The 63,974-nt window shown below is 28.9% G+C and overlaps 1 long non-coding RNA gene across 1 annotated transcript; it reads right to left on the reverse strand.

The window, feature by feature from the left end:
- Positions 1-25,747: 25,747 nt before the first annotated feature.
- Positions 25,748-46,570, reverse strand: LOC136074840 (uncharacterized). The gene is made up of 2 exons (XR_010635491.1): positions 43,814-46,570; positions 25,748-25,841 (listed from the first exon to the last, which is right to left on the reverse strand). It is a non-coding gene; the product is annotated as an uncharacterized LOC136074840 (long non-coding RNA).
- Between the last annotated feature and the right edge of the window lie 17,404 nt (positions 46,571-63,974).

A 63,974-nucleotide genomic window follows, 5' to 3' on the forward strand; every position in this document is an offset into this window, starting at 1 on the left:
CTCATCGAGTTCTTCACTGACAGCACCGTTATTCACGCGTAAGAAGTCCAAGTGCGAGTGAAGGAAATAAACCTTGAGTAACATGTTGCACTTCATTTTTTGGTATGCGTGGATAAGTTATTCTACGACTTTAACGTAGTTTGGCGCTCTGTAATTGCCCAGGAAATTGTCAACAACGTCTTTAAAGGCTTTCCATGCATTTTTTTCCTGGCCAACTAATAGCTCTTCAAACCGCTTGTCACTCATAACATGTCTGATCTGGGGACCAAAAAAAATGCCATCTTTGATCTTTACATCACTTATTCTTGGAAACATCTGTCTTAAGTAGCGAAAACTTTCACCTTCCTTGTTCAGTGCTTTCACAAAATTCTTAATGAGTCCAAGTTTTATGTGTTGAGGAGGCAAAAATATCTTTGCTGGCTCGACAAGCGGTTTGTGTGCAACATTTTTCTGTCCTGGAACTAACTTTTTGCGAAGAGGCCATCTCTGTCGACAATAATGTGACTCTTTGACACGGCTGTCCCGTTCACAGATGAAACAACAGTACTTGGTGTAGCCAAGCTGCAGTCCCAGTAACAGAGCAACGACTTTCAGATCTCCACAGATATTCCAGTTGTAACTGCTATACTTGATGTGCTTGAGCAACAGTTCCATATTCTCATATGTTTCTTTCATGTGTACCGCGTAGCCTGGAACCCAGCAACTCGGCTTTTGCTTTTGACAGACCTAAATCTCTAACCAAATTATTCAGTTCTGACTGAGTTATTAGATGTGGATCACCTGATGAGCAAGGTTTAAATTCTGGGTCAATGTCACTGTCAGTAACCTGCACTGGAGTTTCTTCATCTGGTTCATCTAAGGTCCAATCCTCTGGTGGTTTCGGAATTGAGAGACTGTCGTCCTGTGGCACAGGTCTCATTGCTGAAGGCAAATTAGGATATTCAATTGACTTCTTGTTTTTGGAAGTGAAACCAGATATACTAGTCAAACAAAAACAACAGTCCGTCACATGGTCTTTTTGTTCTCACCAGATCATCAGAACAGCAAACGGCATACTCTTACGAGTGCCTCTGAGCCAGGCTCTTTGATTGACACCGCATGTTGTGCAGCAAATGTGAGGCGCCCATTCCTTGTCTTGGTCATCAATTTTGCAGCCAAAATACAGATGATAAGCTTTCTTCACAAGAGGAGTTATAGAACGTCTCTGAGACCCAAGTGTATATTTGCCACAGATATAGCAGAATGTATCGCGGCTGTTACAACATTGACGAGACATATCGCTAGACAGCAAAACGGCTATAACATTAAATTTACTTGCTGTTATATTGATACAGACGCTGTACTTTACTATAATGATGCACGCACACACTTGCTGCACAAACTGCTGCTGATGAGTCACTAACTGGAGTGAGATGTTTGGATATAGATCTAAGCAAAAACTTAGATAAAATTGAAGATTTCTCTTAAACGGTACGTGATACGTAAATTTTGATGTGATATTTGTGATCAGCACCCAAAAATCTTTAAGAAACACCTAACAGTGTTCAAGAAGCAAAAAATGTGTTGCGTGGTGTTATTTAAATAAATGACTTGTCATACTTATTGACAATTTGAATGAGATTTTATTTGCTGACGCATTCCTACAAAAGATTTTTACTATATTTATTTTTTAAGACTTTTCTCTTCTTTGATTTTGATTTTCCTCTGAATGGCTCTTCAAACTTTTTAATTCTCAAATATTTCTAAATTATCTAAATTTTTTATTTTTTTTATGTAGGTATCTTTATATAAGTATTTCAACCATTTTTAAACATTTTCATGCATTTTGACGGTAATTTATACCTTAAATGCTGATATTTTCACGCAATGTTTAAGCCAAGTTAAACCACGCTTTCAATAGCAAACTAATATTTTAGTCAATAAAATGGAACTGTTAGTTGTAGCAATAAAACAATTATAACAAAAATTGTTCATATTACATAGTGGAACACTCATGTAACAATTATTTTGAAAATAGTGGTCAAATATCACAGTAATCGGTAACGTTTTGAGGTATAAGTAGCGATAATCCAAATTACTCGCAGTATTGACAAAAATTACCTGCAGTATTGACCAAATTACCCGTAATATTGACAAAATCACCCGCAGTATTGACAAAATTTTTGAGAAATCCCAATTTTTGTTCGGAGTTTTCATTGACTTATCAAAAGTCTTTGAATCAATTGATCACAAAATTCTATTTAAAATATTAAAGTACTATGGAATCAAAGGAAAAGTTGTTATGCTACTTAAAAGTTATTTTAGCATTTATAAACAGTTCTTTGATATTAATTCAACAGTTTCTTCCGATTTATTAGATTTATTTTATGGAGTCACTCAGGGCTCTATATTAGGACCCCATGAATTGTTTGAATAATTTATATGGTAATAGATAAAAGAGAAATATAGTTGTTTTAAAGTGTGTTTATTTAAAGTACGTGTTGCTTTATACATTATTCCTATACAATTAGCAACTTTGTTACACAAAAATTTTAGAAGTAGGATGCAAAAGTGTCTCTTTTGTTTCATCAACATTAAGCGACAATTTATTCATTTTAAACCAGTTACAAACTTTTGTTAACTCAATCTCTTCCTTATTTACATTAATGATCTTCCTAAAGCCACTAATTTAATGACCGTCATGTTTGCTGACGATACTAATCTCTTTTTATCTCATAAATGCGTAACAACATTGTTTCAAAATATGAACATTGAGTTAACAAAAGTTTGTTAATAAGCATAAGTTACAATAAAGTTATAATAAATTACAAATAATATTCAAGGAGCCTATTTATTTGCGCGAGAATATTATATCAAAAATGTTTAACCACAAAGTAAAACAACTGAATATCAAAATATCTAATATACACAAAGAAAATTATAACTTGAAAATCGAAGTGCACCAACTATTAAAAACAATGAAACTTATTTTTAAAGAATGTGAAAATCTGACAAAGATTGACCTCTATTAATTAAAAACATAAAAAAAAAAAGATGAAAAGATATTTGCTTAAAACCTATTGATCAAAAACTGAAATCAACTTCTTATTACTTAATAAGAAAAACTCAATCATTAGATTGTTTTAAACACCCTAAACACCCTAAACACCATAAACACCCAAAATAAGCCTAATATTAAAAAATTTAGTTTCAAATCTTTTTTTCAAAGCAATTCTCTGCGAAAAGACCTAATAGTCTACTTTGAGTTTCCGCAATCTTTAATTTTTATTTTTATTGATTTACTTTTACATTTGTATTTTTTTCTCAGGTCAGCATTATTATATTATTATTGGGTTGGCATTATCAGTATCCGTGCTAACTGTGTATACATTTTATATTTAAAGATATTTAAAGTAATCAATATACCAAATTAGTTATAGCAATTTTGTTCCAGAGATATGATGCACAATATGTATTGAAAAATTTGTTAAACTTGTTCTGCAAATTTGTTCGTATACAAATTTGTTATTTCTAAGTAAATATTTAATTAATTGGGTTTAAAAAAAAAGATCATTAAAGATGAGTAAAGTAAAATCATTTTTACAAATGTTTATAAAGCATTAAATGTTATAAACATTGAGTTCGTAAATATTAAGTATTTTTATCTCCATAAATAATGGTTTGGAATAAGTAAAATGATCTTGTATTTTTTGGTGTTTCCCCGAAGCTATATTTGATTAGTTTATACACCTGTGGATAAATAAGTAATAAAGTTGGGTTGCTCTTTTGTTATCGTATGTTATTTTTAGATATTTTTGTGCAAAAATTAGTCAATATGTAGTTTCAATGTAATGTTTTCGTCGAGAACCACTGTTAAAAAGTTTGTATCAAAATCTTTGTTTATTTCAATTTTATAAAATAATATTTTTCTTTAAATATCGTTTTTTATAGAGCAATTGAAAAACAACCCATTTGGTTTTATTAATGCTGAGAGTTAATTTATACGTACCACGAAAGAAAAATTTGACACCAAAAATACAATAGGTAAATAGTAGAGCACCTTTTAGAGTTTTTTAAATCAAAAATACCGCTACTTTGATTTATTTGTTCAAATAAACTTTTGTATACATATTATTGCTAACATTTTGTATGTTCTGTAACACTTTTTTCGTGTTTTATCTACACGAATATACCATATACGCTTCTAGTCATTTCAGCAGACCAAATCAGGTTTCGACTTTTATAAAATATTTTTGCGTATACTATACGCAAAAATATTTTATGAAGGTCGAAACCAACTACTACTATTACTACTACTACTATTACTACTACTACTACTACTACTACTACTACTACTACTACTACTACTACTACTACTACTACTACTACTACTACTACTACTACTACTACTACTACTACTACTACTACTACTACTACTACTACTACTACTACTACTACTACTACTAATACTACTACTACTACTACTACTACTACTACTACTACTACTACTACTACTACTACTACTACTACTACTACTACTACTACTACTACTACTACTACTACTACTACTACTACTACTACTACTACTACTACTACTACTACTACTACTACTACTACTACTACTACTACTACTACTACTACTACTACTACTACTACTACTACTACTACTACTACTACTACTACTACTACTACTACTACTACTACTACTACTACTACTACTACTACTACTACTACTATTACTACTACTACTACTACTACTACTACTACTACTACTACTACTACTACTACTACTTATTACTTATTTACAAACAGGTGTTGAATTTGCAGAACAAGTTTAACTATTCTTAACTAGACTTATATTCATCGTTAAATTTTAGATTTCATTTTAAAATATTTTAGCGTTCAAAAATTATGACCCTATAAAGTTTAAACCCCCCTCAATTTGAGGGGGTTGCAAAGTTTATATGGTAATAATTTTTAAACGCTATTAGATAATACTATGAAACTTAAAATTCATCGATGAGTATAAGTCTAGTTAAGAATAGTACAAAAAATACTTCATCAACTTGTTGCTCTTACGTTTGGGGCAGGGGGGAAGGGCGAAAATTTTGGGGCTTTTTTGTTCCCAGCCTCCAATCATCGCAATATTTTACAAACCCTCATTATCTGATATAAGTATAAACATATAAATGTTTGGAATTTGCTCCATGTCTGAAATTTACCTAATTTATATCTCGAACACCAAAAAATTCTTTCTACGCCTCTGGATCATTGGTCAAAGTAACTCATCCTACCATTTTTTAATTATATCTTGAGATTATAATCTAATATTATTAAAACAATACCAAATTGATATTTGCAGAAAAAATATTACAAAAATTGGACACTCCAATTATAATTATACTTTTGAATAAAAATTAAAACTAAAAATCTATATGTAAAATAATTTTTTAAACTTAAATTTTTGTAAAACCAACATTAAACATCTCCAAAAATAATTTAAAGAAATTATGAAGTATAAGTAATCTAATTAGTAAATAAAAAAAAAGGAAAATTCTTCTTAAAAAATGCTGCTACTCGATTAAAAAATTATTCGAATTCTTTTATTTGGAATTAGCATTGTTTTATCATCCTATTATGTCCAAATAAGAGCTTTAGATGGTATAATTTTTTTTGCTTCAAGTTTTTTTTAACTTTTCATTTCATGATTCTTATAATTTTTATTTAAAAAAATATTAAACTATAGCTTGAGCAATGTAGAAAACAGAAAAAATAAACACACAAAAAAATTAATAAATAAAACTGTTTTTTTGTTGAATAAACAGCTTGTTGCTAATCTGCTACATTATGATAATGTTATACTTTATATTTCATAAAATGTTTTAAAGCAATTTTTGTCTTTGGTTAAACAAAAGTTTAAATTGAACTTTGCACATTTAAAAAAACTAAAACTTTTACACCCAGGATGTTTGCATCTTTTCTGGGCCTCTCAAAATAATCCAGTGACCAACCTGGTCTGTTCTTATATTAGATGGTGGTACTTTTGCTGCAGGCCCTTATCTATGCCTTATCTCTTCCAAAGACTTTTCAATGTCACTGGATCTACCTTTTTTTCTTTGATTCGAAACTCCTATTTTACACAGACACTGCGCTACTTCCTTACGAAACTGCCACAATGTCATTTTTGTTTTGTTCCTTTTTGTTTTAAACTTCAACAAAAGAGGAGCCAGGCATTGACAGACGCTACATCTAACAATTGACAAAAGAAATACCACTTTTTTGAGGGGAGCTTAATACGACTTCGTGCTAAGTGGCTGTCAATGAGGTAAACACCTCCTATGTGTTTATTGTATTCTTTTATTACACTAGGATAATCAACCTGTATCACTTGATTTAAATTTCTGTCATAAGTTGTGAATTCTGTTTCTTCTAACTATGCTCAACATAAAAATTCCTTGTTGTGCCATATAGACAACTACCCTGGACAGTCTGATAACAACATTTCCTGTTGCACCTAAGTCTAGTTCATTTACCATTCTTTTTGTGAAATGATTCCGGTCCAGTATATATTTCAAAATTATATGCAAATCCTGATTCCCCGTATATAACAAACAACTTGAAGCCCCATTTATTTGGTTTACGAAGCATACATATCTTCAAATGATGTCGGACTTTTGTCGCACACATTTGTTCGCCTATTGCCATGCTAGGTTCAATAGATACGGACGAAAGTTTTTTATTCATTTCAACTATTAGAGGTCTGATTTTGTGTAGTAATCAGGCAATGACGACACACCTTTAAACCCAAGTTTTTCATTGTCCACTATAAAAAATATTTTTACCCAAAGTATATTTTTCTTTGAAATTTTTTGTGACGCTAAAGTGCACAATGTATTGATACTTGTACTAGGTTGTAAAGTATCATCTAAATTATCTAAAAAGGCTAGTAGTTCTTTCTCTGTTATAGGTTTCTGACTTTTTTTGGACATCCTATAAAAATTATAAAACATAAATATAAAATAAAAAGTACAATTTCATATTTATAACAATCTTACATATATACATGTTATAAATATGAATTCTTACATTTCATCTTACATTTATCTTATATAGCAAAAACACTATTATTTTTCTGGTATTGTTTTAAACTCATCACTTTTAGAATTATCAATGACTGCTAGACTTAGAAGAAGAAGTTGTGAGTTTTGCCTAAAACTGCTAATACTATGACAATATCATGCTAAAAGTGTAAAAATATTGTTAAAAATCACACTATTTAAAAAAACTGTGCACTCTAAATTTAATGAAAATAAATTTAAACCGTTTACTTTAGATTTTACTAAACACAATGCTGATGTTTTTATTTATATTAGATTTATAACTTATTTTCGATAACTTGTCATTACTAGTGATACTAATGCATAATGTAGCATTTTAGCTACAAAGCTTAAAAGATCAATATTTACATTATAATTCAATAAATATTAAAATTTTAGCTAATATAAATAGTAAACTACTTATCCAAGAATCGCATAATATTTTTTACAGTATAAATAATAGAGTTAAATTATATACAACTGAGTTACCAATGAAAACACCGCTTTAAAATTGTATACAAAAGTTTAAGAACTATTTATTGACTAATGGCGTCAGCGAAAAAGTAAAAGCCTTTGTTTTCCCGCTTCAACTGCTATTTAGCAAAGTAGATAAAACAATATAATAGTAGGTTGAAGAGTATTTATGTGTGTATATTTGATAGTTTATGAAATGAAGTGTTAATATGCAAAAAAACTTTTCTTTTTTATATATAATTTTCAAAACCTTTTACTACCCCAATAGTAAATCTAATGAACATTGTTTTGGAGTCTCGAGATCACTTTCGCTCATCCGCGTTAACATAAATTTAGTTAAAATCTTTTGAAAAAGTACCTTAATTTAATATAAATCCTAGTTCTAATTGGTTCTGACAATTAATAATAAATATGTTAAATAAACAATTTGTTTATGTAACATATATTACAAATTTGTTTTTCTAGCATTAATTGCTACAAATTTCTTAATAACATTGTCAAAATCAATTTCTTCGGTAATTTCTCGCTCTATGCTTTGTAAAGCGAGATCACAGAGACGGCTTTGGCCCATCAAAGCTCTCAAGTAAGAGTTAATCAGTTTAAGTTTACTGAATGATCTTTCAAAACTAGCTACAGACACAGCTATTGTTAGCAATATTTGGAATGCTATGAGCATATTAGGTTAAAAACGTTTTCGTCTCCATATTCAACTATAAACATAAGTAGTTGCTCGGGGCTTGATATTTTTTCCTTACGGCTAGTAAGCAGCATTCTACAGTCCAAAATTTCTTCTTACAGTTCTCGTCCATCATTATCAGAACTGTAGACTTCGCCAAATTTTTTACATTGATCTTTTAAGTGATTGATTTCCGTATTGTAGCACAACCCTTCCACATCAAGAAGAAATACAAGTTCTTCATCAATTTCCATTAATCGAACGCTTCTTGTTTTCAATTCATTGAAAAAACGGTCGACAGTCCCTTATATTACCCATTTCATTTCTTCTTTTGCTGTTAACCCAACATCTCTAGACATTTCGCCATCTATTCTTTTTTTTCTTCTTTCAAATTCAACACTCATTCGTTGCATATTTGAACTCCCTCTTTTATTGAGTCATTAACTAAGACTTCTCTCTCACTTTGGAAATAATCTTGAAGCAATTTCAAATCTAAAGCTGCATTATAAAAGTTTATTTTAGGGTCCTGCAACCTCTTTTGAACACGGTCATTTCGGCCAAGAATCTTGTTCCAAAACCCTAGCAATGTGAGAAAGTCATACGTTAAAATTCTATAATAAAGCTGCTTTGCATCGCTTTTCGTTTCATTTGACGCGCTTTCGTGTACCATTAAGTTCTGAGGAACTTCCACTATTTCATCAATGTAGGTGGGTACAGGTTTTACTGATTCTGTTTTGGCGCTCTACCTGGTATCGGAATTGGAATTCAAAGTAATAGGCACAGCATCTTTAAGTTTTTGCCATCGTTGAGTTGATCTTGAGAAAAAACGTAGTGCGCATTGATGGTTCCAAAAAAAGTAACCATCATTACTTCTTCTTTAGCAGCATGTACGCCTACCAAATTAAGACTATGATTGTCACAATTGAAAAATATGGCAAGGTTGTTTTTTTCCTTTATTCTTTGATGCACACCACTCTTGTGGCCAGCCATAACAACAGCATTGTCATAGCATTGTGACCTGCAATTTTCTACATTCGTTTTGTCTTTTTCTAATTGCTCCAATATTGTTTTGACTAAGCTAGCTGCATCCTTATCGCTGAGTTGGATAAAGCCAAGAAAAGATTCTTTTATATGTACTGTTTTTTTCTCAAAGTTGATCTCAACATACCTAACTACCTCAGACATTTGTTCGCGATGGGCTAAATCTGGAGTTGAGTCAAACATTAGCCCATAATACTTTGCTTTATGTATCTTTTCAAACAAGTTAGCACGAACAGTGGGTGCTATGATGTGAATGAACTCGTTCTGAATGATGGGTGAAAAATATGTAGTGGATAAAGGATGGCTCCCCGCAAACTTTTAATAATCTTTAATAACAGGATCAAAATCGGAAACTAGTTTCAGTAAACCAAGTAAATTTCCTGAGTTAGCATTTGATTGAAGTAATTCTCGGTGTCCTTGCAAAGCTAAGTTTTGCATTGCAAGGTACTTGATGCAGTGCAAAAGCCTTTTCAAAATATCACACCACTTTTGATTTTCTCTTTGAATTTGTTGTTGAAGTTCTGCATCAATTATTCCTCTATTGTAAAATAAATTTATTTCCAGTTCTTTCCATTGGGTAATTTTTACATTTGGTAAACGGGCATTGTCTGCGGTTTTTTGAATTTTCATGTACATTCATTCTCTCAGGTGCTTTCCAATGATTAAATCCGCTTTCTTGTTCCAAACTAGATTGGTTTTCGCATTTTAAAAAATAAAAGCAGCAAAAACAAAAGGCAGATTTTTCGGAAGGCGAGCAAACCAAACATTAACGCATCACTTGCTCACCGTGACCATTTCCTAATTTTTTAAAGAACCAAGTTTTGTTCATAGAACGATTGTTAGTCGGCAGAAAAGGATCTTCGATGTTCAAAGCAATATATTTTTTAATTACCTTAATATATCTCAACAAAATATTTTAGAATATATTTGTAGAAGACGAATCCAGTGATTCAGAAGGGGGCCCATGCAGGCAATAACAGGCGCCAGTGTATATTTCAGTTTTGATTTTTTTAAGGTGGCTCATCCCCTTTAAATCTAACTTTTTATTTATAAATGTTAAAAACTTATTTTTTGTTTTTTATACAAGAAAAATATGTTAAAACTTTGACTTTTTAGAAGAAAAATGAAATTCGCATTTTTTTGATGCTGAGTCAGCGTAATTTGTCTAAAATCTTACCTTAGCTAAAAGAATGATATCTTGTCTAAAATATGGACTAAATATACAATATTTTGCCAAATGGTAGCTAAATAGTTGCTCCAGAGCTGGAACTAAAACTTTTTCCAAATGTTGAAAAAACTAAAATGGCAGCACTAAACGTGCAGATATTGATTTATTGCTTGTGTCAGTCTGACAAACTACATTCAAACTATCTTTTATATACTTGAAATACTATAATTCTAGTTCCAGTACTCACAAATAAGTTAATAAATATTCTGTGAAAATTTGAAGATAAAAACTTTATCGAAACTGAAGATATTAACGTTTTCGTTAGAAAAACATATTAAAATATCAAAATGTCTTAAAAAACACGTTTAAAATAAACAAACATAAAAACGAAGATTTCTTTTAACAAAAAGTTACTAAAATTTGCCACTAGCGTAAGAGTTCACATCATCTCTTCTTTCCAATGTCTAAATAACCATTTTTTATCAATCTTAATATTTTTTCTTCAATTTTTATTAATAACAGTCGGTTTCCTTGACATATTCGTAACCGCTTTTTTCAGCACATTTTTTAGAAATATAATAATTTGCAGAACAGTAGAAAAGCATAACAGATCTAACACTGAGAAATAATTCAAAACTTCAAGTGGAAGTTTTCAAGAAGTTAAATAAATAAATTAGTTGTTTACACGGTTGCTATGGCGTTGCTAAGGAGTAGGAAAGTGCATTGACAACAATAAATGTATTTTTGTTACTTTTAAAGCACATAATATTAAAAATATATTATGAACTTCGTACTTCAATGTTCAAAAAAAACATAATTAAAAAAAAAAAAAAACTTTTTTTTTGTGATTTTTTAAGGGAGTGAGCCACCTTAAAACAAAATATAAAAGTCTGTCTTACTTTTCTTTGTTAGTTTCATTAAAAGTGCATAAGTTTCACTCACTTGCGCATAAGTTGCACACACTTGCGTAAGTTGCACACTTGAGGCTGCGGAAAAACGCCACCTTACAACATAAACTAATCAAGTTTTAAAGTTTATTTTAAAACTTTAACCTACTTTAAAGTTTTTTTTAAATCTTAATTTATTTTATGTAATTCTCGCTTATTGTATCGCAACCAAGCCTCTATTGCACCCCTTTAAGGTTGGCGCCCCTGGCACGTGCCCTGCCTGCCCTTCCCTTGATACGCCAGTGCATACGTGTTCTCTTTTCATTAAATTTGCAAATTCTATTTCATAAACCAACACACACTGTAATTTGCATAGCTTGAAGAGCTTAGCTTTAGATATGTTGTGGATTAGCTAACCTAAACTCAATCTTGAACTAATAAAATAATAAAATTTAAACCAATAAAATAACTTAACCTTAAACCATTAGAATACATACATCTACACCTTAATTTATTCACAAAAAAATAAAAAGAATAACATTAGGAAAGGTGTCATCTTAGTGATACTTTTAAAACAGGTTATATTTATCAAAACTAATAGAAATAAATTATTTTCATATTTCGAATATGTTATACTTTTTATGAAGGTTATATGAAAATATCTTGAAATGATACAAATAAAATCCAAGTCTAAAAAATAGTATTAATTTGAATAAATATAATTTCTGAAATAGAGATATAATCGAAATGCAAAAGGATTTTCAGAAACAAAATGAAGCAAAAATTTTGTTGTTAGTATATTCTTTTTGATATTTGTTAGCACAAATTTTTAAATAAAATGCCATAAAACTGAGCAGCTTTGCAAGTCATTACATCTGTGATACCTATTATGAAGTTCACAGTACTTACTTGGATCATGGCTTTACTAAGATAACCTTTACCCAAACATCAAGGTTTATAATAAACTCATACCTTGTATCAGATTGCTATAACCTGATACAAGGTATATTTGATACCTTGTATCAGATGCTTATCAACTTTTAAAAACAAACTACAAAATGCTTTTGTTTTTGAACATGAAAATTATAAAGGGATATTATTGAATATAAATAAGAGAAAAACAGTTTTTTAAGATATACACCAACATATGTATGAAAAACTATTATTAAAAAACTTTTAAACCTGTAATAGAAAATTCTGTTAGCACTTCAGTTTATTACTAATATAATGTAACAGTATAAACAAAAGACTTTGAAATGCTTGAATACAAAATAAAACTATATGTATATATTAGTATATATATATTATGAAGATCTAATAATAAAAATATTAATATTTGAACTTCAAAAATTTTCAAGCAGTTTTTTTTTTTCCACAAAGCTTGCTTATCTCAGCCAAATAAAATGAAAAGTAACATTTAGTGTGTTTAAATATCCTAAGAACACAATAAAGTAGAATAAACATAAACTTACTTCATAAAATAATCTGATTGCATTTCTAAGTTTAACACGAACAGCACTAATGTGTAGCCAGTTACACGTTTTAAGTTAAGATATTTGTAAATATTTTTTCACACTATTTTTTACATATACTATTATTTTATATATATATTATTATTTTATATATATACTACTATTTTATATTTATACCAACTAATAAAGATTATTTTTACAAAACATATTTTGTTAAGTATAAAATCTTATAAAAATGTCAAGTGACAAAAAAATATAAATGTTAATGTTATCAAAAATTTTTATAACATTAACATTTCAACAAATTAAAATTTTTAATAAAAAATATATTTTTTTAATTAACTTAAAATTTTTTTTTTTTTAAAATGACAACCAATTTTCTAAAAATTAGTCAAAAAGTCAGAAACATCAGAGATATACTCATACTTATTTTTTGCTGTATTTGTAAAAAAATTCCAAAAATGGTCCTTAGTATGTTAAAAATGTGTATGACATTTGAAAGATAATATATATACAATATATGTATATATATATATATTATCTTTCAAATCTCAAGCTAAAGAAAGATAATAATGCAAGTATCAATTTCAAATGTAAAACTAAGTGTACAGAAGAGATAAAATAGTGGTTTATCGAGCATCTTTTTGTAGACTTATTTATCATGATTTAAATAATACGAAAAACTGTGTACAAATACATATATTCTTCCATGAACAAAAAGCATAACTTATATTTTAACATTTTAACACATTAAAACATATAACTTTTCACCAATTAAGCCATGAACCTTGGTTGCATATTATAGTGTAGACTGAACCAAATGTAAAAATATTCCAGTCTAAACGACATTTAGTTTTAATAGTCACGCGAACAATACACGTTAAAGGAATTATGGCCAAAATTTAACGCCGTGAATCTACCCAGTAAATTACGTAGTATTAAGTCTTAAAATTGCGGTGGTTTTAGTTGGTTTTTGAATAAAAACAAAATATAGTAATAAATTAGTTCTAATAGTCAAGTTTGTATTTCCTTACTTAATGTTAATTTTTTTTAGCTAATTTATAGTGCTCATACTTTCATGTGGTGAGGGTAATATGAACATGATTGCTACGTTTTTTAAACCTCAGTGTTTTTAAGATAGGTGCCCAAAGTGCCTAACTATATCCTGAGCGGTTATCCTTAAAAATTGTTATTTTCAAAAATTTTTGATCTAGCATAATTTTTCTTTAAAATATTCCAGTTTTCGTATAAAGTGCTCTTAATACCTTACATATTATTAAATTTTAACCCAAAATGTGTTCGTCAAATTTGTAACTACCTTAGAGGTGAAGATCAATTGCACTTATTCAAAAATGGAAAGCCTTGCAAAGACTAATTTAATGGCTTTATGAAGAGATGGTCGCAGAAAGTTTTAACAAGAAAAGCGGACAACTTAGCATCTAATACAAAGATACTTTGTCCTGACTTGGCAAGAGGTGGTCTCACGAAACGTAAAAAAGGCGTTTTTAAACGTCTTTTGAACGTTTCAAACGTCTTTTGAACGTCTTTCGAACGTCTTTTAAATGTCTTTTGAACGTCTTTAGTACATTTTGGACGTATTTTGAACGTACAAAAAACTTCTTTTTTAGGTCCGGTGCCCACTAAGTTCAGTTGGCTCCAATAATTTTATTTTCAAATCAGGTTGGGTGGAGTACGATAATTTTATTGAATAGCCCTAAGAAATGTTTTTAATCAAAACTGAGCATGTTAGTGGTATTTATATTTTATTACTAGATAGGCATACCACTCACATGACTTTAGAAACTGTATTACTGTGCAAAAAACACAATATAATCTTGGTTTGTCTCCTAGAGCATTCTTCACATATTTTGAAACCATTGGATAGAGTTTTCTATTGCCATGTCAAACAAGCGTGGAAGTAAAATCTTTTCAAGTATTACAAAGCCTCAAAATGTAAGAATTTAGATAAAAAAAATTCTCCACCGTTGATCAAACTGCTGTACGAGAGTGGTATATGTTTTACACGCTTGCATGCTATTGCTGGCTTTCAGTACACAACCTTATTTCGACTTAATAAAAAAAAAAATCAACAACGTTTAATCTATTATCATCATCTTTAACAGCAGCTTCAGTAACATCTTGCTCAGACACAGCTTTATCATCTTCAACAGTCGTCGCAGCGCCTATTCCAACGACAAGCTAGTTACCATTAAAAATCAAGTTCTAGAAGCAATTAAGCATGTGTTGAGCGTTTCAAAAACAAATAATATATGGAGTTGAAGTAACTTTTTCAAGCCAGAAATTAACTAAATGTGAAGAACTTGAAGCAGTGCAAGATGTCAAAACTTGGCAGAAAACGTATTAGAGAAGAAAATGTGATTGAGTACCCCAAACAAAAAGTAGAAGAAAAAGCTACACATAAAACTGTAAAATTCACTGAACTTAACGCAAGGCGAAGGCTCTCTATTTCAAATACTCAAAAGTCAAAAGCAAAATAATGCTGAGCAATCGCAGCAAAACAAAAATAAAAAACAATTATCTACAGCCAAACGATTAAAAGTTGTGAAATGTAAAAGTGTAGAGTATAATTACACACAGAAATGTTACAATGTGATAGTTCAATGTGTCAAGAATGGTTGTGCAAAAAAACATTTTGACTAAAAAAATATGTAGTTGGTAATGAACTTTTTTGTTGCAAAAAAAAAAAAAAAATTTAATATTGAAAAGATTCAATGTTTTCTCAAGTGTGCGGATTTAACAGAATGTCGCCTAAAACCGCACAATTTTTGATAATTTGTATCTTTTTTAATATATATTTTTCTAATCTTATGTGGTTTTTGATTATCTATCTAGTGAAATAAAAATAAAAAATAAAAAAGTTATCTAATTTCTATTAATTAGTGTGTAGTTTGACCCGGTCTTGCTCTACAATTCTTTTTAATAAAAGAAAAAATGTCGTATGATATACTACTTTATAGTAGAAAAAAAATTATATATCTGACTTGTAGACAAAATCGATCTTATACTAAGTAGAGCTAAAGAATAAGAAATGATAGAAGATACAAATTCAAATAGGGAAGCTTTCGAATGTTATGTAAAAACTATAAATAGTGGTAATCGGTCTCATCTTCAAAAACGTTACTGCAAAATTGTTGGTGATGCCAATGTCTCAGATTATGTTACACTCAACTCTGTTGGAAGAGTAAAAAAGGAGCTTTGTTTAAATGGTTTGTTTAAACTAATAAACTTAAAGAACTGAAGATATAAAACATAAAAAACAAAACTGTTCAACTTACAAACTATACGCTGAATTACAGCAAGGCCATTGGTTTGAATCATATGCTCTTGAGGGTGAATTACATAAAAATATGAAACAAACGGTCTGGTATCGCTCGTATACGGCCACTATCTTTAATATAAATAAAGTTAAGAATATGCTTGATACAGCTCCAGAAAAAACTAATGAACTTCATTAGTTTTTGCTGGAGCTATTTCAAGCATATTTTTTTCAGAATTAAAACATATTTTAAAACAATGCATCTCAAAGCGTTACTTCATAAATGTAAAGAATACAGATATTCAATGTTTTTTTCCTCAGCGCATTGTATCTTGTAGATTTCAAAAATGATGATGACCGTAGTTTTCCAATTAAAATTATTGATATTAAAAAGTTTGAGCGTTGAAGTACAACACTTTTCAGTTAATGTTTTTGCGTGAAGTAAAGGTTTATCTCCTTTACTTTAGCACTTAAAAAGGTATTGACATCAACTTACTTCTCATTATCAAAACTATCAATAGCAAATGCGATTGCCGTCACTTATGGTGATTATGAAGCATTAAATATACCTGTAGAAGGTGCACAAAACGATCCAACTAAAAGCTCTACTCGATTAATTGTAAAACAGTTGCCACGCATATTAATTTTAGTTCTGTGCAATGGTTATACCGAGGCTTCAACCTTATATTGTGATGAAAAAGCAGTTGAGCACTTCTTGGCCAGTCTCCAGAATGAGTTAAAAAGATAAACAATTTTTTATTTAAATCAATGAAAATGGTTTCAACTAATGATGACAAGACTTCATTCGCGAAAGCAACAATTTGCTACAATTGCTTCGAAAATGTTGATAACGACAAAGTCAGATACCATTGCCACACCACAGGAAAATACCGAGGTGCTGCCTATAATAAATGCCATCTTAAGTTTGATGTAAAATTTTCTTAAATCAAAAAGCTTGAAGCCAATTAATGAAACAAACAAAACTATTCGCTTAGATGCGAGACACCAAAATCTACAGAGCTACCAAATTTGTGTAAATATGATGGATGGGCTCTATCTTCAGATGAATACTTATTTAACGGGTATGACTACTACAGCTTTTGAAAAAGATTACTTTAAGCTGATGAACAATAGTGTGTTTTGCAAAACAATGGAAAACGTTTGTAAACGAATACGCGATGACTTTGTTTGATTAAGCAAAGACGACAGATTAGGAAAGTTTGTTGCTGACACTGCCTATTATAAAACATTTGATGGTTATCTCACTGTAACCTAGAGTACAAAAGCCAGATTAAAGTTGAATCAACCAATATATATTTAACAGGCTGTCTGACTCAGCAAATACCGAAGGTATGGTTTCTGGTATAACGTAATTAAGACTAAGTATTCTTGAAAAGCTCAGCTGCTCTACATTTATACTGATAGCTTATTATTCGAAATTGAAACTGAAGATATTGAAAGAAAATTCAGAGTATTTAAATTTTAGCAAGTATCCAAAACATTACTCATGCTTTAACGAAACGAAAAAAGTTTGTCGGTAAATTCAAGGACGAGCCTCATAATCGCATTATCCAAGAATTTTTTAGCTTACCAACTAAGATGTACTTAATTTTCAAAGATGAAGGGTATAATAAGAAGATAGCACAAAGAGTTTACGGAACAGATGTTAAGAAAGATCTTAACCATTATTGTTTCAAATAATGCCTTGACAAACAAATTGAACTGAAACATACTCAGGTTAGAATTAGGATCAAAAAAGAAATCTTTTTTGAACACCTACTGGCTCACTTGGTGAAAACAAGTAACAAAATTTTACACTAGACGGAATTAAAACCTTACCTTTTGCAACAGGTATTAATGGTTATTAAAATTGTTTTTAACATTTTGGTTGATTCTATTGGGTTTTTTCCTAATAAGCGCGTAGTTTGGCTATTAATTGATTTTATAACAGCAGGTAAAACCTTTTACCCATGCAACTGATCGTTCAGTCATTAACAACTCCTGAGCATACTGACGATCAAAATGTTTTTCCGCTAATGTGCGATTACATCGTTAAACAATTGACTATTCACGATAACTTCCAGTTGCAGCTCAACTTATCTGGACTTTATTATTTTGAAGAAGTTTTGTTGTCCCCCTTTGATTCACTCCCAGCATCAACTAGTATTACATTGAGCCAGGTGAAAGAGCCTTTTTTATATATTTTAGCTATAGCCTATGAAACTGCATCAGTTGACTTTTTAGTAACAGGTTCAGCGTCTTTATAGCGGCTTGTGAAGTCAACAACCATTAAAGCTTATTTATAAGTATATCGAAGAGGCAGATAAAGCAGATTAGCCTGGTTAACTTTATTAGGCAAAGTTTCATTAAAAATTGCTCTTGATATAAAGACAGGAGTAAAAAAGCGGTAAAAAAAAAGGGCAAACCTCCTTGCAAGACTTGCAAAGGTTGATAACATTGTATGCACATATAAATGAAGGGCTTACCTTGAGTCAGATATAAAAAGCATTTCTGATAAAATTATTTTTATGACCAAACCATTATCTATTAAAGAAAAAGCTCAAATTTATGAGGTGGTTTGTCAGTTTGCCTAATAAAATATATATATATATAACATGTGTATGAAATATGATAAAATATTTAGCAACTACATCATGTAAAGTAGTGCGTAATAAGGTAATAATGTAATAAAGGCATTCTGCATGCGCATTTAATTAAAATTTTACCTATCTTTAGGTATATCTTTAAATAGTTTAAAAAACTAAAATTGCGTGAAAAATTAAACTTTTTTGTAAGAGATAATAAAAATGCAGTTTTGACAGCTCTCGATCATGCAGTTTAATGCTATAAAAATTCGTGTTTTTATAGTTTAAAAACGCATGTTTGCATAGAAATGCCATATGGTGACAGTTAGATAGTTTTTAAGTGTTTTTACATGTATTTATTTTTTATCTCTATGATTAATAACAATAATTCAGAGTTAGACGATTATATTTAGTCATTTTCCAAACATTTACCATGCAGTGTGTTTATAAAGTCTGCGAAAAAATTTGAATTTATCCAATATGGCCTTATAAAAGTCCCTTTTATAAACTTTTTATTTAATTAACCTGAAATGTTACTTTTAATTTTATTGCATTTAAAATGTTCATCTTGTTTCAAAATGGGTTCAATCAATTTTCTGGTCATTAAGAAATTTTGATCAAATCTGGTTATTAAGAAATTTGCATTTTTATACTTCATGATTTGAATTTTTTTTTAGACAAAAAAAGCTGTAATTTTAAACTCAATTTTTTTTTGGATTTTTTTTTTGTTATTAGCGTAAAGATGCGCAAAAAACTTTAAGCAACAACTGAACAAAAAATTTAAGCAACGAATTGGCAATAATCAATCTATTATTTTTCATGCTTTTAACAGTAATACTGACTAAAAACTGACTAAACTTTAGAACAGCAAAAATAATTATGAAAATTAATATATTTATAGCTCTGATTTTATTGAAAAATTAGAACATCAAATTGTGAACAATTGAAACACTAAGTTGACAAATTTTCAATTTTCTAAAATATCATACTTAATGTATAATTAAATATACATTAAATATGATATTTGAGAAAATTAAAAATTTGTCAACACAGTGTTTTAATTGTTCACAATTAAAAATGGAAAATGAAAATGAAAAGGTTATTGTATTGTAAAAGGTTATTTTACAATGTATTTAATTGTAAAAAAAACAAAAATTGTTAATTAACAATTTTCGTTTTTTTTACAAATAAATACATCTAAATAAATACAATAATCTTACAAATAAATTAAATAGATTGTAAAATAAGCTTTCACAATACAATGACCTTTCCATTTTCAAGGTCAACTAGCAATGGAGAAATCTTTACTTGATTTTCTTCAGTCTCATAGAATATATCAAACAAAGTTTTTTTTAAATTAGGAGTTAACTTATTTATTCTAAAAACTTTACCCTTACACCAGTATTTAATTAATCTTATTATAATATTTTTTAATATATGATTTATCCGCTGATAATAGTAAAAATATTTTCATATTATTACTATTATCAAGGAACTTTTATGCTATATTATTTTACATTCATTACTCAGCTTTGTTTTAATTTTCACAGACGCAATTTTCGTCTTTCATTATTATTAATACTATATTAATCTTACACCAAATATATTTTTTAGTGTTGACTTTCATAACTTTATGCTGAATAAATTTCCCAACAATCCCAATAATGATGATTATTTGAAACATTAGGCAAGTCGTTTAATTTTTGTTGATTGGCTAACTGAGACAGTCTTGCATTCTTTAATTTTTCACATAACTCTTCTTTTTGTTTCAAAATCAAAATATCTTGTTCTTTTTTTTCTTTAAGAGAAATCTTTCTCTCAATGGACTCTGGAAAACTCCTTGTTCTAATAATTGATTGCAAATTACTGAATAACTCATAATTTGTAAAGTATATTCTCTTACCACCAAGTATTTTAGTTTTGTAAAAATATTTAGAATCACATTTTGCTTTCATAACATACCTATAAAAATCCAACTGTGCTCCTAATATTTTTTTGGTTTTTAAAGATTCACTTAACAATACATATTCATCATCTTCTTCTGTTAAAGTTAACCACACCTTTGTTCTTAATTTTAACAACTCATTTGCCAATTTAGCTTTTTTAAAGAAAGCTTTTTTTTCAGCTGTTTTTTTAGCTTTATGTTTTTCAGGCAATCTTTCACTCATTTAAACTTTAATTCTAAATGACGTTGTTCGTATTTATCGTTTATTTTATTAAAGTTACTTGAAGCTTTTTTAAGCTACGAGTCACACTCATTATAGTCTTTTTATCCAACCAGTCAAGTGTTTTATTTTTATACCATATAGTATAAGCTTGTATAGATTGTATTTTGGCATTAGGTTTTTTACAAATTAAAAGATCTAATACAGCAAATCACTTTCTGACAGTTTGTTTGTTGTTGGAACATTCTTTGAAGATTTACTTATATTATCATAAGAATGCCAATATTTATCTCGAAGAAATTGATTACCAGATTGTCTTTCAAGAACAACTAATAAAGAACGATAAGTCACTTTTAATGTCTGCAATGTTAAAATATTTAAATCAGTGTCAGCAGTCTCTTCAAATAATTTACCATACAAAATATCTTTATGAATATTAACATCACTTGGACTGAATATAGGTGGTCAAGTTTGAAGAAACTCTAAAATATCCTTGGAATCAAAATACAAAGCTGCTGCATAGTAAAGTATATTAAATCGGTTACCAATAAAGAGTGCTAGCATGCACTTACTTTTTCCTTTACCACCAAGAAGTGCATTAAAATATCCAGCAACTTCAGCTTCAACACTCTCTCTAACATAAAAAACTTTACATGCAGTTCTTATCAATCTATTGGCACCTGATTCTGCAGTATTTATTGAATGAGAAAACATTTTCATAACTATAGTTTAAAACTAACTTTTAAAATTATTTAATTGTTTTATCAGTTTTTGTTGCAAAGTTAGTTAGTATATGCTATTTACAAAAGAATTTTGACATTTCAATGAAATCTGCTTGCTCACATTTTTTTAAACTTTCCAAGTTCTTTATGACTTTAGGCAGTAATTTTTTTTTCATATCTTTAAGTTTTAAATTAAACAGTGGATTAACCGGCCCGAGATCAGACATTGTAGTTTTAAAAGAACGTACAAAGTTAGAAATTTTTTTTTTCTTGCTGCTATTATCTAAAATTTCACATATAACGGGTGATGCGGAAGTTATCGGACAAAATAAAAACGTCAATAACTTATTTATAAATAAAAAAACAAACTACTATTATACTTTTTTAAAATAAAGCATTTATCTTTTAATAAAAATATATTATTTTTTATATGAAAAAACACCACCATCTGCAATTGATTTCAATTTTGCTCTGACGCCTTTCATATGCGACTGTAAAAAGTTTAAATCAATTTCTTGTGGTTTTAGTTTAATACGATCAATCAAAATTTGCTCTGTTGAAGCTTGCCAATCTCCCTCGTAAACCTTCTGTGCCAAATGTCACCAAAAATTTTCAATTGGTCGTGCTTGAGGCACATTTGGGGGATTGGATTCTTTATCAACGTAATAGACATATTGGTCCATCCAATTTACAGAATCTTTAGAATAATGAGAACTTGCTAAATTTAGCCAAAATAAATAGTTAAAGCCTCCATGATACTTGTGAATAAATGGAAGAAGTCATTTTTCTAAACATTCATTAATATAGATTGATGAATTGATCGCTACAGCCTTGGAAGTGCGAAACAATGGCTAGGACATACCACGGTCAGATATGGCTATCCACATGATTAATTTTTTTGGAAATTTCTATTTTCCTATAAAACGAACACTTTCTGGGCATGTCTTTTTGTTGTTTGTGTAGTATCCAGAATTTCCAGGCATGTTGTCCCCTGCAAAGCAAAAATATTTTAAATCGATGATCGATGACTAGAAGCGATTTTGTGTTATAGAGTTGGTTAACTAGTTTCCTGCTTCTTTTCTTTGCCTTTATTTGTTGTTCTATAGTGTATTTTGGAGTCTTTTCACGTTTTCTATATTTAATATTCATTTTTTTTAACTGACGACCAATTGTCGATTGATTTACACCGAATTTAATACCTATTTTTCTCTGACTGACCCCTTTTCGATTGTTGACAAGTCTCGTTAATTCGACTTTCTTTTCTCTAGTCCAGGATGTCGGACGACCAGCGTGCTTTCATTCAGAAAACGATTGAACAGTTTCAAGTTACGACGGCATACAAATTTTTGTACGAAGGAGTACAACTTTTTTGTTACTTAATTCAAGCCTACCTATCAAAATTTTAACTGTTTTATTAAGGTTTGTAATGACTTTATTATAATAATCTTTCAATTCTTTTATTTCCTTGTTTTGTTTCTTTTTTAATTGTCGAATCTTTGCTTTATTACTTGCATGTAATAATTTATGTCATTTTGAGTCGTTAGATGTAAGTGTATTTTTCATTTTACTATTATGAACTTCAGCAGATTTTAAAATTTTTTACAATCGCATAAAGCAAGTTTTAATCTTTTAAAACTTTTTTTTGAGGTTTAATGTTTCAATTTTCTTTTTTTACGATTGGTTTTATAGTTCGCACTTGATATACTTACTTCAAAATTATTTTCTGAAGAAGGCGGTATAAAGGACATCAGCTTAGGGTCATGGCACCCCCTACCGTGAAGAAGCACCTACCGTGGTTTTTAAAAAAATCAGTAAATTTTTTATTTTTTATTTTTTTAATTTATTTTTCTAGTATTGTTTTATACAAAACTAACTTATTTCACTAATAAATAATTTTTAAAAAAATGTATTTTTAAAGATTTGAGATTTTTTTTTAACCCGCAAATGATTTTTTATTGCTTTCTTAAGAAAATCTTTAACAGTAAAAAAAAGTTTGTCTAGTTTTTTTACGGCTTAAAACTTATATAATTTTTTTGATAAAAGTTTAAAATAGTTGTAAAAACATTGAATATTTTAAATTTCATCAATAAATATTAGTATTTTTTGTATAACATTGTTTAATCTTTTACACGGTAGGTGATTGCGAAAATTATAATAGTTAGCACTTACCGTTTATAAAAATATTTTTTCGGACGTGTTTTATTTTGTGAAGTTTTCTCTTTAAAAAAACATTTCAGTTCAACTCAGTTACCAATTAAAGGTAATTTAACCCTAGGGAGTATTTATTTGATATGTTTTTTATACTTTATTTATTATGTGAAATGAATTCGATTAGAAAGATGCAAGGTTCAAAAAAGAAAAAAAATATTCGAAAAAAGCTTTTGTATTAAGAAGAATAACTGATGCAGCACTTAGAGCTTTAAATAAAGGTGAAAAATTTTTATGTGTCAGCAAAAGGTTTAATGTTCCTGAGAGTACCTTACGCGACAAATTATCTGGTAAAAGCCAAACCAAACGGCAAAACTCTGGCTTTAAACCATATCTTGGAGAAAAATAGAGAATGAGCTGGTTGCTTGGTTAATGCAGTGCGCTAACATGGGTTTTGCGATTACAAAAAAGTTATTAATTAAGGCGGTACAAAAAGTAGTTATAGGGCGAGGTATAAAAACACCATTTAAAGATGATATCCCAAGTAAAAACTGGTTTTATAAATTTATGCGTCGTATAAGGAATTATCGCAAAAACGAGCAGACCATATTAGTCGAGCTAGAGATCTTATAACTGAAGCATCGATAAGAAAATGGTTTAATGAGGTGTATGAATTATTAGGCGATGATGCGGAATACCTTAATGATCCATCTTGCGTTTTTAATTTAGACGAAACTGGTTTTGATTTAGCACCAAAAACTGGAAAAGTAATTGGCATTAGAGGAAGAAATGTTTATGAAGAATGCAACAACAGCGATAAGGAAAACCTTACAACTCTATTTTGCTTAAATGCAAATGGTGAATTTGCACCATCATTAACACTGTACAAGTATGCTCGAATGCCAAAAACTATTGCTGCTGCTGCACCACCAGGTTGGGGACTCGGTAAAAGTGACAGCGGCTGGATGACCGCCTAATGCTACACACATCTTACAACCATTAGATGAGTCAGTTTTTGGACCAATGAAAAAAAATGGCAGAACATTTGTCGGCAATTTAAATTGGATAACGATTTAAATGAAACTTGCAAAGAAAATGTACCAATGTTGTTGAATAATTTTGTTATGAATCCAAATATGAAAAAAATATATTTTTAACGGATTTAGGTCTACTGGAATATTCCCATTTAATGCGAACAATGTTGATTATAGAAAAGTAATTCAACGTGTTAAATTGAATTCCACAATTAAAAATAATGAAACGAATCTTTCAAGCCATAATAACGTGGGAAACTTATTTGAAAACAACGTTGCACCTGAAGTAATGCTACAGTTTGAAAAAACTAGATATAAAGAATGGGGAGGTAAAACTGACTTCAGAGAATTATTTAATTTTTGGAAAAAACTTAAATTTAACGATATCTCCAAACAAACCATAAATTTAATAGAAGCCAGCAATAATGTATTGAACAATGAAATTGATAAAGAATCGTATTTAGATATTAGCAGTACGCAAAATGAAATCGAATCTAGTAATGTTAGCGAATTTGGAAAAAGCGTAATAATTTATGAATCCGGTGAAAGTAAATCAGCAACAGATCCACCAGATTCAAATAAACAAATAATAAAAGATGTAAACCCATTACACGACTTTCTTTTATGGCCAAAACAACCAATCACGAAAAAAAGGCTGAAACAAGTTGAATGATTACGGAGCGTTGCAACTTCATCCAAATGGTTAGAGATTCAAATAACTAGAGAAAATGCAAAGGAAGAAGAAGATATCAAAAAAATTGAACGTAAAAATAAAGCTGCTGAAAAAAAAGAATTGAAAGAAAAAGAAAACAAGAAAAATCTAAAAGAAAACAAACTGTTACAAAAGAAAATAAAAATAAAAGACAAAAAAAAAACATTAAAAAAAAAAAAATTTAAAAAGAAAAAAAGTTTAAATTCAGAAAAAAGCTTTGGTAAATAATTTTATAACCAATGTCTTCTTTGTTTTGTAATCATATTAAATTTATGTATTTGTTTCTTGATTTAAATTTATAAAAGTAAAATTAAAATATACGATTTTTTTTTCATACACGGTAGGTGGAGAATCGATTACGGTAGGTGGTGCTTTATCACGGTAGGTGAAGAAACGTACTAGATCTAACAAAAAATTAAAAATAACATTAAAAAAATAACTTTACTCAAATTCGAATTATATAATTTAGTTAATAATTGAGTATAAAATATTAGTTCGAAAACCCTAAATAAAAATCTGTTATGGTTTTGGAGTTAAGAAGTTTTGAATTTAAAAGTTTTTTTAAAGTCGCGGTAGGTGGTGCCATGACCCTATATACATATCTCTTTTTTTAATGTTTTTTTTTTCTACGAAGTATATATATATATATATATATATACTTCGTAGTATATATATATATATATATATATATATATATATATATATATATATATATATATATATATTAGGGTGGTCCTTATTTTTAAAAGTTCATATTTTTTCAAAATTATTTGTAATTTTGTTCAGTTACACCAAAACATTAAAAATACAAAATTTCAGCTCAATCCGATAATATTAACACGTGCCGCATTGGCCTTAAAGTTTCATGCATCTGACTGTCTAACATGCTATGACGATGCTATGCGCAACTAACCACCAAGTGCATTCTGAATTCGCTACAAGCGCAACTACAAGTCTCTACAAGTCAATTTTGTTTTTACATATTATTTGTTCAATGCTACATTCGTTTTAGTTTCGTACTTGAAGTGCATAAGAAAAGACGTGCTATATAAGTAATTGATAAAAATGCTAAAATGTCCACTTTTCGGAAAAATATTTATCTAGTTAGAGTGATGAAAAATCAAATCTGCGGTAGTAAATTACCATGTAAACGAGATGTTTTGAGTGTACTTTTTTATAACATGAGAGTGGTAAATTTAAATCTTAATGACAGCAGTGCTTTAGTTATTGATGAAGTGGTCGTTTTTTGGAAAAAAGCAAGAATCCCAGTTCAAAACTGTTCAAACTGTATTTCGAAATTAAAATCTTTGTACGATAATGTCAGAAATTTAGAAAAATCTAAAAATAGAGATACTGAACGGCAGAGAGAAAAAGAAAATGATTTTAAAGAAGATTTAGACAACCTTTTCGATATTGCCACCTTAAATGCGTTAAATGAGATTAAAATCGCCGAAGATAGAGAATTTTTAATTAAGCAGAGAGAGAAAGGTAGAGTAGGTTGTATGTTGGGAGTAGATTATTACGTAAGGAAAAGCGGAAAGAAGAACGCACAGCTGCAGAGTTGAAAAGAAAAGAAGATTTGTTGGAAAATTCTAGTTGTTCGATTGCATATTTTGAAATGGAAGATAAAGAAAACGAAGATTCACAGAAAAAAGTGATAAATCAAGACAACAGTGAAGATGACACATATTTAATATCGGAATCTGAACAGGGTCCATCTTCAAACAAGAGAGGACGAAAGACGTTAATGACACCTCGCCTGGCCGCTGCCTTGGACAAATGTAAAGTGAGTGACAGGGATGCAATGCATATTATTTCTGCCGTCCTAGAAGCTCTTAATATAGATATTACCGAGTTTGTTCTCAATAGATCGTGTATCAAAAGAAATAGAGAGATATTGCGGAAAATAAAATATTCATCAATAAAATTGGTAGGAAATGATGCAAATTTTATTAAAGTGCATTGGGATTCCAAATTATTGCCTGATATCACAAAAAATGAGAAAATTGATCGGCTTCCTGTGATCGCGGTTGGTTTAGATTTTGAACAATTATTAGGAGTGCCTGGAATTGCATCATCAGGAGGATCTAAAGTGTGCTCTGCTGTGTTCCATATCACTGATGAATGGAATTTAACCGAAAAAATTCAAGCCTTTTGTTTTGATACTACAGCATCAAACACTGGACATATAAAAGGAGCTGCAGTTCTGCTTCAACAAAGGTTAGGGCGAGATATTTTGTGGCTTCCATACCGACACCATATATTTGAGGTCGTTTTGGCTGGTGTATTCACAAGGACAAAAGCAATTGTAGCATCCGGCCCTGAAATTGCTCAATTCAAAGCACTGAAAGAAAACTGGAAGAATATTGATAAAATGAAATTTTTAGATTATACCTGCGTTGAAGCTGTTTATAATGCACTGAAAGATGTAGCGCCCAAAATTATTTATTTTGTGAAACAGAGACTTGCAGAAGAGCAACCACGTGATGACTACAGATAGTTTTTGCAATTGACGCTCATTTTTTTGGGAGATAAAACAAATGTGAGTTTTAGGGCCCCCGGTGCATATCATTTAGCGAGATGGATGTCTAAAGCGATTTATTGTTTAAAACTTTTTTTATTTCGCGATCAATTGAAAATGAGAAAGGATAAAGGATTCAAAACTGAATGCAGAAATTTGCATTTTCGTTGTATACTGTTATGTAGAGGCCTGGTTTTCAGCAACGAATACTACAGGAGCTCCCCTAAATGATATATATTTTTTGAGAAAATTGGTTAAATTTAAAAGTATTAATGAAAACATTGCAACCATTGCAATAACAAAATTTTTAAACCATTTATGGTATCTAAGTGAAGAGTGTGCCGCCATGGCAATATTTGACGATAGAATTAAGAGAGTTGAAAAAATTAGAATGACTCAAAAAATTATGGCATGTGCAAGTAAAAACATAGAGACTGTGAATGAAAAACAAGAAGAAAATGAAGAGACAGAAGTCATTGAGAAAAAACTATCGTTGCAAATCCGAGATGTCCAAAATTTTGTTCAAAAAGATCTACCAACTGAATTATTATCCGCCAATTTACTTCAGTTATTTAAACGATTCGGTATTTGTGTTGAATTTCTTCAGGACGATCTGCTGAATTGGGAAAACAGAGAGGATTATCGCACAGGAAAAAATATCATTTCAACCTTAAAATGTACAAATGATATTACAGAAAGAGGAGTGAAGTTGATTGAGGATTACAATGAAAAAATGACGAAAAATGAGCATCAAAAACAATTTTTGATACAGGTATGTATAAACAAATTTAATTTTTTGTTATTTTTTTCTTGAACACATTCTATAGGCTAGGTTTAGAAAACACATTCAATATTATTTTTATTTCATTCAGGTTGTTCAGGAGTACCGGAGAGAGTTCCCAGTCGCCACAAAAGTAGGCTTACTTTAATCCAAAATATGTATCTGAAGTGGATGTATGATTTTAATAAATAAAAAATATAGTATTAGGATAAACTATATCTTTATTTTACGTTTTCATTTTAACTAGTATGTTTTTATACTAAAATTAAAAAAAAAATGCGTAATTTTATGTGTGTACAGTCGAGCGTACATTGTCGTTCTTATAGGTAACTGCCTTACATTGAATCTCACAACTTCAGCGTCGATGCGGCACGTGTATAATATTAACCGATTGAGCTGAAATTTGGTATATTTTCATGTCTTATATAAAGGTACATTCTGGCAAATAATTTTAAAACAATTCGAAAAAAAAATTTTTCGGACCACCCTAATATATATATATATATATATATATATATATATATATATATATATATATATATATATATATATATATATATATATATATATATATATATATATATATATACATATATATATATATATATATATATATATATATATATATATATATATATATATATATATATATATATATATATATATATATATATATATATATATATATATATATATATATATATATATATATATATATATATATATATATATATATATATATGTATATGTATATATATATATATATATGTATGTATGTATATATAGATATATATATTTTTGTGTATATATATATATATATATATATCTATATATATAAATATATATATATATATATATATATATATATATATATATATATATGTATATATATATATATATATATGTATATATATATATATATATATATATATGTATATATATATGTATGTATGTATATATATGTATATATATATATATATATATATATATATATATATATATATATATATATATATATATATATATATATATATGTATGTATGTATATATAGATATATATATACATGTATTAAAAAAAAGATAGTATTTGATTATATTGTATTTTCTTATAAATATAGGGCTTTTAGTACTAAGTGTAAAATATATCAAATATTATAAAATATATATAAAGAAATATTTCCCGCCTACCTATAAAGACCGGCACTGCAACCCCTGTTTAAAAAAAATTGCATAGGCTTTCAAAAATCTTCAATTAACAATTCGACCTGGCATTTTTTTTGTGCTCAAAAACATGATAAGATGTATTACTAAAAAACTGATAAAAATATCTTTCCAATAATATAATGTGTCTCTATGAAACTTTTTTCTAGGTTAAACATAAGTTCTACAACAGGGGAGAGTGGGGAGAAGTGGGACACGTACATTTTTTTTAGGGTAACTGCAATATCTTTTTTATTTGATGTATAAACTGAACCAAACAAGTTTTTACAAATAAACCTTTTTTTTAGGCACCGATTCAATCCCCATAGGTTTCCAGCCAATTATAACTAAGTATATAAATATTTGCTTTTAGAGAAACCGTACCTTTGGGGTGAAGTGGGACAAATAAATTCAAAACAACATTTATAAATAAAAATAAAACAAATTAATTAATAAAATCATAAAATCACCTAACTGACATAAAAATGTTCAAGAGCTTTCACCAATCGAAATAATCAAATGGCGACGGAAAAAAGCTTGGCAAAAATATTTATTTTTTCTGTCCTACTTCACCCCTATGTAAACAAGCAAGCAAACATGTAAGCAAATATGTAAGCAAGCAGGGAAACAAAGCAATTTCTGCTAAATAATAGGGAAGAAATTTAATTATTTTAATGATTTAAAAATAGATTGTTTTTATCATTATGCTAGTGACTTAAAAGAATTTCTTTCTAAAAATGGCGATGAAAACAAAAAAATCAGAATTGTCCACATAAATATAAGAAGTATGAAATTTTTTTTTGAATATTTTCGACATTTTATAGAAGAAACTAAAAACTATTTTGATATTATTTGTCTAACGAAAACTTGGTGTTCACAAAATGAGCTTAATAATAACTCTAACTTCCATCTTCCTAGTTTTGAAACATTTTATTAGAATTTTTATTATTAATTGCATAAACGCGGCGGAGGAATTCTGATTTACGTAAAACAAAACATTGCGCATAACGTTAGGAATGATTTGTGCGTTTCTGATGGCGATAAAGAAATCAATTGAAATTTTAAACAATAAAAACGAAAAGTTAAAAAGCAAAAGCATTCTACTTCTTCAAAGTTGTTGTTATAGACCACTTGGTGGTGCGTCAGAAAATTTAAGCATATACTTTAAGCACAATATTTTTCATAAAGGTAACAAAGAAGAGAAAAAAAAAATTGTAATTGGCAATTTAAATATGGATTGCTTATGATATAGCAAAAACAAAAAAATTAAAAAATTTATGATGAAATACTTGTATCAGGAGCAATACCGCCTCTCAACCAGCCTACTCGAATAACACCCCTAATAGACAATATTTTAACAACAGATGTATATAACAATGACATACAAAAAGGCATTATAAAATCAGATATATCAGACAACTTACCCATTTTTCTTACAATCAACACAATTTTAACTCCTAACACTAATAAAAATCAAACTATGAGAAAATGTATTTTTAACAAAAAAAGTTTAGAAACGTTTAAATATTAATAACCATTGTTAAACTGGAAGCATATAAATTTTAATGAAGAAATATATGTAGTCTATAATAAGTTCATTAATACATTCTTCTCAGTGTACGATGCAAACTTTGCCGTTTCCAAAATAACTTTAAAAGTCCTCGAATTACCAAGGGTTTTAAAAAATCTTCAAAAGTTAAACAAAAGATGTACATAAAATATTTAAAAAAACTCGTATATATAAAACTACAAAACTCTATTTGAAAAAAACCTGAAAAAAAAATTATTAATCTAATCTAATTAATAAATATAAGAATGACTCAAATATGGAAAATTTTATGTTATATCAAAATATGGAACAAATATGAAAAATATTGAAAGAAATAACGGGGAAACATAAAATCTGTTTAAATTTCCTTCCAAAAATGATTAAAATAATCAACTTATATGTATATGAACCAAATAAAATAGCGGAAAAATTTAATAAATACTTTACTGATATTGGAAGTAGACTGGCTGATAGGATTCCTTCTACAAATATTTCCTTTAACAATTTTTTGACAACTTCAAATAATTTACTTTCTTCCCATGACTTTTTCCTAGATTTATCAATTGAAGAGTTTGAAAGAGCCTTCAAATCTCTAAAAAGACACAAAGCAATCGGTGCGGATGGAATAAACGAGAACATAATTATAGATTGTTATGAAAGTTTAAAAAGTATTATATTTAAAATTTTCAAAACATCTATATAAGGGGTTTTTCCTAACCTATTAAAAATTGTCAAAGTTATCTCGATTTATAAACACGGAGAAAAATCAAACGTTAGTAATTATCGCCCTATTTCTATTCTTCCTACGTTTTCAAAAATTTTGGAAAAAATCCTCTTTAAAAAGACATACAGCTATCTGATTTCAAATAATTTACTATATAAAAATCAATTTGGCTTTTAAAAAAATAGTTCAACTGAACAAGCCATTATTCAGTTTACACGTGAAGTCTCAAATTCTTTTGCTAAATCACAATATTCACTTGGTGTTTTTGTCGATTTATCAAAGGATTTTGATACAGTCAATTATGATATCTTCCTTAAAAAACATGAGTTCTACGGAATAACTGGTAAATTGATCAAATGGTATAAAAGCTACTTACCAAATCGAAAGCAATTTATCTACCACGGAGAAGAACTGCTTCCTATTGATTTTCAAAGTAAAACATTAGTTGAAATAAAATGTGGTGTTCCACAGGGTTCTATCCTTGGTCCACTTCTCTTTTTAGTATACATCAACGATCTAAATAAGGCCTCGAACCTTATGAGCATCATGTTTGCAGACGATACCAATTTATTTTTATCCAATAAAGACAATAACAAACTTTTTTTAAATATGAATAAAGAACTTATAAAAAATTCTACTTGGTTTAAATGCAACAAACAAACCTTAAATATTGACAAAACAAAGTGGATCCTTTTCCACTCCTCAACAAAAAAAGGTTTTATGCCTAATGATTTACCTAAATTTTATATTGATAAAGTAGAAATAAAAAAAGATTCCGTTTTAAAATTCCTAGGTATTTATCTTGACGAAAATATGACATGGAAAACTCATATTGATTATATGTCAACAAAAGTTGCAAAAAGTATTGGAATCCTCTATAAGGCCAGAAATTATTTAAATAAAAAAAATTTAAAACAACTATACTACTCATTTATTCATAGTTATTTAAACTATGCAAATATTGCCTAGGGAATTACAGGTAAAAGTAAATTGCAATATCTTTATCGCCATCAGAAACTTGAAATGCAAATAATATATTTTTTAATCGTTTTTAAAATACAAAACTTTTATTCAAAATTTTGAATGTATTAAACGTTTTTGAACTTAACTTGTATATTACTTTATGTTTTACGTTTTGTTGTATGAACTACCTTTTATTACATGTTTTTAAGATCTATAAAGTTCTTATACTTAAAGCATAATATTTTTCATAAAGGTAAATGTTAATTTAAACCTTAAAAGTAAAGAATAAATATAGGTTGCGAAATAAAACCTATTTTAAAGAACCCTTTTGTCAAACAAAGAACCCTTTTGTCAAACAGAATTTTGTTTGACAAAAGGATTTGACTATAAATATAACATTTCATATTATATTTTTGACTATAAATATAATATTTTATATTATATTTATACTTATATTTATACCCACTGTATCAAAAAAAATCCCAAAAGTATTTTCTGTCAATTGTCAAGCTTTAAAAGTCTTTAAAACTCTCCACTTGATTCAGTTGGCTTTGCCCATAACTCTGGTTAGATGACGCAGGAAATTTTTGTAGATTATTTAAAGCACTTTGCTTATCACACAAAAGCAACTTTTGCTGATCCTGTTTTGTTAATTGTGGATAACCATAACTCATACATAAGTTTTTCATCCATTGAATACTGCAGAAAACATTCAATTGTAATGCTAACATTGCCACCACATGCCACCCATATGATGCAACCTCTGGATGTTACCTTCTTTTCATCATTCAAAACTTACTACAATCAATCTTCTGATAACTGGATGGTAAATCACCCAGGTAGACCAATCACTGAAGCACAGATTCCTGCACTTGTAAGACATGCATGTGACCAATCAGCAACAACTGGCATTGCAGGAAAGGAATTTGAAGAACCTGGAATCTGGCCTTTAATCCGCAGATCTTTTCTTTAACTGACTTTGCACCATCATTGACCAGTGATAGCCCAATACCGAAAAATCAGAGTATATTAAATAATCAATCAGGAATAAGTATGTAAATTATACATTATTTAGACAGTTCAGTTTTTTATTTGTTTTTTAAACCAAAAGTTAAAAAACGTTTTTATTTTTTTTATCTACAAATCTTAACCTGACAATTTATAATTTAAATAAGCTAATAACTTCAGGCTATCTATAATATTCGACAATTATACTAAATAATAGAATATAAAATAGTTTAGAATTAACCTAAATAGTTTTATGATGATTTTTATGACATTAGTTATATAATTTATTCTGTAATATTTTGTTTTAGTAGTTGAAGATCGCCAGCAACAGTCAACATCAGAGGTGAAACTTAATGCAGTTACATCTTTTTATCATTGCCAACTGTTAACATTGAAACAAAATGCATTCAGTCGAATGCAGATGCAAATGTTGATAGAACCCAAATAGAGTTAAACGATGTGCAAAAAACTGCATCACCTGAGAACATTCGACCTTAACCTATTGCTTCTAGGGTTACAAATAGTGCTAGCCGTAAACGAAAATTCAAGCAAGCAGAAGTGGCAACAGGTTCCCCTTTCAAAGCTGCAGTTCAATTAGCTGCACTCGAGAAACAAGAAAAATTTATGAGGCAAAAAATAAAGAAAGCTGTTAGAGAAAAAAAGGGCCAGCTTAAAAAACAGCTGTAACTAATGAAAGAAAGAAAAATGACAAAGCCAAAAAAAGAGCGAAAAAAAATCCTCAACTGAAATTTCAAAAATAGTTGACAAAACTGAAGAAGTTTCAGGTTGGTATTTTAAAATTATCTATGGTGATCCTAATGATCCATTGCTTGATGATAGCTGGGATATGCTATGAGCCAACTTACCCCGTGAAAATTTTGTCAACTTACCCCGAAAACCTTTTTTTCAATAAACAGTCTATAGATCCTGAAAAGCGACAACTTTGAAAAAAAGTTTGAATGATATAGTAAACCAATTGTGACTGGAACTTTTACAATAATTTTTTTTTCATACGATCAACTATTTTCTTCGTAAAGTAAAAAGGAAGCGATGTTCCAAAAGTTACGTTTTTGTCCAAAAAACAAATACATTTTAATATCTCCCTTTCGTATGCGCCGATCCTGACAATACTATAGTGAATGATGAAATGGTCAATTAGGAAGATTCTGTGAAATTTTTGTCACTTGTGATGAAAAACTCTGAAGATAAACGCAATTCGTCAACTTACCCCTGCGGCCAACTAGACCCGGTCTCCCCTATATATATATATATATATATATATATATATATATATATATATATATATATATATATATATATATATATATATATATATATATATATATATATATATATATAAATATATATATATGTGTGTGTGTGTGTGTGTGTGTGTGTGTGTGTGTGTGTGTGTGTGTGTGTGTGTGTGTGTGTGTGTGTGTATGTGTGTGTATGTGTATGCAAGTAAACTTTTAACTAACCTGTTTTGCTGTCTTCATAATCTACCTGTTTGTACATTTTACAAAGTTGAAAAACGTTGGACTGACAAAAAGGAAATTTTATGGAACAAGAATATTGCGTAGTCTTTGAACTAAACGTTAAGTTCAGTTCCGACAGAGAGGGGTGGCGTCATCATTTTTTGATCTTAGAGATATCGAACTTACAGATATGGAGCAAACTCCATGTCTGTAAGTTAGATATGTCTTTTCATAAAAAAAAAAAGTTATATCTAACTTACATGTCTGTAAGTTAGATGAAACTTTTTCTTTTTTTCTCTTTTATATACCTAAAATATGTTGAGATGTTAGCGTATTTACTAATATTAATTTTTTATTTTGTGATATCATACACTCACAGTTTTTATGTTAATCATTTGTATACATTTTATTATTATTACTGGTTACCAATTTATAGTCACTTTAAGATCATATAAGTCATTGATAATTTTTTTATTAATAATCTTGAACAGCAGCTGTGCTACATAAAAGTATAAAGCTCATCATAAAACGTATAAACTAAAAATGATTGCTTTCACGAGCATTAAAGATGCCAGCTACAACAACAACAACAACTACTGCTACTACTACTACTACTACTACTACTACTACTACTACTACTACTACTACTACTACTACTACTACTACTACTACTACTACTACTACTACTACTACTACAACTACTACTACTACTACTACTACTACTACTACTACTACTACTACTACTACTACTACGACTACGACTACGACTACTACTGATAAATGAAAGCATCATTGAAACATAGAATTAAAAAAAAAGGCATTTATATAAAAAAACAACCCATAAAACTACTAAATTTATGAAAATCTTCTTGGTTTAAAAATCACGTGTAAATGATTTACTATATTAAGGTTAAGAGTTTGTTATTGACTTTATGTAAAAGAATAGGGTAAAAATCTTTTATAGGGTAGATTCGGATAATATGAGCACCGAGGTAATATGAACATACCAAAAGATTTCTAAGTTGCAAGCAGTGAAGTTCAAGTTGTACTGTATTTTTTGAACTGACTTTATGATGTGAAAAATAAAAGCAGTAGAAATAGTGTAAATTTAACGCAATAATAAACGGCTTTTATCTTATAAAAACGCTACTTTTTTGTGATTTTAAATTAATATAATTACACATAAAAGATTCTGTGGATCAAAACTTTGATGTTGAAATATAGATATTTATTTTTTCATAAAGTAAAATATATTAGCTATATATCCGTTGAGGATGCTCAAATTTAAGCATCCTCAGTAATTTAAATTACAATATGTTTGTTTTTTTAAATTACCTAGTTTAAAGTTTTAAAATTGCGGTGGTTTTAATTGGTTTTTGAATAAAAGCAAAATATAGTAAACTTTTTTAATATTTTAACAATATTAAATATCTTTCTGTAACTTAAATTTAAAAAATTTGTATTTTTATTGTTTCGTAGTTTGAGTTAATATTATTAAAAAAAATAATGAATTAATTTTTTTTTGATGAAAGCAAAGTAGCTTTGTTTTAAGAAAAGGTGGCCAAAAATTTGATCTTTCAATAAAAAGTTTTGTAAATAACAAATCATTATATTTCACAAATTAGTTCTAATAGTCAGGTTTTCTATTTCTTTACTTAATGTTAATTTTTTGAGCTAATTTAAAGTGCTCATATTTCATGTGGTCTTGGTAGCATGAACATGTTCGTTACTTTTTTAAAAACCTCTGATTTTTTAAGAAAAAAATTATTAAATCGCAGTCATGAAAAAAAAAGAAATTACACTGACTGCTGCGACAAACTTAATAGAGTAAAACCGAGTCAAACCGCACAGTATATCATTCCGAACACTGATTGAAATCATCACATTAAATCTGAACGGGTATGGCTATGAAAAAAAAAAGTAATAAAAATAGCATACTAAATTATTTCCCTTTTTCTTAAATTATATGCCTTTAATTATATGATTAATTAAATTATATGCCTACTCAAATCCACTATTTTTCTTTTTTTATACAACTTTAACGGGGATTCAAAAAAAATTTTCCGGCCGGAACCGGATTTACCTAATTAGTTCCGGTCGGAACGAGCTTTCCTACTTATGTAGTTTTTTATCATAAAGATTGAAATTTCTACTTGTTTTTATGACAAAAGAAATTAATGGCTTATTTAAGAAACTCTTTTCTTTTCTTTTTCATGTTTTTGAACTGCAACTGTTATATTTAAAACAAGATATTTAAATGTGATACACTTAATTACCATAAAACAATAGTCTATTATTTTACTTAATGTTGATTGTGCCTGGAATTTGTTTTAACTACAAGAGAGTGCTGCTAAATCTCAAGTCTGCTGCTACAAGGAAGTGACGCAATATCGACAGAGGGTTTGGTTGGGGGCCGGCAGTCTATTAAATAATAAAAAAAATAAAAAGTATTTTAAAATATCCCTTATGTTAAAAAGTCACCACTTTGAGCAAGTTTTACAATAAGGGATAAAATAAAATTATTTTATGCCACTTAACTAGTTATCTACATTACCCCAATCGGGGTAATGTAGATTATCGGCATTGGTTTATAACCGATGAAACTTATTTTATCGAGTTTGGATCTCCATCTCTCGAAATATACAATGCTTGAGTTACAATAAATGCTAGTGTACGTAACTATACAAAAAGTAACTCAACTATAAAGAATGAACAAATTCGAGAAAGAATTGGTCACGTGTTAGGCATGTGTATCTTTGGCAATTTAAATTCAATTTTAAATTGCACAAAAAAAGTAATTTTCCATCAACAATAAACAATTTAAATTCAACTTTTAATTTAAAGTCATTTGAAAATGGGAGCAACATATTCGTTTATGGAAGCTGAAAAATCAACTTGGCTCAATCATTCAATCAAATTTGACAACAGCGTAAGACAAGCAAATTTAAATAATCTAGATTATATAAAAAATGATGTTGAAATATGCATGGCATACACATCTAGTCGTTGCGGTAACGAAGATTATCAGCATTGGTTTATAACCGATGGAACTTATTTTATCGAGTTTGGATCTCTCTCTTATGACATATTTAATATTAGAGTTACAATAAGTACTAGTGTACGCAACTACACAAAAAGTAACGCAACTTTAATGAATGAGCAAATTCGAGAAGGAATTGGTCACGTGTTAGGCATGTGTAACTATTCATTGGCTCTTAGAAATTGTGAGCATGTAGCAAATTACATATTAAGAAACAGATGGATAAGCGTTCAAATGGATGAAAATCAGGGCTTGTTATTTGATATTTTCAAAGATTATCTCTTGGGTGAGCATAAAAAGTTAGTTAACACATTTCCTTCAAGTATAAGACCACATGTATTTAATGAGTACGAAAAAAGAATAATTTACTCATTTTTAACTGATCACTTTAAGGCCACAAGATTCGACTATTATCTTGACAGTGCTGAAGATACTTACAATATACTTGTGGTAGGACCAACAGGAGCGGGGAAGTCGCATCTGATTAACGTCTTCTTTAATCAACATATATGCGACTCAGATGTTAACTTAAGAAGTGTAACACGAGAAATATATTATGTAAGAGGGCGTGGTGAGGTTTATGATAGACAATCTAAACAATTTGTAACAAAAGATGTTGTAGTTGCAGATACTGTTGGACTTTGCGATACTGAGTGGAATGATTTGCAAGTCATAAATATGATCAAAGGTAGAATTAGTGCAAACTGCAGATATATTGATGCCGTTTTTATAGTTTTTTGCGCCGATTGTTTAATAAAGCAGTATGTTGATATTATTAAGAAGAGTCTTGGATGACTAGACTATTACAAGAAAAAAAACATAAGATTTTTGTTTGTCAGGCTTTCTTTCACAAAAAAAAAAAGGCAGAACTAAGCAAGCAACTTAAAGAAATTTTTTTTTATAGAATCAAACACCGCGAGACATTTTAATGGAGATGAAAATATTAAATTTGATTCATTGATATTTACAGGTTTTCCACCTGAGGATGAATTACATCCAAAAACAAAAGAAAGGGTTATCAAAAGCCTTGAGAGACTTACATTAATCCGTAAACTGCCTGGAGCTGGTGAAAGAATAAAAATACCGCAGAGTTTATGCACAATTTTATAAAACTATTATCTGCAATCATTGTTTTAATCAATTAACTCAAAACTAAAATGGACTATAAAGAATAAACAGCCAGTCATTAGTCACTTTTAACAACATTTCCAGGATTCGAATAATGTATGGAATTTGAGTTTTTTTTCTGTTCTACAAAGTGTCTCAACGAGTGAAAAACAACAACCTAGTAAGCACAGGAAGTTTTTAAAACGTTTAAAAAACTTATTAAAGCGAGTTTTAACGTTTTTTATAACGTTTTAAAAACAATCTGTGCTTACTTGGAAAGCTTTAAAAAGAGATAATATAAATGATTTTCAAAACTTTAAAATTCATAAAATTCAAACAAATTAATTAAATAAATTAAATTAAATTAACTATTTTATTATGATGCATATAATCGTAAAACCATTTAATATTTAAAAAAAAAATCAAAGAGATAGAGTGAATTTTAAAATTATCGTAGCTCATAGAACAAATAAAATGATTGAGAAAAAGTAGCCTAATGAGGGCATTTTGTTGCATCTCATTTTTTTAATGTTGAGAGTTTTTATCTCCCTATTCTGATGTTGAGAGTTTTTATCTCCCTATTCTAATGTTGAGAGTTTTTATCTCCCTATTCTAATGTTTAGAGTATTTAACAAAAACTTATACGTTTTACGTGTTATATTCTCTTAAATTATTAAAATTAATAAACAAAATTTGTTAAATTAAAAGATTGAAAAGTCACACGTTGTTTATTATTTGCTTAGACATAGAACACGCATTATTTATTATTTATTAAAATATAGATTGGCCGAAGACAACATTGTATTTCGTGAAGTTAGAGTTGTCTGGTTCTATTCCCATTTTTCTTGGTAAGAAAAAATTAATTTTCGGTTTTTATATATTTTATTATTCCTATGTTCATAGTTGTATAATTTTAATATATTAACATTATTTTTATTATTTACATGACTTTTAAAATTAATTTGTTTTTGTAAATTTCAACTTTAAATAAAGTTGGAATTAACAATTAATTTTAACAAACTATATAAGTTGTAATTTAAGATTAATTATAAAACATAAATAACATAAAAAATTATTGTCATGATTTATTTTGATTATTACCATAATTAAAAAAAAATATTTTTATGAATTTTATTGCGATGCCAAAAAAATGTAAATTTATGACTATTGCCTTTATTTTTATTAACAACTGCATTAAATATATGTATGGATAACTATTGGACAATATTAACTCATGTATGGATAACTATTGGATAACATATGTATGGATAACTATTGGACAATATTAACTCATGTCTGGGGCACTACTTTAATGCTCCAGACATGAGTTGGGACGCGCTTTTAAAGAACACTGAAATGCAACTTGAGCTACTTACAGATATTGACATTCACCTTTTAATGGAAAAAGGGCTACGTGGTGGTATTTCGATAAAAAGTAGGAGTTTTGCAAAAGCTAACAATCATTGATGCCCTAACTATGACGAAAGTAAACCAAGTTTACATATAATGTATTTAGATGCAAATAATTTTTACGGCTGAGCTATAATGCAGCCGGCTGAGCTATATTGAGCAGCCATGGTGCAGTGGTTAGAGTTCTGGCTCAGAACCCAGAGGTCCGAGGTTCGACGCCAGCTCTAGCCCAACAAGCGACATTGGTACGGAAGGAGGCGTGAACTTCCTGTTAAATGCTCTCCCGCGGTGCTCTGTGATAAGACCGTAAGGACTTCTGGGAGCACCTAAAATGACTGCAAAAAAAAAAAAAAAAAAAAAAAAAATGCAGCATTATTCATGTCAGGGCTTCCAGTGGTGTGAGCCCTAAATAAAGATAGTCCTTAAAACTTCGGATAATGCTTCAGAAGTTTTTTTGTTGAGGCTGATATTGAATATCTTGAGCAATTTCATGATAGCCACAACAACTACCCCCTCGCTCCAGAGAGGATGGTGATTGATAAAAAAATGTTTGAGTCAATACTAGCAAAAAATGTCTGGAAAACTTGACGTATGATTTACCAAATGTGAAAAGCTAGATCCTAACTCACGAAAGAAAGTAAAATACATTGTTCATTATCGCAATCTTAAACTATACCATTCACTCGGTATGCAAGTTAACAAAATCCATAGAGCTCTAAAGTTTAGACAAGAACGGTAGATAGCTTCGTATATCCGGATGAATACTGATTTAGGAGCTAATGCTATTACAGGTTTCGAAAAAGACTTCTTTAAGCTGATGAGTAATAGCGTGTTCGGAAAAACTATGGAGTGTCTTTGCAAGTGTAAAGGCGTAGACCTAGTTTGCGGAAGTGAAAAAGAACGATTACGGAAGTCTGTTGCTAACCCAGCTCACTTATTAACTAAAATATTCGACGACAATCTTGCTGCTATTCACAGCACAATAGCTAAACTAAATTTGATTTGAAAGATATACGTTGGTCAAGCAGTCTTAGACCTCAGCAAACACTTAATGTAGGAATTCTGGTGTGATCAGATTAAATTAAAATGTAACCAAAATACACAACTACTTTATACCGCTACTGACAGTTTATTTTTTCAAATGGAAACTGAAGATATTTACAAAGACATGTTAAAAAATTCTGAAAGGTACAATTTTAGTGAATATCCAAAAAATCATCCATGCTTTAACTAGACTAATAAAAAGGTTGTTGTTAAAGTCAAGGGCTAATCTATTGGCCGCTTCATTCAAGAATTTAATGCTTTACGACTCAAGATATACTCCGTTCTCGAAGCTGGAGGATATAACAAGAAGATATCAAAAGTAGTTTACAGTAAATTAAATCAAAAAGATCTCAAGAATGAATTGTACAAGCAATGCACTTACGAGTAAATTGAACTATAACTCACTCAGATTAGAATTAACAGCAAAGGACACCAAATTGGAGTATATGAGCAAGTAAAAACCTCTTTATATTCTCTTGATGCTAAACTTTGGATTGCTTCAGATGAATTTAATAATCTTGCATATGGTCATAAACTTATTTAAGTATTCTAGTAAGAGTTTACTGGGTTCCAGACGGAACAAGTTGTAACTTTTCACAAACGAATCGCCTATCTGGTCCACCAACAAGACAACAAAGTGCTGGTTGACCTATTTGTCGCACAACTGAACCAATAGAATATGTCTTTAAAGACCAAGTAGAATAAGTAGGCCATTTTGACTCCCTTCCAGCTTGTTATTTTACGTCAGAGTTGTATTGTAAAACGAGTTCAATTTTTTAATATATTATAATAGTATTATTATAAAAATATGCGATAAGCACAAAGAAGAGATTGTAGATCACAGCTAGTAGTAGAAGAGTTGAATGTGATTTTTATTCACAAACGTATTTTCGACAGAATAAAATTTATTTTCTTTCAGTAAACACAATTTATTAACTGGACGATTCAAATACATAATTTTTCTAGCGGAGACACATCGTACAAATGCTGCACGCATTTGTCCGTTTGTTAACAAATAATGGTCCACAGTAATCAATTCCTGTGTACTTAAAAACATAACTATTGTTAATAATTTGTTAATAAGTTATTTTATTTTTTTAAATTAAATTTGGTTTGATATATATTTTTTTTTTATTCAAAAAAACCATGTTAAAAAAAGTAAGCGTGAAAAAAGTATACACTATAGTAGATTGTCAAACTAATAAAAATTAACATATAAAAATTAGGAAACAGAAATTGTCAAACTAACATAAATTAACAAAATAAATCGGTAAAACTTTAACTAACAGTAAGTCTGTGTATAATTTATAAACTTTTCATTTTATACACTTTGATAAAGTAGGTAAGAAAAAAGAAAAAATTAAATAGTAAGAAAGTGTCATAAAATATACAATTATCATTTTATACCTGAACTTTGAAGAATGATTTAAAAAAATACTAATTTTAAAAATATATATAAATACTGTACAGTAAAATTGTTTCTCATCAAACTTGTTTCTTTGTGTTCAATAGTTCAGTTTTATCTATTTTTTTAAAAGGTGTTTAACTTACCCCTACTAGACAAGGTGACGCATTAACTATAAGTCATAATCGTTGTTTACTCTACTTAAAGGTAACGGAGGAACTTCAGGATAACGATAAGTTTTGCCTTCGTACCTTCAACACAAAAAACATTTTTTAATTAATTTTTGAATTAAATCTCTAATTTTTGGAATCCAAAATTCCATTCTTAATTGTTTAGCGGTTCTTTTACGCCACTGTGCTTAACACTTTCTTGACAATGTAAAATAATTAATTCAGTAAAAAGACTTTTTTTTTGGAAGAAATATTGGAAACTTAATATTGTAACTAATTGGAGCATTTCCCAATTGCCCCCTACATCTTATTAATCCTTCGCTATCAAAGAAAAATAGTTGTTTATATTTCTAAGAACTATATAAATTTTGTTGGATAAACTTAATCCAAATTATTTTGACGTTTTTTAATTCAAAAGAAAAAAGTAAAAGATTGTCTTTTCGTACATGCCTATTTTTTAAGCAATATATGAATTTTATAATAAAAGCTCTTACTCATATTAAACGGGAATATGAATTAAAATCAATTATATCAATAAACTTTAAATCTATGAACAAGAGATTAGTTATTCGTAATATTTTTGTTTCCTCTGGAGGGTTTATTAATTTATTTTGATCAAAGGAAGGCCAAATCTCTGGAGTATAAGAAAATTCGGGTCCATTAAACCACAACTGATTATTAGTTAAATTTTCAATACTAGCACCTCGTGATGTAATACCGCAGGATTACTACCTGTTTCGACGTAATTCCAAAAGGAATAGTCAAATAAATCTATAATTTTTTTAAGACAGTTTTGAATAAATATTTCATAAATTTTATTACAATTTTTTATCCAATGTAAGCAAATATAAGAATCTGAAAATAATTTAATTTTAAAAATAAGAATAATTGAAGAAAGTTCCTTAACTACTTTAGACATAAGTGTTACGAGCAGTAAGCAACATTTTAATTCTAATCGAGGTATTGTACATTTACTTAGCAAGGCTATTCCAGATTTTGAAGTAACAAGAGAGGAACACTGTTCGTTTTCATTAAAAATATATCTTAAATATATACAACACCTAAAATCTTTTAAACTAGCATCACTAAAATCATAAAGTTCAAATCACGTGCAACTTGCACTCGATTCTAAAAAAAAATTACATCAAGGTACATAAATCGACTGTACAGAACCTAAATCCTTATAAATCTTCCCATACTTTTAATAAATCTTTATTAATTTTACAATCTCATCCTATTTTAGAAATACAAATTTGTTGAAATAAAATTTTTAAAGGCACAATTACTGGGTTTATTAGTCCCAAGGGATCGAAAAAACATGCTGTAAAACTAAGCCCGTCTCTTTTTATTGGAAAAGGGACGGCAATCTTAAATAATTCAAAAAACGAAAAAATAAATCTAATTTCTTGTTCCAAGTTTAATCTAACACTTTAGTAATATTTTGACTCTGAAAATTCGTTTCATTTATTAACTTATCTAACTCGACCGAATTAGATTCAAGTTATCTTAAATTAAAACCAGCTTTACCAAGCCGGGAACGACATTTTTCATAAAACTTAAAACATTCAATTACAGAATCAGAGCAAAAACTCAAATCGTCAACGTGTATTGAATTTAGAAATCGACTTACAAATATTGGATCAGAACTTAAATAACGCTCCGCATGGCTAATTAAAGTTGCTGAAAGAAGAAAAGGAGAAGAAGTTGACTCCAAATAAAACTCGACATAACTATATGATAGTAATTTATAATTTTTTAAATTTTTTATATCTAAATTATTAACATTTTCATACCATAAAAATCGTATGAAACCGCGATGTTTCTCAGATATACAAATGTTCAAAAAGACTTGTTAAAGAAGGACCTGAATGTAAACTATCATTTAGCGAGGGACCTGAGTTTGTCGCACTCGCATCAAATACAATGCGCATCTTAGTTGTAACTTTATTTTCTCTTATAACTGGTCAATGAGGTAAATAGTGAACAAGTCCGACCTTAGATTTATTACTTACAACTTGTTCTACCGTTCCATTTAACCAGCTGTTCATTTATAATATCATTATATGAATCAAATAATTTTGCATCATTTAAAAACTTTTTCTTTAATGATTTGAATCTCTTAAAACATGAATTACAATTATCGCATAACAAAGGTTGATTCTCTTTGAAGGGTAGTTCCACAGTATACTTATTGTTTTCAAGGCTAATGCTTTTACGAAAATGTTCGACAACTAGATTGTCACTAATATTATCTTCGCTTTTATTCCAAGTAGTTAAAAACTTATCTTTTAAAAACGTTTTATCATTATATAATTCTGCTTCGACTTTTAAAACATGCGAAGACAGAACAAAACAATCTACTTTATTGTTATTCTTAACCGTGACAGGACCACTGACAAAATATCCTACCTTAGATTTTATTGTAATTGGGCCTTCAAACCCTCTTGTTATCTTATTTTCAATTATTGACCAATAGTAATCGGCACCTATTAAAATATCAACTTCTAAATATTCATTATCTCTATGATAATCTGCTAACTTAAAGTATTTTAAATGATTATAATTTCTTAACGCAGTTTCTATATACTGGCCATTTAACGGAGATCAAATTTTTTACAAAACATATAATTTCAATATCAACTTTATAAGTAACATTCAAAACATAATTACAAAACTATAATAAACTACAAAACATATAATTTCAATATAAAACGTCGAAACCTTGAACATAAACTTTAACTCTATCTAAAATTTCATTTGTATTATTATTTCCGAAAGTTTTGATATTAATTTCTTTAGAATCTATTGTTTTTAAATTTAATCTTTTACATAATGAAGGCGTAATGTAACTTAATTGGGAACAGTTATCAAAGAGAAGACGAAAATAATAATTATTTTGACTTTTACCCAGGCTGTCTGGAGTAAAACACGTTGATTAATTTTAGAAGAAACATCAGCAACAGCTGTAAACTGTCCTGTTTTTGAGTTATTATCAAATTTATTACACTCTTTAAAACTATCACAAATAGATATATGATGAGGCTTGTCACATTTAAAACATCAATAACTTGATCTACAATTTTTACTCAAGTGACTTTTGCGACATCTTTTTTCAATAAAAATAGTTTTCCAAGCTAAAACATCAGTCACTAAATTACAATAATAAGATGTATGATATTTTAAACAATAAACACATGTAATTAAATTTGTAGAAAAATATTGATTACGGAAATTATTTTGCCTTAAATTCTGGTTAAAGTTGTAACTAAACCGATTATCTATCCCATTAGCGTATAAAGTATTTGCAGTTATGGGATTTCTAAAATTTTCATAATTACTACGTGTAAAATTACATAATTACTAATTAAGCCGTTTAATTCTCTATTTATAATTAAATTTAATTCCTCTGGGAACTTTTCTAATAAGATAGAAATTAAAATTGATCCATACATATTTTCATCTACTGATAGATGTTCCAAACTTTTTTTTTGAATTTGAATTTCTTTGAATTTGAATTTCTATTGTATCAAACATTTTCCTTAATTCGCTTGTATTTCTAACATCCTTAATTTTTTCTAGTGTTAACAATTTTTTATGAAAAAATTGTTATCACTAGAAAAATTATTTTGAAATTAATAATTGCTTATTGGAAAATTTAGTTTTTAATATATTCAAAGCTACTGAATAGTTTTCATTAGATAAGGTTAATCCTGTAATTGCAGATAAAGCCTGATCTTTAACTACATTTCTAAAATAAGTCATTTTTTGTATATAAGACAATTCCATATTCTTATTTATAGCGCAATCAAAATTTGCATAAAAAGTTTGCCAATTTTCTTGTTTAACCGTCAAAGATTTCTAATTTAAGAGCGGGAAGCTTAACTGTCTTGCTAATAAACTTATTCGAACTTATATCCTCTAAATTATTTTTATTTATAAAATGTTCTATACTTAAAATAGATCGCTTATAAAAAATGGTAAACTCTGTACTCGTAATTTCTTCTTGTTCTAACTCCTCATCCACCTCAATCAAAGATGATACATCGCAATCAAACTGTTTAATTTTCAAATACTTATCGATGGCTGTATTTATTAGACTCGTCAACTCTTTCAAGCAATCTCCGTGCAAACCACCAACCAGAAGATTGTTAGCTTGCTCGAAAATTCGCCTGACTTTATTGACGGCCACCGTTCGTCCTCTACGTTTATTAGCAAGATTAGACATAATAAGATTAAGGAAAGAAATAAATAACTACATTGTATATATAAATGGTATATGGCTTTAAATACAACTGTATGGCCTTTTCAAATTGAGACCTCGATGAATGAATCAATAAAACCTCGTATCAACAAAATGACCAGTCAAATTGAACCCTCGTAGCAAAAATAATAATAAATAATAATAAAACCTTTGACCTCAACTTTATATATTAACTTGAACAACTTTGTGTACAATTATACTTTATAAATGAATCTTATGAACTTCAATTGTTAATAATATTTTAAATAATTTTCTTATTAATATCTTAAATAATTTTCTTAATAATATCTTAAATAATTTTCTTAATAATATCTTAAATAATTTTCTTAATAATATCTTAAATAATTTTCTTAATAATATCTTAACTAAATTCCTTCAGTATCTAAAATAAATTTCTTAATTGATAAATGAAATAGATATTTCAAAACAACAATAAAATGCAACTATCACATAAACAACTATAATTAGGAATAATAATTTGTAGTTAACGATCGACAAACGATCCAAAAGTTACAACTTAGTTTTAAATAAATCCTAAAGTATATCTTTAAAAGGAATTCTCATAAACAAATAATAAATTCACTTAGCTGATAAGTTGATCATAACTCTTTCTTTATATATTGCTTCTTTAATTTTGTCTTATAGTCTCTATTGTGGACTTCGGGACTTCAAATTCTTTTCGTATTCTCCGTGTGCTCCATATTGTTTTACTTAAGAGTCGTATCGTAAAACGAGTTCAATTTATTAATATATTATAAAAGTATTATTATACAAATATGCGATAAACACAAAGAAGAGATCATAGATCACAGTTAGTTGTAGGAGAGTTGCTCGTTGTTGTTTAATAGGTTACTCGAAGATAGACACGCTTTTTATACAAATTCCCAGGGGGGCATTAATAATTTTATACTATCAGCCAATCTAAACGATTTACGTTCGTCACAATATGATTAGCGCAACATAGCTCACCTGTAGCGTACAAGTAACGAACTTTTACACTAAGAGAAAAATAACAAAAAAAGTTTCTTACAGCATGCATCGATTAGGCTAAAATTGTTTTTTCCATTTTTATTGCATTTATTGGTTTTTTCCCTAATAAGTGTGTAGTTTAGCTATTAATTGATTTTTTGACACCTGGTAAACCTTTTACCCATGCAACTGATCTTTCAGTCATTCGCAACTCTAGAGCATACTGGCGACCAAAACGTTTTTCAGCGAGTGTGCGATTATTGTTCAACAATGGATTGTTCTCGCTGATTTCCAGCTGCAGCTCACCTGATCTTAATTTTATTTTTTTTGAGAAGTTTTGTAATAACTCTCTTAAATTCACTTCCAAATCAACTCAGATAAGATAGGGCCAGATGAGAGGGCCACGCTTATAGCTAAAGCTTCTGAAGCAGTAGCTGCCGCTTTATTAGTAATAGGTTTAGCGTCTATGTAGCGTCTCCCCACATCAACATTAACCAACAATTATTAACGCATAATTAGAGGTATATTGTCCAACGTTGCTATGAGGTAGAGAGCACCTTGGTGAACTTTATAAGGATTAGCTTCGTTAACCTTTGCTCTTGGTATATAGGTAGGGGCAGGCAAATAAATTTGCCATATCGCTTGCTTTTTAACCCATTCACCAGCTTCTATGTCGGAATCTTTTGCTGCACCGGCAAGCTTTTTAAGAGAAAACAGCAAAGCCACGCCAATACGCTTTTGGGCTATAATAAATCTGAGAAAGCTCCATTATAACCTTATAATTAGAAAGATTTGTCAACAATATCAAAATTGGAGAGTTACTAAAATACACAAAAACCAAACACCTCATTGAGGTAGCTAAAGATAACAAAGAAGAATTTGATAAGTATGTTAGCGAGTTGCGTGGTTAGAAAAGGTCACAAATTCGTGTCAGATTTGCAAGAGTTACTTGTTATATATACTTACATGTGCCTTACCATGATTTAGAAATAATAAACATTTTCAATAAAAGTATTTTATAACTGAATCATTACCTATTGAGGATTGAGCAAAAATTTATGAAGCTGTAATATATATTTAGAATAGTTTTTAACATTCGTTGTTAAAAATATATTTTATTAAATTCAATATGTCTACCAATATATTCGCTTGTTATATTGTTAGGAGCAAATATTTGTCGAACACCAGTACTGATACTAAAAAATTATACGTTGCATTTCTTTTTACTAGGCGTTGCTTTAAAACAGCAACATCTTTTTTTTCAACAGCCTGTTGAGCTCCTTTACAATCCACTTTATCAACAAAGGCACTCTTTTTTAATAAGTGATTTTACGGTTTCAGAATATTTCTCTACTATTTCAGAGAGACATTTATGGTTAGTCGTTCACTTGGTAATATCAGCATGAACACCATCATTAACAGTGAAGCATGAAAATCTATCGCAAGTGTGACCAGCGTTATGTAACAAATGCAGTAACCCACTTACATTCTTCATCAGATATAAATTTTACAATTTTTAATGATCCAACATGCACAGCTTTTTGAAAAGCTTCAATTTTTTTTTTTTTTTTTCTTTTTTTTTTTTTTTTTTTTTTTTTTTACTCTGTTTTAATATAATATAAGATTTTGCAACTTCGTAATATAAAATTTCAATAAATAAAATAAGTTTTCGTAATATAAAATTTCAATAAATAAAAAAGATAGGGGCTCAAAGAAGATGAGGATGACAGTACGTTATCGCAATCTTTTCATAGAGCCCCTATAACAAGATTTCAAAAAAATATCTTAATATGTTACAATATGCGTAATAAAATTTCAATAAAATATCGTAATAAAACGCGTAATTCGTTAATAAAATTGATAAGCAACCAACAAAAGTAGAAATAAAACAAAAACAGATTTATGAGAAATTATTCAAAGTATCATTAACCAAAAAACGTTTCTTATACTTTAAAAATTTCTTTTTTTGTTAAAAACTTGAATGAACTTAACGAATTTACCGTACCTTTGAATCCTTTTTGAAAAGTATTCCATACTTTTGGACCTCGATATAGAATGCTGTACTCTGAATATTTGTTTATTATCCGAGGCAGTTTATATGTGTTGGACATATTCGCTCTAAGATTATAGCTATCATTTTTATTTATTTTAAACTTGTTATTAAAGCTTATAGGAGAGATATTGTGATTATAACGATACATGAAAATTAAATGCTGGTAGATATTTATTTCAAACACATTCATCATTTTCATATCTTTCATTAAGGGCTTAGCGTGTTCACGTCTATTTTTTGAGTAAATGATTCTGCAGGCATGTTTTTGTAGACTATAAATTTTTTTAATCTTTGCCGCTTGAGTACTTGCCCATGAAATGTTTGCATAGCTGATGAAGCTATGAATTAGCCCAAAGTAGATTAATTTAAGACTATTTTTATTGACGTAGGAGCGAACTCGATACATCAAACCTATTATTTTGGTGAATTTTGACTGGATATATATTATATGTGGAAGCCAGGATAATTTTTCATCAACAATGATTCCTAAGAATCTTATATTGGATTTGAGAGGAAGATTTTCTTCTTGTGTTTTTTTGTGAAACAGTATATACTTTGTTTTCTCAGCATTAAAAGAGAGTTTGTTTGCCTTAAACCAGTTATTTACTTTACACAGTTCAATATTCATGTCTGCATATAATTTCTTGATATCATTGTTGGTGAGAAATAAGTTTGTGTCATCTGCAAACATGACCGAGTTCATTTTTACAGATGCATTACAAAAGTCATTTATATATATTAGAAAAAGAAGTGGACCAAGAATCGATCCTTGCGGGACTCCACATATGACATTTAATACTCCAGATTGGACATTATTTACATATTGTTTTCTGTTTGAAAGATAGCTTTTAATCCAATAATAAGTTTTATTTATTATTCCGTAGTGCCTTAATTTATCTAAGAGAATGCAATGGTCCACTGTATCGAATGCTTTTGATAAATCAAGAAACACTCCTAAAGTAAATTTATTATTTTCAAAACCATTAGTTATTTGATTTACTATTTCAATGATTGCATGCTCTGTAGAGAGATTTTTTTGAAAGCCAAACTGATTTGGGTAAAAAAAATTGTTTTTAATGAAGTAATCATAGATTCTATTATAAACTACACGTTCGAAGAGTTTTGAAAATACAGAAAGTATTGATATAGGCCTGTAGTTTGTAATGTCAGAATGATCATTGCATTTGTATAATGGAACTACTTTTGCCAATTTAAGTACATCCGGAAATATCCCAGAATTTAATGAGAGCTTAAGTATATGAATCAGGGGTCTATTAAGACTGTGTTTGTTTGCAATAACTGTATCACTAGATATCTCATCAAATCCTGGAGCCTTTTTTTTTTTTAGGGAGGCAAAGGCTGCCTCTAATTCTTCATAGCCTAATTCATAATCAAGCATGGTAACGTTATTCGTGGTTTTAAGATAGGTTTTAAATGATACAGATGTTGGTACAATTTTATTTACAAGATTTAGACCAATATTTGTAAGATATTTATTGAATTCTTCTGAAATTAGTTTTTGACAAAATATATCGTTATTTTCAATAACAATTCGTTTAGGAAGAGAAGGTGAATTTAGTTTTTCTCTTCCCATTATGAGATTAATGATGGACCATGTGTTTTTGCTATCAAATTTGCATTTGTTAATTTGATTACTGTAATATTTTTTTTTTGCATTTTTAATGAGATCTTGGTAAAAAAATTTATAATTTTTGTAATTTTTTTCATTATCATTGTTTCTATTTTTCAAAAATTTATTGTAAAGTTTTTGCTTTTTTTTTGAGCACTTTAATAACGATTTATCCATCCACGGATTAGCAATTGCTTTTGACTTAGTTGTTATTATCTCTCTTGGACAGGTTTCATTAAAGTACTCCAAAAATGTACTTAAAAAGGCATTGTAAGCTTCATTAGTATCTTTACATTTATATACGTTGTTCCATGTTTCTTGTTTTAGTCTACTTGTTAATTTATTAGTGTTACTCAATTTTAAATTTCGTTTTTTTAAATGTATAATTTTTGAATGACAATCAGACATAGATTTAAAGTTTTTTATTTTTATGAATATCGGGAAATGATCGCTAATATCTGTCAAAAATATACCGGTTTCAAATGTCGTTTCTAAATAGTTATTGATAAAAATATTGTCTATTGCTGTTGCAGAGGTTTTTGTTACTCGCGTTGGTTTATTAATAGTTGACAAGACATTAAATTTAAAAAGCATATCAAAAAAAGATTTTATTTTTGGAAATTTTGTGTTAGAAAGAGCATCAAGATTTATGTCACCAGTTATATATAATGTCTTATTTTCTTTATTTATTTTCATAATCATATTTTTGATAAAAGTTTCGAAATTTTTTATTTTTCCACTCGGTGGACGATAAACACATCCAACTAAAATGTTTCGGTATTTTTTATTAATAATTTCAATGAAAAGGCTTTCATAATTATCATTTGAAAAGCATAGTATATTTTTTATCTTGAAAGCATACTTTTCTAAGACATAAATTCCTAATCCTCCTCCTTTTTTTCCATTTCCTCTTGATTGACTTATTAGTTTATAAAATGCTAATATATAATTAGAATTTAATTCAAGAGAACTTTCTGTATCATGCCAAGTCTCTGAAATAGATATGATGTCGAACGTGTAGTTTAAAATATTTAAAAATTCTTTAAGTTTATCAAAATTTTGCTGCATGCTTCTAATGTTTATGTGTAATACAGAAAATGAGTCATCATCTGCTATTACTTTAAATTCAAAAGGATCAATATACGGTGTGTTAATTAAGTTCATTTGAGTTTCTTAAAAAATATTTATATTTTCTTCGGATAAGTTATTTATAAAGTTGTCCTCAAAAAAGTCTAAATTTAAATTGTGAAAATCTAATTTCTGTGGAAAAAGCGCTGCCATTTTTTAAAAATGTATAATTTAAAAATATTTAATATAATTAAAAACTAAAATACTCAAAACGCTTACTCGTTTACGCATGTCGGAATAACATCTGTGTTGCGGGTGTTTTCTCGAAATTCGTGAACAATAAGTTTGTTGTAAACAACTTTTGCAAAATAGCCATTTTGACGATGTATCTTCGCCTGATCAAAAAGTTCCTTTCGAATTTTTCGCGTGGTAAAACTAAAATCTTCGTTTAGAAAGATATTAGTTCCTTTTAATTTTGTTGCTCTTTCCAAAATTGTTTTTTTGTCCTCGTAATCCCGGAGCTTCAAGACAATTGTTCGCTCTCGTTTATCATTAGCTACTCCCACTCGATGAGCCCGATCAATTATAATATCTTTTTCAATACCAAGATTATCTTTAAATAGTTGCTTTACCTTTTTTTTTGTGATTTCCCAATTCTTTTCTTCGTTATTTTCAACGACCCCGTCAATTCTTAAATTGTTTCTTCTGTTACGGTCTTCAATATCAACGCTTTTTAATTTTAACTCAATATTGTCAGAAGATATTTTACCCTGCATTTTTCGTACATTTGATAAATCGTCGTGAACTTTATTAATTTTTTCCTCAACTGCTCTAGCTTTATCGTTGAATACATCGCCAACAAAATTTAATCCAGATGTCATTTCGTCGAGTTCTCGCCGAACTTCTTTAAAACTAGATTGAAATTTATCAAACCTCTCATTTATGTTCGATAATGCTTCATGAAAAAAAGACAAAATTGTTTCTTTTTGAATATTTAGTAGCTCTCTTTTTTTACCATGTATAGACAAATTTTTTGCTTGTAGAACTGCTATGGTATAGATACTTTACAACTTCAAGCTGGTTAAATCTAATTGCTTCTATAAGAAAAATTGCATTCCATAGAAGGAAATAATCTTCGAGAATCATTTTAACTCTGCTGATCTCTCTTCTTTGACGAAGTTGAGTTCGACAGAAAAGATGGTTTTTAGCAGACATTTGATCAAACTCATAAAGCATGGCAAGCATTAGGTAACCAAACTGAAATAAACGCTGCTATAAATGCAATATCGCTCTTTGTGAGAATGCTGATCCTGTTTTGGTCTTTCCCCCTCCTTGAACCCTAGTTTAACTATGTTGTTCTTGAGCTTATTGCCTTGCAAGAGATTAAGCCTTTTTTGCTTCAATCTTAGGAATTTGTGGTCTGACTGCAACTATGCTCAATAAGATAAATGCAACAGTATTGTTAACCGGCAAGCTAAACCATGGTCTTTAAAAAAAATGAAAAATAAAAAAAAAAATAATAAAATTGTAAAAATATAAAAAAATTTAACAAAACTGCCTTTTAGCTTTACTCCAGCCGGGTTGCGTAGGCCTGACATTTTTTGTCTATTTTTTTTTTTTCGAGTATCAAGAACAAAATACCACCCTACGACACCACCAGTAATAGCAGCCATTGAAACAAGTTAATATTCGATTGTTTTTTGTTCTTCACTAGGTTGATAAAAATCTCTAAATTCTGGTTTTTTATGTAAATCTAAGAAATTTAAAGATTTTAAGCTTTGTAAACTTCTCGATACAAACATTTAGCCTGTACATAATTGTTTATTTTTTTGTTTTAATATGTTTTTAGGCAGTAATTTTCCTATTTATTTTATCAGTTGCTTCTATTCGTTTTTGCTGGCACTTAGCTTGCGCATTTTGGAGCTATTCTACGGCTTCATTAAGTCTTTTTAATTCGTCAAGCAATCCTGGTGCTTTTAGCTTGGGCTCCGACAAAGCTAACAGTATTAGCTGCAAACAAAATTTTTCCAATTCCTGCCATATTCTTTATAATTAATTTGTATATTTATTTGATTTATTGTTTTCGAGGAAGATTATTTTTCATAATAGTGGCTGGTATCAATTCCATCTCAACTGCCTTTTGACGAATGAGTAAACCAGAAGTAATAAGCAACTGATTGTTATATTCAGCCATTTTATTTATTTTAAGGCTAAGATCACTTAGATTCATGTATAATCCTCCTCCGAGAGCAAAAGCACTAGAGCGAGAAGCATTTATGGTTATCCTCTAAGAGCAAAATCATAGGACAAGATTTAGCATTATAGTTTGATAAGTATTAATACCAGAATTTAAGTCAATACGACATTCAATAGGTCGTTTAATAGGACGTTCTAAACGACGTTCAACAGGATGTTTAATTTGTGTTTCTAAAGCATTAACAAACTCAGCTTGAGCTGAAAATGCAGGTGAATCTTGGTAAATTATTGAACTTCGAACAGCTAGCTGCGCTGACAAAAAGCATATAGCATATTCTCAAAGCAATTCGCTAATAAATTTAAGACCACTTTTTGAAAGACCATCCGATTATTCGGGAATTTGACGTACCGCTAAATTAATACTATAATAATCACCTGTTATTCCGTCTAACCTAACCTTTTGGGTCATAATCATACTCCCACGTCTTAATATATTTTTTCTGAATCAATATTAAACTCAGATTTAGTTTTTTCAAAAACTTCTTTATTATAATCACATTTCCATGCATTAAAGCGTGCTTCCTTTGGGAGTGTAACGCTAAGCTTCCATAAAATGCGGCATACTGTATAATGCAAATGAAATCTAAACAAAGCTTTTGCTAAATGGTATATACAATATAACATTAGTTTATTTATACCATAGCAAGTAGTAACCCAACAAACAACAATATTTAAAAAACATATATAACTGGCATCCTCACCTGGAGTATAATCTTGAGAAACTTGAGGTTGTTTAAAACTGTAAGTATAAAATGTACTCTTATACTTTGGTTTAAAGTTGAAACTTTTGTGGATAAAATAATAGGTTTTCAATATCGATAACAGTTATTGGACATCGACTTACTCCTCATTTTGCACATTGGGCTAGGATTGTCTAAAAATTTTCAAAATATAGATAAATATGGTCAGGGAATTTAAATCTGGGCATATTCGATCTTTAAAAGTGTTCATGAACACACAAATGGTCATTTTAGTGGTGGTCAAGGGTGGTCCTGAGATGTCCCAATTTTTTTCGATTAGATAGGACATCGCCAGCCGAGAACCAAGAGGCCGCATACCTAGTTTTGACTTTTTTTCTGTTTATTACTAAAAAAATGTTCTATATGATAAAATATCTTCGTTTTGAGTAATTTTAGTCACAAAAATCATAAAACCTAGGGTTATATTAAAGGAACCAGAAGGCCGTATGTCCAAAAAAAGCGATGACTGTTATCATAGTCATAATAACACATAGTCTGGCCAGTTGGGCCGTTTTCGCAAGATTCTTTTGTTTTTTAACAATAAAAAATTAAAATTTGAATTGATGTTGAAAATAGTTTATTTATCGTGCCCAGACTACTAATAAGTGCACAAAAATCTAAAAAATGGCAAACTTTGGAGAGGAACAGTCCATTGATTCTCTTATATTAGATCTAGAATCGGACGTGTTTTTTGAAAAAAGTAAGTTTCTTAATGACGTCGATGCTTTTCTTACAGAAATTGAGAATGGAAGCGTTTCAAACAACTTTTTCTGCCAGCAGTGTGTGAAAAAATGCAAATCAGAGAATGGACTCAAACGCCACATAACAGCACGTCACTCTAAGATTGACTCTTCAACACTGCAAACAAATGCAACAACAGATATTAAGCGTGCGTTTACTGCAGACGAGTTCATAACTTTCATTAAAAAAAGCATTAAATTTGTGCAAAACGATCTTTGCTACCCTCCATATATCAGAGATGATCTTTCAAGGTACAGTTTCTCTAAAGATAATGCAAAGCATTCATTTGATCTAATAAATGAAGTTATTGAAAATTTTAATGGTGATGCGGAAGTTTTTTATCCACAATTTTACAAGGTTGCTGGTCAGAAAGGTTTTATGAAAAATTTTACAGATAAAACTTAAAATCTTGTAGGATATGACCTTGCAAATCACATTTTGGCTCACTTGACTAAGTCTAATAATGCCACCTCAGTTTTAGTTATTGATGATGAAATGAAGTTTACAGATAAAGAAAAAAGTTTAATTGAACATTTGGGTGCGTATGTATTTAGTACTTTTTATCGAAGGATACGTTATTCAAAAAGTTGGCAAACTATATTTTGTCAAGAAACACTCTCAATTGTGTTGGCTGGAAAAATTTTAGAAAATGATTCTAATTATTTTGATGAGTATAATCATGATACTCATAAAAATTTACTAGCTTAAAAAATCGAGGCGGTCTTTGGTCTATATCTTCTGATGCTTTGTCACTATTTAAAATAGCAGAAATAGCATTCAGAAAATCAACAAAAATTTTAACTAAAACTATTGACTGCAGCAAAATGACTGCAGAGTTACTTCAAGATGTTGGGGTTTTATCTCACTTCTCAAAAATTTGCAATGCTTCTTCTACTAAAGAATCTAAAGAAATGTCTCTCAATCTTCTTGACCATCTTTTAACTCTTTATATTCGTGTTCGCTCATTTTCCTATTCAAAGGACCTTGTAAACTTGCATAAAATCAAGTCTAAGATTAAAAGAACAAAATCATTAAGAAAAGAAATCAAGAAAGGAACTTTGAACTCCACTGAATAGTTTAGATAAAAAATAGACATTAAAAAAGGTTATTTTCATAGCCACAAATGTCATTAAAAACATATTCTTGCATAAGAACTATAGCAGCATGATGGAGAAAAGCAATGATTAATATAGTGAAAACTTAATGAAAATTATGTAAGTGTATGTACAAATGAAATTAAGTAAGTTTTTATTTTAAGTATCAAATGTTATACAATTAAAACTAGTTTAATAGTTATTTATTTTTACTATTTTATTAAAATAATTTTGAAATAAATAATGATAAGAATTTTATTTTAGCCTCTTCTTTCTTTGTAACACAACTTCAACTTAAGAGTCACTTTTCAGCCTCTTAGAGAATTTTAAAGGTTAACAATGTACCTTTTGGTGCCCCAATTACCACTTATTATGCAAAGTCTTGAATACTAAAAAATAGTATTCAAGACTTGGGAACCTTTCTTGTATATATATATATATATATATATATATATATATATATATATATATATATATATATATATATATATATATATATATATATATATAAACACACACACACAATTAATTTATACAAATAATGCTTTTATAAGGTTTGTGGCTATGAAAATAGCCGTTTTTAATTTCCTTCTTTTGATGAATTTTTTTTTTGTTCCAATTTCGGCGTGGTAATTTCTCTTTGGTAAAGGTCTTTGGTTCAGGATTATTATCAAGACTATTACTTCCTATAATTGGTTTGAAAGTGCATTGGTTTCTTATCGTATTGTTATTATACCCAATATCATGTAAAGATGGGTTATCCTTTCTTCTTCCAATGGCTCGTTGTTGGCCAAAATAATTTTCTAATGAATCTTGACATAGCCGTTCAGTTAAAACATATTGGACACCCATATTTAAAAGGTATTTAATTAAATCAATAACTGAGTGAACAGTAATATTGATCCCTTCGTATGTTTGTCAAGATAAAAACATATTCCCCCAATCAGCCTTAGTGGAATTTCCAGGTCTTTGATCTATAGACAATTTCCAATCTTCAGAGTATTTTAAAAAGACTTCAGTCAACCATATTAGCCTTTCATCATTCATCAAATAAAATGGCTTGGAAAATCGATTTTGATTCCTAGTGCAATCTGTAATATTTTTCACATTTACACAATCAAAAAAATCATTTAACATCTGACAATATTCAGCAGTTCTAGAGGCTTCAGCAGGACCAAATGTCTTTAAAGCAGTGCTAACAGATGAACTAAGTACTTGAGCTGCTAATCTTACATTCATTTTGGAAAATGGGCTTAACCTAATGTGTTTTAAGGAGAGATTTGGGCAAGTGTGAAGGCCACAGTTTAGATCTTCATATAATAATTCAGATATGTGGTTCACCAAAATGTGATTATCAGTATTCCACATATATCTTCCTTTACCTGATGCAGAATGAAAAAGGCAATTTCGAGCAGTCTTTATCAAATGTGGAGGATCAGCTATAAAATTTATAAAACAATCATCATCAGCAAATTTATTTTTGATGCGATAGATAAATTTAACATTTGTATTAATATCTTGTTCTTCTGTCATATGAAAATGCATGCTAAAAAATTTATGATTGCATGAGGCACCATCACTTGTTGTAGCAATTACTTTAAGATTGCATGAAAGCTCTAAAATACTGACAGCCTTCCAAAATAAGGGGAACAATTGAATAGCTTGGATGTTTGTAGTAGCAAAGTTTGCAAAACTATATTTAAAAGGGTTTACAATACCTCTCACAAGAAAAACAAAGATATGTGTTGCAATTTCATCAGCTTTGTTAAGAGTTGCATGGTTAATATTTGTGTCACCGAGATCAACAAATCCAATAAGATCACCAGAATACTTATCCCAAACCAAATTTTCCTGAATTTTCATTTCATCAAATAAAAGAGTGATAAACCGTTCTTGCTCAGAAAAATCCTTTACCTTTAAACTTAATTCATTGACAATTTCATGGTTAAATCCTCTTTGTGGTCGGATATAGTTTTTGTAGTCTCTTAAACGCCTTTGACTTGGTAAAATTACAAATTCAGAATCTGTTTTTTCATTAAAACGAATTTCCTCATAAGCTGCAGGAGACTTTGCAACAAGACCTAAACAATAGCAAATAATCATTGGGTGATAACGAATTCCACGTTTTGAAGTATTTAAGTATTTTTGCTGCTCATCCCAAAATAGCTTCATAAATGGAGTGACTGTCCCATAAGTTTTTGATATGATTGAAACCAAGTCTTTGTGTAGGTCATCACTTACAAGATGAGAGGATTTACTTAATTCCTTTAGCATTTCTTTTATGTTCTCTTTTAGCAATTAATTTTCTAAACGATAATTTTGTAGGGTTAATTTAACACCTTCTGGTGCAGTTTTAGAAATTGGAGCTCTAAGTTTAGCTGGAATAAGTAATTTATCACTATTTTTTTGAAAAGATATTTTTTCTTGAGACTGAAGACATTGGCATGCCTTACAAATTTCATCCTTAGTAATAATAACTTTGCATGAAAGAGATCGGATATGTTCTGTTTGATTTAAAGGTAAAGAATAACTATTAAATAATTCAAACTTTTTAGGCATAACATGAATAAGATATCCATAAGAACTAACTGATTTATTTGTAATACCAGGGCATACCATATATGATAACAAAATTGAAATAAGGTTAGAAATAGTTGTATTAAACATTGATCTTTTTAAATGCAAGTATATTTCATTATCTGGTAGAAGCCATAAAAATATACGAATAGTAAATGAGAGACTATCATCAATGTAAATTTCGTACTTCGGAACAGTGTGAACATCATCCATCTTACTCAATTTTAAAAAAGTTTCACTAGCATTTATATCCCAGTCAAGTTTTTGAAAACTAATACGTTTAACCAATTCCTTAAAAGACTTATATGATTTACTATTAACTGCTTCATCTGATATAGAAAGAAAAGCTGATCTCTTTAGGGATATAGAAGAAGCTGATCCTCGTGCTTTAGAAATAAGCAAACATGAAGAAGAGCATTGCGATGAAAAGCTTTTAACTGGAAGATTTAATGTAGGTAGTGAACCAGGCTTGAGAGTAGTTTTAATTGGATTGACAATTAACATGTTAGCCTCGTAATGTTTTTTGCAAATAAACAATATATATTTTTTTATTTGGGTCTTTAGGCTTTCGTCAATTACTCTATCTTTAGTTATAATGTGTATAAGTTTTTTCCTCCATTCTTTGTTGAAATCATCATCGGTGGATGGTATCTTAAAAAGTGAAACACCTTTATTTCTTCGAGAAGTACCACAACCGAAAATGGAACAATTAGCACCAGGCATTTGCAAATACCAAGGATAAATCAACAACCTTTTTGTAAATATTATTCTTAACGAGTCTTTGTTTACAAAGGTTGCGTCTAGATCATATCCCACTCGCAACGATTATTTTTATTTTACATTTTAAAAAGCAAGAGAGATAAAAGTTAAAAGAGCAAGTCAGATAAAAGCAATATTCAATCTTTATGACTTACTGTTAGCGAAACAATTCTCCTTTGAGAACTTCGATTATAGAAATAGATAAAAAAAACTTTTTTTAAAAAAAAGACTTTTTAGTTTTATAGTTAATAACCCAAGTATAAAATTTTTTATATTTATATGTTGAAATATTAAAGTTTTTTAAATAATTAGTTAAAATATCTAAGCGACAAAATATTACCGAAGATGTTATAAAAAATAAATAAAAAAAGTCTTTCTTAGATAAAAAGTCTTTTGTGTATTTGTGTCTTTAACAAAATGTGCTCCTTTTGAGTACATGCTTTTTTAAAGTATTTTAGAATATTACCGTTATTATTGTTACTTAGCCTTGGCGAGTGAGTGAGAAAAAACACCCCTGCGTCGCGAAAGGGTTTAATTCTTCTATTCAAAAAAATTTTAAAGTACCTACAGTAACTTTGATAATGGAGCTGACTTTGATAATTTTACTTGTTAATTACACAATATTGGCCTGAAAATATAATTGTAAAATAACCATCTGTTAAGATTTTTTTTTCTGGTACATAATTGTACATAATATTCTGTGTATATTTTAGAAACTATAATGATTGTGAAGTGATTATAACTCGTGCAAATGTGTTTGGATTAACTTGACTAAAACAACAAAACAACGATTTTTATTTTTAATTGTAGGTGTTTACCTACATATTTAACTAAAGGACATTACTACTAGTGTTAGCATTATTTTATAAATGCTAATTATGATTATTTGTGTTCTATAAGGATGCTCTAGATAAATTAAATTGCTATGTTTACCTTAACTTGATACATTAACATTAAAAATATTTTATTTTTTTGTCCATTCTGTTTTGATAACCCAATTTATTTTCTAAATTGATAATTTTGCCAGTGAAATGTCATAAATATGTTTGTATATTGTGTTATAATTTAGCAAAACTCCAAAAAACTATCAATAACAATTGTAAGGAAGGTTAAATTAGTTAATAAGCAATTATAAAATTAATGGGATATCAAAGTCAGCCCCAAAGAAGATGTGAGATTGATAGCATTTTGAAGCTAAAAAAAAAAAATTAAATTTTGGAATGTTACATATAAGAAATATATATATTTATATTTATTAAGAAAACAATGTTATACTAAAAATTTTTTTTGGCGTAACCAAAAAGATATTAGCAAAAATAAACTAAAACCCTACTTTATGGTAATTAATTGCACATACGTATAATTCCGTATAATATTCAATTTCATTCATCAGTTATAACAGTTAATTTCAGTATAATAGTCAAAACAGAGTAGATTATTTTGTAAAAATAGTGCAAAGAGGAGAAGGCTATTGCCCTAGCACACACTAGTCCTTAAACCCTACTTTTTTACAACGACTAACTCGACTACCTTCCATACAATGTGTTCTTAAATGACAAATAAAGTGCATGTTTGCCTAAAAAAAAGTTTTTTTAGGCAAACATGCAAATCCAAAAAAGTAAATTTCTGCAGAAATTAGGGAGAATTTAAAAATGTAAAATACTTAGTTTATACTTTAATCCGTTTTTTTTAACTCTGTTAGCATTTTATTTTATATCTGTTAGCATTTTATTTCGCTATTCGTATTTTATATATATATATATATATATATATATATATATATATATATATATATATATATATATATATATATATATATATATATATATATATATATATATATATATACGCTTACACAGTTATGAAAATGTTAATTCCGACACAAAATCGTGTAAATACAAACGTGAAATGTTTTATTCAAGCATACGACTAATACAGTACAAATTGCTTTCAATTTTTATTGACATCTAGAGCACTTCCAACTTCTAT

Source organism: Hydra vulgaris, chromosome 01 (assembly GCF_038396675.1).
Source record: "Hydra vulgaris chromosome 01, alternate assembly HydraT2T_AEP".
Taxonomy (NCBI): Eukaryota; Metazoa; Cnidaria; class Hydrozoa; order Anthoathecata; family Hydridae; genus Hydra; species Hydra vulgaris.